This window comes from Telmatherina bonti (assembly GCF_933228915.1).
Source record: "Telmatherina bonti genome assembly, chromosome: 16".
Lineage (NCBI taxonomy): Eukaryota > Metazoa > Chordata > Actinopteri > Atheriniformes > Telmatherinidae > Telmatherina > Telmatherina bonti.
The window spans coordinates 21,733,222-21,805,310 of NC_136614.1; the positions used below are offsets into that span (position 1 = coordinate 21,733,222).

Genomic DNA, 72,089 nt, shown 5'->3' on the forward strand with positions numbered 1-72,089 from the left:
TGATTCTCATCCCAGTATCAGAATGTCTCTGCGTTATTGATAATCTGACATGATTTTCATGATTTGGTTGCTGCATTGAACTGAATATGAACAACTGAGATGTAATCTCAGTGACACTTTCAGGTTCATTTCAAAAGGTTGAACAACATCCTATTAAACATTTAGAAGTTGTAAGCATTTTTCTCCTTATTTCATGCTGTTAAAAAGTAACTGAGCAATTAAAATTTCTGTAAATAATTTTTTTTTTTTTTTTTTTCACAAATACTTTGCAGGCAATTACTGCCTGAAGTCTTGAACCGATGAACATCACATAACACAGAACCAGTTTGTGATCTATTGTTTGACCTTTACTGCAGCTGTCTTTAGTTGTTGCTTTTTTCTGGGTCTTTCTGCACACTCCTCTCTCTGCAGTTCATTGTCAGTTGGGTTGAAATCTGAGGACTGACTTAGTCATTGCAGAATATTCCACTTTTTTGCTGTTACCAAAAACCCTAATTTGCCTTTAGATGGTTTTGGGTCATTGTTCATCTGTATTGTGATGTGACATCCAATCAACTTTGCTGAAAGTGAGCAGAAAATAAATCCTTTTAACTTAAGATTTCATCTGGTTGCATCTGTCTGCATCATCAATAAACACCAGTGACCCAGAGCTGTTGGAAGCCATGTGTGCCCATGCCATTTCGTTTTACAGACGATAGGGTGTACTTTTGATCTCAAGCTGTTCCAAGCCTTCTCCATACTTGCTTCCTCCCATCATTCTGGTACAGTTTGATCTTAGTTTCATCTGTCTGAAGAATGCTTTTCCAGAACAGAGCCAGCTTCTTCAGATGGTTTTCCATAAAGTCTGTTCATGACTGTCTATTCTTCAGGCTGATGAAAAGTGTGCACTTTGTGGTGAACTCTCTGTATTTGCCCTCATGAAGCCTTATTTTCATTGTAGACTTTGCTGCTGATACAGCTTCTATCTGGGTTGTGTTCTTCACTTTGGTGGATGTTGTGAAGGTTTTTTTTTTTTTTTTTATCACTATGAAAAGGATCTTGCAACCACCCACTTCTGTTATCTTCCATGGATGTCCAGTCCTTTTTTAATTTCCATAGCTCTCTCTCTCTCTCTCTCTCTCTCTCTCTCTCTCTGAGAAAGTACCAAGGTTTTTCTTTTTATCCAAAGGATAGTCTTTTTCACACTTTGACTGAAAGTTGTGGGTTCACAGCAACAAATTACAAATACAGATGTCATTTCTGGAAATAGCTCTGCTTTTTACCTGCTTAAGAGAAATGTATTGAATTGAAAGTTATCTGTCCAATTACCTTTGGTTCCTTTAAGAAAACGACAGCTGCTAAGAGGTTGTATTTCTTAGATTTTTCTTCCAATTTGGATGTGATGACTTCAAAATTAAAGCTGAATGTCTGCACTTTAAGCACATATTAATTAGATAAGTGTTTCTTAAATGTGTTTTTGTTACAGCTAAATTATTACAACATGTAAGTTTGCAAATGTATATGAATCTGACTTTACTCTTTATTTAATAACTCTTCAGTTGTGGCCAAATGAGTTCATGAAACACCAAGGTAATCAAAGCTCCTAAGTCAAATTATTATTTTACCTGTTTGTTTGTTTTTTCTATTGTTCTGAACTCCAATAATGTCAATAATTTACAACTACTATGCAAACAAAGTGTACAAACAGATCAAGAGATTAATTATGTATAATAAAAATGAAAAGGAAACTAAATTAAATAAAATATAATACAGTGTTTGCAATACAGACATGCCTTGTGTTGTCTAAATTAAAAACGTATTATTATAATTAGACTAATTCTCATTTCCAATACATGAATTTTAATTATTTTTTCCAGCTACTGATTAAACCTGCGCTGGGAATTGGTGGATTTTATTTGTATTTCATAAATAAAAACTTCAGCAACACACTTCATATGACAAGAGAGAATATGAAATATTGCCAAATGTAATCCATCTAAAATGTACGACAAACATTTCAAACCATTCAATAATGATAGAGTTTTTCTTCTGTTGTTGTTGTGTTTTTTAAATATAACAAAGATTGTAACAGCTATATTGTTTTTAAAACCTATTAAAGTCTGGTCCCAGACTAAATCCATAAACATTTAGTGATATATGAAAAAACACACACCCAAGCATGTGCAGGTATCCTTCTCAGGACATTTGATCATAGACCTTGACCCAAAGCACAACCCCTGATATCACATTATGCCTCATTAAGATTCATCTTCAGCCTTTTTAATGACCAAAGATCCCACCGAGATCCATAATAATAGCAGAAAAATACTCCCAGATCGTTCATTAAGAAGGCATCAAGACTGCAGGTTCTTGACACCATTCAACAACCATTAAGCTGAAAGAGAACTTCTTTTAGCTCGGTGGCCAAGAAGGAGCTTAAGCTATATGTTATATTTATTAATTAGTTCAATACGATATTAATGTCAGTCTTTTTCTGCTGTAAATGTGCAAAGAAAAATCTCAGGATCATCAGTTTTGCCATTCAAAGCCAGCCAGATATGAAAAAATATAACCCATATAGACTAATGAAGAAAGATCCAAAATATTGTTGCCAAGTCAGATGTTACCTCAAATATGTATCTAAAGTTATATTTTACTTAACAGATTTTCTGAATGTACTTGTCTTAAACTAAACAATAAACCAGGGAAAATGTATTACGCTATCTACTCATTTTTATCAGCTAGAAGTGTGACAGACGCTGCATCATAATACATTCGGGCTCATTTGAATCACAAGTTACAAAATGTTCTTCAAGATTCACAAGTACAGCATGGACAGAGAAGGTTACCACTCTTGAGTCATTGTCTTGACACCTTAGCTCATTTGTATTTCTTTACCTCATATATTTTGTTGTTCACATCTTTCCACTATTTGTGCCACTTTTCTGCCATCCCTTTTGACTTTGTGTTCTTCGTACAGTAACACTAAGATCAAGCCCATTTTGATCAGTGCCTGTGACAATTAATACAAACTGACAGGTGTCTTAATGGCTCCAAAGACAAAGTGACATTGCTCATCACCTTCCAGCCTTGTCATCAGACTGACAGAACCATAAGCACATCCTCAGATGTTGAATTACACCAAGTACTCTTGACTTTAGACAAGGGCAAGCATGATTCACAGCTGAATGTTGCTTAACTGATTGATTAAACAGTCGTATTTGTTGACTTTATTTTATGTCATTTGGTCTCCCAAATCTCTTCAACAGCTGCTTGTGATGACGTCAGCAACAATGACAGGGTGTTATCCTTCCAGAAGGAAGGTGAACACAGAGGCGGCCAGGTTGGAAATGGATTGGTTCATTAATGATTCTGTCTTCGGTGACAAACAGTGACTCATCCACCTACCACCACCGTCTAAGGGTGGAGAGGTACATGGTGAGAGCCTGAGGGTTACTTCACATGGAGACGGAGCTGGAACTAGATGTGTCTGGAATGACTGAATTCATGTAAAAGTTCCTGCAAAATGCCCAGTTTTACTGAGTTTTTACCACACATTACCTTTCGTTTTTGTCTTTTTAGATTTGAATCGTATGAATCTTTAATGTATACTGAGCTGAGGAGCTGTGATGACAAAATCCTACTGAATTAATTAGAGCCTACTGATTTGTGGAGACTCCTTTCACAAGGCACCCTCTACCGCTAATTTATCTGGCTTATATATATATATAATTTATATATATATATATATATATATATATATATATATATATATATATATATATATATATATATATATATATATATATATATATATATATATATATATATATATATATATATAATTCATTGCTGTAATTCTTCATTTTCTCCACATACAAATTAGTCAGTATGGAGGCTTGAGAGTAATCCTGTAGCTGACAGGAAATATCAGTATAAATCAAAGTATTATGCTTGGATTATGACTGTCAGCGAGACATCTCAATCCAGTCCAAAAGCATTGATTTTTTTGTTTTATTTTTTATTTTTTACAAGCTGAAGTCAGTTACCAAACCGGTAATTCTAAAGTATACCTGATATGGTCACACATATGTGTGCAGGTCAGCAAATTCACCAAACTAAGACTCAATTCTCATGTTTTAAGTTTTTTTTAGTAACGTTTTGTTGTGTATAGTATCTGATTATATGTGCAAATCCAAAAAACAAGTTGGTTGCATTGAATCAAAAATGATCACTGGACATGTCATGGACCTTAAAAGATTTTTTAAAAGAAAAAAAAAAAAGAAAAAGAGGTGAAAGCACTCCTCCAAGCCATCATTGTTTCATCGTTTTCCCTGACATCTTTTTCATCTTTCTACCACCGAGCTTTCCACTGTAAGGAGACCAGTATAACATACACATATCCATAGAGCTAGTATTGAAAATTAGAGATGAAGATCTATAATTTTCTGTTTCTGTATTCAGTTTGTCAAACTCAGAAACAGATTTTTGAATCACCAACCATGACTTCATAATCCAACATACCTGCCTGACAGATAAAGTGACAATGGCTGCAGCTATAATCCGTAAACAGGGAATTACTGTCTGTCACTTTATGTATCATCAAAATGGTTACACATAAAATACCTTCTAAAGTGTACTTCTAAAGTGAATGTGTTGCTGTGGTCGATTAATTTAATAAATATTAGCAAGCTAGTTCTGTAAACATGATGACGAGCAAACCATACTGGTTTTCTGACTTCTGACCACTGAAACATCATCACTTCTTACTTTCAATGCTACCAGACTGCAGCATTAACCTCCCAAAACTGTGATTGAATTAATAAATCGCTTAGAACCCATTGCCTGTCAAATCCAGTAAATATCACCATGTTCTTGCATTTAATACCAGTATTTTTGAGCAATTCAGCTTTGAAACTAAAGCAGGAGGGTTTGATTTATTCTCAGCAACTCAAGACCCTCAAAGCTGGGAGATATTCGACCACACTGGAAGACGATACCATAACCAAAGATGTGTTTCTCTTAAATTGTGGTTTGATGACCAGCTTAATCCTCAGCTAATCTCCCTGATGCTGCAGTGAGTGTAGCTATCATTTACTTGGGTTTTTCTGAACCAAGACCTCCATTTACCTTTTGAATCAGATCAGAGAGCAGCTCTGCAAGCAAGAGAGGTATTGTTTAAACTTTGACCTTTCATTGAATTTCACTGCATTTTCCTGTCGTGGCCAGGCTGTTGCAGATAGGATATCCTCTCATGCTGGGAGGATGAATGACATCCTGACCTTTACTGCTTCAGCACTCCCTGTGGAGCAGGAGTAGATATATTTAGAGAAGGTGTCCTTCAACTCAATGATGTGGCTTTTAAGAAATATTAAAAAGAGATTATATTCACATTCAGCATTCATCTATGTTTAAAACTGTTGCTATACAGAAATAAAGCGTACTAATCCAAGATTCTGCATTGGATTCTGTGTCATAAACTGTGCAGATGTTTCTGAGAAGTTTAAACATGTGCACTCTTTGCCTCAGGCAATAAGATGTGACTTTACAAGCTCACGTCTGGAAAAATTTCAACTCCATTAGACACATTGGTGATATGACAGAACAGCACAGATGTCAGGGTGCTCGCATGTCCTTGAGTTTTTTGTAAACTCGCTTGAGAGGTTGAAGGAATATTTTGTCCCAGTTTCACCTTATAAATAATTTATACAAGTACTTGTTGAAACACCTTTCTGAAATTTTGACAATTTCTCACTCATGCTTATTTTTAAATGATCCTTATTAAGTCCAAAAATCTGTTCAGTGTGTCAGAAAACAGACGATCAGACAATTGTATAGTTTGGTTCAGTTTAGCTAAATTAATCTGGAAACAAAAAAGCATGACGAGAGGAACAATTTTTGCTTAAAACTAAAACTCAAGCACAAATGGAGGTAAGGAAAGTTTATCTGTGTGTCACAATTAAACACTTTAAAGTGAATTTAAACCTAGTCACGAATAAAAAGAAGTACTGTTTAAAATAAAAACAAAAGAAAATGAAATAGCATCAAAAGAATAAACAACGCTGCTAAGATGACTTTCTCACCTTACCTGGCTTTTGCTATTTTTTATTATGCTCTTCTTATTTAACGTTATCAGCAACCTGGTTGTAATTGTTTACAATAAGACTAATTTATGATCCACCAGAAACACCTTACAAGTTCAATATGTGATAACAGCTGGCACAGATTACACTGAAAGTCTTACTAAACTGGATTGCACCCGTTCCAACAATAAATTGGATTACTGCTTTGTTCCAGAGTACAAATGTTGATGTGTCTGGTTAGCACACAATGTAAATGTATCTCACTGGGAAGATCAGTGTCCATACAAGATGAGGTCTGCAAGGAAATCCAGATGCAAAAAGTTACACTCTCAAAAATAGAGGTACAAGATAAGGACATTTCTGTACCTATAGGTACATTTTAAAGAAATGTTCTCTCAAAAGTACAATACTGGTCTTTAATAGACCAGAAGCACACCTTCAGAGTACAAAAAAGAGTACAAAGTGACATAAAGTACAAATTTGTACCATTTTAACCATAAGGGTACCTGCAGCATTGAAAAATGTTTGTCGTGACAAAAACTATTGTTAGCAGCAGTGCTGTTATTTTAATTTTTAAAAAGTTGTAAAAAGTCGCCTCAAAAGAAATGTATTGTTAAGAGCAGTTTAGACGCACAACGCCTGCTGTAGCCCATAACATCACGTCGTACGTCACGTTGTTCACTCGCGTCTGTGTTTACATTGACGTGGGCATGATTTGAATGAGAGTAAAGGTGGAGAAAAAAAAACTATTGCGGCTGTAATGTTACAAACTAGAGCAGGGTTGAGTGATGACAGTAGTACTACTTAACAGTCATTCACTACACCAGACAACGAAGGTCAGATGCTGCAAACTAAGTGTATGGCTGATCAGTATTTTGAGTTTTTGAAGATTATTTCTAGATTAAAAATAAGAAAATATTGCTAAGTGGCATGGACCAGGCCTAATGCTGGGAAAAACATTAAAAAACATAACTTGATAAGGTGAGGTTGAACTTGATTAGGTACAAAAATAGACCAGAACTGAAGGATATAGAAATGTCTCTCAAAAGAGTACACCCCCAGCAACAAGCATTTGTACCTTTTTAGGTACAAGCTGGTACCTCTATTTTTGAGTGTGTATTATATTTTCAGACAGGTACTGGAAGAAACATTATAAAACATTAGATTATAGTTTTGAACTTTGCTTTTGGACTCATGAGAACTGCAATCTATCCTTTAAATGATCTGGATCCACAATCTTCTTCCATGCTGCTAAAAGGATGTGATGCTTTTCTTTACTGCCTGACAGCTACTTGTCGTCTTCACTAAGAAGCTTGGCTCTGCCAGACTTGCTAAGAACAGCGGGTTTTTCTACCCTCTAGTTGCAAATGTACCTCTGCGATAACACTGCACAAAGGCTCATCTCTACAGCCAGTGGCAAACCAAATCATAACGATGTTTGAACTTGGATACAATGCAGCACAACGTTTCAGTGTATCCTAGCTTTTCATATATTTCAATACTAAGGATGTCTGCGATTGGAAGGAGCTACAACAGGTCAGTAGACAAATATCACCCAACTTTGCAGTGTCCCTACGCAATACAAAAGAGTCACTGGTTTATAAGTAGCACTGTTTAACTCTTGGTTCACTAATATTACTTATTAGTTTTTGTTTGGTGCAACATTGAGTGTTTTTTTTAAAGAATACAGTACATGTCCTGATCCTATTATTTGGCAAATGTGAAAAACAGGCTGGAACCAGTGCAGCACTTAAGGATTGTTAATTTGTTTCAACCCTCACTGTGCAATACTCATTTATAAAGATTTGCTTTTATAATCAGCTGTTTTGTGTTTTTATCATCTCCTTTCTTTGCAGGTTTTCTCCAATAAACGGCACAATTCTGTAGTTTTCATATTAGTTTTTTTCTCATTTGATATTTCTGTCTAAACATTTGATGTTACAAATTTGCATATTTGGAAAAAAATCTTTTGTATATTGACATATTGTGTGCAACATCTAAATTTTTGTTTATTTTTTATGTTTCTACTTATCTCTGTACATTTATTTCTAACCTTCTGTCTATCCTTCCCTTTAAAGAACAAATAAAGGTTTATTCTTGCTGCAGAAACCACAGCTGGGAGGATGGTGAATAATTCTTGAGACCCATTCTGGTCGTCTTCTGACACATCTGGACTTGTTTGAGCTCAGTCTGTTCTGTCCATTGTGAAAAAAAAATAGTGTCAAAGTGATGAGGGGGTCGGTCTGAAGCCATGTTTTCACTGTGTACTCTTATATATCTTTCACACATGCACCTTCCAAGATAAATGGATGTACTCAGTCTAAAAATGGCAGTTTTAATGCCTGGGTGCACCTTTGGATGCTGTCCCAGAATAGCTCCTTAATCTCTGTATCTTTTCTGTTTCAGTCATTCCTTGAACAGTGAAAAGTAAAAGAGATAACGTCTAATTAGATTCAGATGGGAAAAGACAAGATAGTTGTGACCAACTGCAGTTCCAGCTCCTTGCTGTTCAAGAACAACTGGCTGTGATTGTGGATATTTTTATCACATCAACACAGTCGGCTTTCCAAGTCCCCGCAAAGAATGAAATACATTGACATTCAAATCTTTATATGCAACTATTTACAACAGTATTGTTTCATTTTCCTGCTAAACCCCAAGGACATGGAAACTTAAAATCATCTGCAGATGTGCATATGCCGGGATAAGTTCCAACACCCTTGAGTCAAAGCTGGATAAACAGGAGGGGAAAATGGAATGGATTGAAATTGGTATCTCTGCTATTTGATTAAATGTGTCAATGTTTAGTTGCTTGGCAACCTCCTTTCTAGATACGTCTACATAGGCTATAAAGTTACCTGAGTGATGTTTGCCACAGATTACTTCCTACATGCATTCAATAAAAAGAAACATAGGGGTTTAGGTCTTTATTTCAGTGAAATGAATCAGTATGCTTACACACACAAATGCACATACAAAGGCACTTTTGCTTACATTTATTTTCATAGGAAATGTCAAACTAAGGGCTCAACAACAACAATAAAAAAAAAAAAAACCAACAGTGCTGAGGCAGGATAGCTGTTCTGCTGATAAACTTCCTTCACAGGTGATCCTTTTTGTTCAGCTACAGCACAGACTTCCTGTTTGGATCCACAATAATAACTTGGACTACAAGATACTATATATATATATATATATATATATATATATATATATATATATATATATATATATATATATATATATATATATATATATTGCACATAGGAGTGAGTGTGAGCATGAGTGGTTCACCCAGAGACTGCTGGGATAGGCTCCAGCTTCCCCGCTATTGGATTCAGCAGTTAGGAAAATGAATGAATGAACTTTAACTTGACCTGTGGCTTTTCTTAAATGACAGCGGAGCGTTGACATAGTTACCTTTAAGAGGTAATGTGTGTGTGTGTGTGTGTGTGTGTGTGTGTGTGTGTGTGTGTGTGTGTGTGTGTGTGTGTGTGTGTGTGTGTGTGTGTGTGTGTGCATAAATGCTAAATCAGGACAGGTTCTTTTTTGCCTTGGTCATGCTGTATCACCCTGTTTTTTTTTGTTTGTTTGTTTGTTTTGTTTTTTACTAAGGATTTACATTATACATCCTTAGACAACCACTGTGGAATTTCTGCCCACTTGTGCATTCGTTTACTCATATTCATTAACAAATCCCAGTGAAATAGGAGCAGAAAGCTGCTAGTGCAGTTAGGACACTAATTCATAATCATGTGGCATGTTTGTGATTACATGTTTTATTTTTTTAAAAATGGCTGCAGTAGATGTGCAGGCAAAATGTGGGTTGATGAACATCACAAACTCATTGTTTTTGTGATATAATAAACATCTGTCCACATCATTGACACTTTTATAACTTTTATGTTCATTTCTACACTCCCACAGTACCTTGTACCCAGTAAGACACACTGAAAGCACAAACCTCAGCTCTGACTTTGTAGAACTATTGAATAATTATGATCAATATTGCCTACAAAATGTAATCAAATATGCCAAATGAATGTCAGTCAACAAATGATTTTAAATCAGTGAAGCCATGGTTGTAGCTCCCATGAAATTATTAAAAACATGACACCACACACAGAAAATATAAGCATAGATTATAAAATACGTAGAGGGAGGCTGACTGTTCTTCATACTGTTATCTGAAAAGTTGTTTTGCTTCAGCATCAAGGTTAAACCAATCAAATATTGATCATTTAAGCTTTTAAAGTAACTGTAATTTGGCTTCATAGTTATGAAATGAGATTGGTATTGATTTTTTCCCCATCCTACTTACAATAAACGTTGAAAATATGCAAGCATTTCAACATTTTTTAAAAAGAGCACAATGGTTAGCAATTTCCAGCCCTCTTTCTCAAGTATTTTTTTCAAATGCTTGGCAGTAGCAAATAAAATGTAAGGGTTGAAAGCTTTAAAAGTATCTGCTCCTCATCTGAAATCAATTTTTTTTAGCATAATGGAAAATGATGGTGAATGTGACAAGTTTCCCAAGAAAATGAAGACAACATGAGAGAGAAGAAGGTCAAGGACAAAATAAAGAGGAAATGCAGTAATCATTATCAGTGTCTGGAGAACTTTTACTGGCCATTTCTTCAAAGCACACAAGTAAAACTCAGTCACGATGTTTACAGTTAAATTCACAATTACTTCAAGTCCAACCTCCTCGATTAAAAATTGTATATATCTCCAGACACGCAGTAATTGCTGGCAGAAAATCAATGAGGTCTGAAGCCTTCATGCATCACATATGCAAATTACATGAGCAGCTACATATCACAAAGCAAAAGTTTAGTCAATGAAACTAATATAGTTCTATGTTTCTTTGAGGGAAACCTGTCATTGCACAGATAAGCGACTGCTGTGCAAATACCCGTTTATTTTTGTAAGTTTGATATTTCAGGTTGTACAGTTATGTAATGACAAGGGAAAAGTCAAAGTTGTCAATTCCTTTCAGTCAAACACCCCAGAGAGAGGGCTGAGTTATGCATGGAAATAAAACAAAAGGAACTCTCACAGGAAATCTCACTTGAGCTTACACAGAATGAGTCCTAATTGTGTTGAGAAAAAACAAAACACAATAAACCAGAGAGTGTTTGTATCCAGTCACACTGACAAAGAAGAGAAGTAAACATGAGAAAGAGCTTCAAAAGATGACAAGTCATCAAAATTTATCTTTTAAGTTCTATTTCTCTCTTCTGACTTCCCTTTGCATGTCAATGCGCTAAAAACAAAAAACACATACCCTTGAAAGGGAAGTTAAATTTGTTGTCATTGGAGATTTGGCACAGATTGTTTTCTAATATTAAAGGAGGATGTGTATTTTCCTTTAGCTAGCCAGTAAAATATTGTCATTATGAAGACAGTCAACTTCACAAAAACAGCTGAGTGGTCCCAGTGCTCAATGTCTGAACCAGTTTTTAAACAGGAATCTGAAACTTGTATATTGATTTATTAAAAGTTATGAATGGCACAATCTCACATATTTATGTTCTCATGTTGAGGTTTATAGGTGCCATCATTAGTTTTTTGGGGTTTTTTTCAGATGTTGAGCAAACATTCAGTTTGTCATTGACTTGATGTGGAGCTTCACCTGTCTACTTCCTGTTTTCAGAGCACTTCTTTTCACAAGCTCAGATTGTGTAGAAAAGATGCTCTCACCTGCAGGCCTCTGGAAATCACATCAGACAATCTGAAAATGGCATAACTTCCCCACAAACTAAAGGCAGCTGTATTGCAGACTGTTGTAAAATAAACACCTTCCTGTAATGAAGAAGATTTAAAATGAGTAACTGAGACCAAAAACCTTCAAGAAAATTGTTGCTTGTGTCACAACTCAATAGGGGAAAGCAGAAATTTACAATAATTCCTTCTTGAAACCAGAAGCTTTTTAAACTTTTACATCTCACCAAGTCTGAGAGGAACGATAAAATGTCTAATTTATTAAGGTATAAGCAGGAACAATGGCACTGCCAGAGCTTTTAGAGAAACTATTGTACTGGCTGTGTAACACCTGTACATTGAATTCAGACTCAGGCTGCGGGTGGAGGCGCTTATCTAAAAAGTTATGTGATGCTCACTTAACAGCTTCCTTTCAGTCACAGGTTATGAAATGCCAGTCAGTAAGCTATGTCATCAACAGCTGAATATAGACTTAATTGTAGTTCTTAACTAATGATAGCCTTTGAGACGATTGTACAAAATGAAAGCGTTGCCAAAGACTGTTATAAAGAAGAGAAAAACGCTAAAGAGTTGGTTAGTGAAGTAGTCTTTGGCACAGACCTAAAGAAAAGCAACATTGGAAGACTAAACACCTCAGATCAGATCAGTAGAGAAGCTAATCATTTATCAGAATCGGGTGGTTGGAACAAAAGCTTACTTAGCCTTCTCACATAAAACTAACCAAACAAAGCCGTGAGCAAACAGAAGCTTAAGTAGCTTAAACACAGGTGCAAATGATCATTTATCAATCAGGGAGCCAATAACAAGTCTGATTAATTCATGACTGCTTGGAAGAATAAACACAACTCTGGTCATGGTGGTTCTACTTAAACCTCAACCGAATAACTGAATTATTATTACCAAAGTAAAGACTGTCAATCAGCTTCAATTTAAACCTGAAGTCAACTAAAGCACAAAAACATTTGATTGAACTGTCTGTGTCCAAACATATTAATTTTTTGCTTTGAATATTGAGCCTGAAGTAACACCTGGCTGGTGTTATTATATGAAAAATATAAGTCAGGGGAGGTCAACTCTGGTCCTCGAGAGCAGTAGTCCTGGGAGTTACCCTGCTGCCACACACCTCATTCAAATCAGTGTGTAATTAGCAGACTTGTGCAGTTGAATCACTTACTCACGGCCACTTGGAGAACAACGAAAATTATAATAAGGTTTTCATTTTTCATCAAATCATATTTTTTAAAGTAGTCTTTTGAAAGTTGCAAAAGAGGAATGTTTAGCTGATATGAAATGAAATGAAAATTAAATAAAAAATACTTAATATACTATATAGATAGATAGATAGATAGAAAGATAGATAGATAGATAGATAGATAGATAGATAGATAGATAGATAGATAGATAGACATATATATATATATATATATATATATATATATATATATATATATATATATATATATATATATATATATATATATATATATATATATATAATATATATATTATATATATTATAATATGTAATATTATATTATAATATGTTACCATTAAATTATTTGATACAAAAAAATTAAGCTGCATAGTTTAAGTTATGTTTTGTTTGTAATTCAACACACATCCACAAGAGGAAAGTGAAGATTACACTTTTTTTCAGTAATTATTCGATAAGCTTAGAACCTTTATAATCAACAGAAATGTACAACTCGCTGGGGTGGCATGAATGTAAAAAATAAACCACAAAACAGCATGATAACAAGGCAGATATTAATAAAAGTGGTGACAAAACATACACACTGTCATGGCAGCACAGCTCATATTGCTTGCAAAAGTGTACACAGTCCCGGTTTCTTAAAAAGAGTATTGCTAATAAGAAAAGATACAAATATGTTAAAGGGTCATTCAGCTCATTCCTTACCTATGTTTGTTCTTTTATCTGTATCTTTCATGTGCATCTCAGGTAAAACAAGGCTGTCAAAAAAGACAAACCTGGATCCTACTTGGGAATGAACAGGAAACCAAAGTTCACCGCAAAGACAACATCTGTACCGTAATGTGCATCCTCTGGGCCACGTCTGTTGTTGCTCCCCGTGTATTAGATTCTCACCGTCACTATGCTTTGTGTTTTCCTGAAGGAAGGAAACATCTGCCACTGTACTTTTTCCCACTGGAAGATATGTTTACTTTGATGAGAAGTTGTGCTCTTTAATGTGGAAAACTGCTTTCAACAGGCACACAACATGCATTAACAGGAGGGAACAGGATGACTCTTTCCAATTGCCATTAAACCTGCTGCCACACCAGACAGCTGTGAACCTCCAGAGCAGAATAATCAGCTGCAGCCATAGTCAAGTAAACAAGGTAAACCCCCTGACACGGTCACAGGACATTTTCCTCCCTGATTACATCTGATAACATCTAATGATAACACATCTAATTGCCGAATTCATTCAGTGACAGCCGTTGCTGTGAAGGAGTTTCACACTTGGGATTTGGTGGTGTGTAATTAGACTAAAACAATACAGCTATTTAAAACACAAACAGAAAGACTAATTCTTTGTATAAAATCTGTATCAGAAAATAATGAAGTAACTCCCCGAGGAAGAAGGTGACAATTTATTGTAAACAACTTTATGAAAGCTCCATAAAACGTAGATCAATGCATTTTATCTAAAACTACACAGACCAAAAGAACATTAAACTATGGCAAACTCTACAGATATTACAAAGATTACTATTAACTTTATTGTGGACTTTGGTAGATTATTGCTTTTTATATTATTTGTACCACATGCCACAAGTTTTTATTGCCATCTTTGGATGACCATTCTTATTATTATAAGTGTGCCATATGGATGACATTGTTGACACTTGTTCTTCAGGCACAAAATCATTTTGCTCTAAATTTGGAAACAAAATGTCACAACATCTTTTCTTTACACCTCCAGATCATTTTGTTTCTTTTCCACTTTGACAAATTTACTGTGTCAGTACAATGACAGAGCAATTTCAGAACATGTTGAAGTGATTGCCTGCAGTTTCACTATGATTTGTGTGGAAAAATTGGTAAGAAATGTGTTTTGTTTTTTTTCTCCAGTAAGAAAGTCCTGCCATCATCATGTGCCATTAGCCCTGTTTCGGCTCAGTCTGAAACTGAATGCACACAGGCTAGCTATTTGGAATAAGCACCATATTTGTGTAATTATGGCACTTTTTTTTTTTGGATTTTGATCTGTACAACAATCAGAAGTCACGGTCCCAACCAGAAAACTCCTCCTCTGCCTTTGTGTGGTCCAGGGCAAACCGATCAAAGTTGATGTAGCAGGGACCCTGGAAGAACACAAAGCTTGGTTCAACTGTTGAATCTCAGATGAGGTTTGATCTCTTTCTGACATGTTAATGCTAGCTTTTTATCCCTTTGTCAAGATGTTTCTTATATCACTATAATCCAAATGAAGCTAAATAAATGTTGGGGGTTTTTTTGGGGGGGGCTTTCATTACTTGTTGCTAATCTATACAGTTAATATAAAATCATTCAGCCTATAGGAAACAAACAAACAAATGTGGGATCAGAACCTCTGAAGAAGGTAAAATACTGAAACCACTCAGTAAAAATCTCATAAATGGCTTGATGGCATTTAACCACTAGCACTGACACTTTCTTACAATAAGCTCCTCATATTTCACCATCTGATTTTTAATTAATGTACTAAATTTTAACAAGGTTGTAAGAGCTTTGTTATGCCTACAGTACTCTACGTTGTTCTTCTTTTACAAGAGGTTCCCCCAAAGAAAAGCTTGTGTTCCCGTCCTTTAAAGCAAACGTTTTTCTGCTCTAGCAGGCTCAAGTAGTTCCTGTGCAAATCTTTATAACCACTTCATAAATCATTCAGGAACATTTATGTTGGTATGGCCTGCCCTACCATTGTCGTGCAGCACAAAAACCAAGAAAAAAGCAGTGTGACATCAGAAAATATGTCATTTTCTCCATGTTGAAATAGAAGAAGTACTTCATCCTCATTGATGACTCATTCTTAATTATAGAGGGTTAGAAATGCAGAAAGTTTCAATAATCAGAGCAAGGTTCACCAAATCCTGATCCAACAGATTAAGTTTTATCTGAAAGGGATAAAAGTCTTTGTATATAAAAAATTAGTAACTGCATAATCCTTACCACGAATAAAAGCACTGTGTTTTAGCTTTCAAGAACGGTTCTCTTTTCCATTTAAACATAAAAATACTGTAAATCCTGTGCTTTTGACTTGCCTTCCGTATGAGTCGCACTGTCGGGGCATCAAGTTGACACATACGCAGCTTGTGCCAGTTCATACTGCTGAACCACCTGAAGGGAGAAGATGAGAGACAGAGACACAGAGAGACAGAATCTTCACTTCTGTTTTGTTCATGACAAAATGATCACTATTTCAAGGCAGAAGCAGAGACGTCAAGTATAAGAAAGGATGGCTGCTCACAAATGTTCTTGTTTTCGTGAATTAAACATTACATGGCAGCGAGAAAATCCATCTTCTGCCTTTTAATTTAAAGTATCATACGTTGTACACAAGATGCAGACTGGCTGAATGTATTCTCAGAATGTAAATTCAAACCCCCCAGTGTGAAGCAGTGAGAGCGCTCCATCAAGCCAACACTGTATGTATGGTGCATTCATTGTTCACATATGCAAAAATAGCAGCTGCTCAATTCATCAGCTGAAGATTAGGCGGCGTGATTGAAATCTCAGTCTAATCTCCACCGAACAGTGCAGGCAGCGCTGCAGTGAGAGATGGAGTGTGATTTTCTTCTGGATTCAGCCTGTGGAAAGCAAAGTTGCTATGGTTACCTGTGATGCCGAACATCTTTGATTCCGTTCTTGGTGTTCCCTAACCTCTGACCCGGCCGAGGTCTGCAGACAAACATAATTTAGAGACAACTAATCCTAACGCTTCATGTGTTGAATATCTCAAGATGTGTAATAATGCAAATGAAAAAAATATCTAAGCCTGTAATCATTTTTAATCTTTAACTGACTTCAGTTCATTAGATAAATAAACGTTTTAATGCATTTTAATTTCCAGAAGCTTGTTGCAACATTCTTCTTACCTGCACAGTTTACTGATGATAGACTTGGCTGCTTCACTAAGGTAAGGTGGAAATTTGAGCACCCCATCCAAAATTTTGGCATAAATCTTCTGGGGCTCTGAGCTTGAAAAGGGGGGGCTGGCAATTTGAGAAAAGAAAAAGAATTTTTAAATCTTTAAGTCAGAGATCTAAGACATCCGATTTGCTTTCTGAATGTATGCAAATCCATGATACCTCTCTGCTGCCATCTACTGGTCATCATTGTAGCAGTTTGTAAACATAAAAAATTATTTTTAATGTAAAAAAAAAAAAAAACATCTAAAAATGTTACCTGCCCACCAACAGCTCAAAGATGAGGATGCCAAGGGACCAGAAATCAACTGCAAAGTCATGTCCCTGGTTCTTTATGATCTCTGGAGCCATGTACTCAGGAGTGCCAACAAATGAGTATGTTTTATCGCCACGCACCATCTCCTTTGCAAAACCAAAGTCAACCTATACAAAGATAAACCCCAATTTAAATGACATAGTAGAGGAATTATGCTAACACAATCCCTCTCCATGCAAATGCACATATATGGTCATGTTTGTTTTGCTAGAAGTTCATGATGTGGAGGTAAGCAAGCACTTTTTCGAATACAGTATACAGTATAGACCCACCAGTTTGATGTAACCCTTCATGTCCATCATAAGGTTCTCAGGCTTCAGGTCTCTGTACATAATGCTCTTCTTGTGGAGGTAGGCATATGCCTCCACCACGCAGGCAGTGCAGAACACAGCAATGGGCTCATCAAAACGCCCTCTGGAAGTCAGAGAGATGAAAAGGTTGCTCTTTAGAAACGTCCTTTGTTGCAGCTTTGATATCCTTATACTTTGGTATAATCTTGAATCTTGGGAGAATAAGCTCCACAAAATGCGTAGATCTGGTATATCTGTGTTTGGACTCTGTTGTGTGCATGTTTTATGTTTCAAGTCGTGCAATATGTTCCCAACCACTTGTAGAAAACTAGTGGAACTTATTCTTTTTTTGTAACTTCAAGTTGATTTACACTTAATTCCAACTTGTGTAACAGCCTGCACCACTGTATTGTTCTTGAACCAGATAAGCATATAAACATGGATCATAAATCAAACATATTTCATCAATAACTTTTTCCTCACACTTCTTTCAGTTTGGTCCAGATCTCACCGCCACCACAGAACTCCATCACCATGTAGATGTATCGCGTGTCTTTAAAGGCTGCATAAAGTCTACAGATAATGAAATAAAATATTTTCAAGTCCAAACTTCATTATGTTTCATGGTCATTAAATTGCTGCATACTATGAGTCATGACAGGTACCTCACAATGAAGTCACACTGGATCGCTTTCAGGATCTTCTTCTCAAACATCATGTGCTCCTCTTGTCTCTTGACAACAATTTGATTCTTGCTGACTCGTTTCACGGCATAATACTTCCCATGATTTGGTGTAGTCATCTAATAACAGAGAAAAAGCAAAGCCACTTTTGGTGCTTAGAGATTTGGAGAGTATCTTTCTATTTTTGTAAAAAAAATAAATAAATAAATAAAAAAGATTTAATTAAAAAAAAAAGAAATAGGTAAAAAAAGAAAAAAAACCACACACATTATGCTGCTATCAAAATTCAAATAATTTATAGATCAATTACCTCATTATTAAACAAGAGGGAAAGTTAATAAATAAATTCTTGTTGAACAATATATATTGTTTATATAAATTGCTTGTGTCCTAGTTAGTAATTTTTTCTCTGTTTTCTATTGCTTGTTTAAAATGTTGTGCTTAGTTTCATTTGTATTTTTCAGGTTATTCTTAAATGTTGATTTTTTTTTTTTTTATGTTGTGTTTGTTTTTATTTTATTGTTTGCTATTTTTGTCTAGCTGTGGCCATTTTTCAAATATTTTTTGTTTTCCCTTTAGGTCACCTCCACAAACAACAACAAAAATTATCTTTTTTTTTTTTCTTAAACTGCAGCCTAACAACATAACATCAAGCCAGTGTTTGTTTGTTTTTTATTAAAAAAATTCTACAAAATGTTAAGACTAAAGTGATCTTAATTGATTCAGAAATCTTTTTTTTTTAAAAACTTTTACAAACAATCAGGCAAAACCAAATCCTCACCAGCTCCACGCGGCCAAATCCCCCAACTCCCAGTGTGACAGGATCTCCTTGATAGCGACCCTCCTGATATAACACGGGGACCAGATCCTTAAAACGCATAGTGGAGCTGGGACTGCAAAAGTCATGTAAATTCAAGGAGTCAATTTGTGTGATTTGCATGTTGTTTTGTTGCACTTTTACTCATTTAATCATCTTCAGCAGCCACTCACCTCGGTTTCGCTGGTGCTTTAGCCTCCTGCATCACTTTAGAGCTGAAAATTCAACAAAAAGACAGAATTTGAGCAAGAAACCACCTTGAAAAGTTTTCTTTTCTTTTCCACATCCGAAGGCAAAAATGAATGGCTTTATAATCAGCTCAGTTTTAAAATACATACTCGTCAAATAGTTCCAGGTGCTCCACAGGAATCGTCTCTTCAAAGACCCTAAAAACAGTCATTGTTATTCAACCCGAGCAACAGTCAGCAAGAGGCAGAACAAAGAGAGCAAACACTATGAAAAGCAATGACAGAGATCAAAGACAGTCTCACTGCAGACCCTGACTGAACAGCAGTGTTGTTTTTATTTACAGTGAAAATTCACTCTTTAGTCAGACTCACTCCTTATCAATGGAGAAGCAGGTAACAGGGCCATCAGCGATGCAGGTGGCAGTTCTTAGGATCTCCCTGTAAAAGGATGAACACATGCTTTTTTTAATTAGTAATTGATTCATAGATTCATTTGTTGAATCGTTTTTTTATATGGTTTCATATTAATATGGTTAAGTTAGGATCTATCAGCTAACTGTATTTCCAGCTCTGCTTATCCCTCCCACAAGAATACAAAATATTTAGCTCGTTGTTTGCAGCATATAAAAGCCTACATTGCACAAATCAAGCTGAATTGCTGTATTTATTTGGTTGTCACGAGGCTTAAGAACAAAACTGAAACTATAATAGCACACAGAAACAGGCTCATAATAGATGTTGTTATAAATATTGTTGTATGCTTTCATTTCCAATCTGGTTTATTTTTAACATTTCTGCACAGATCAGGAAAAATGTTGGTTTTCTGTTTAGTTCCTTTCTTTCCTGTAATGACTGCAAACTGCTGTTTATGCCATCAAAATGGAAAAAAAGGAGGAAGGTAGCTGTGCACGTTGGGCAAAGAGCTCACAAATCTCTTCAGGTACGAGTTGTGTTTCCATGGTTACCGTATGAGTGCCTGCTCTCCAAAGTGCTCCCCTTTTCCCATCCTGCGAATCTGCTTCTGATGTCCATTCACGTTTTTGGTCACTAGGACCTGAGAGGGAGACACATGGTCATAGTAGAAATTTTAACAAAGGTATTTAGACTTAATCTCACTGTTGCATATTTGCATATCTTCCACACATATTACCTCTCCTTTGAGGATGATGTAAAATGTATTTCCCTCTGTTCCTTCACGAACTATAACATCTTTGTCCTGGTACTTCACCTGGAAATGATGAAATAGAAAAAGAAAATAATACATATAAATACCGAAGTTAGCTCATTACCAATTTTTCCCGTGTGAGAAATAAACTTCCTATGTTTAGGTTGGTAACAATGCGTTCCACAACTTGTTTAAAAAGTGTATTTCAATTTGCTTTTACTTGAACAAAACAAACACACATACCTCCTCCATGGAGTCAATGATTTTGGACAACTGCACATCATTGAGGTCTTTCAGAGTGCGAGACCTGTAGCATCAAGTAAAAGATAACAAAGTCAGAAGAAGTGTCCTGTTGAGTGTTAATGCAGAAAAAAATGTTCCTACAATCATTTGACGTAAAACAAGTTGAGAGTCAAGGTAGTCAAGAGCGAAGACTACATTAGCAGTTTGATACAACCGTCATCTTCAGTTCCTGCAGACGGAATAAATAAACTCACGTTTTCAGGAAGCCCATGAGCTGCTCCCGTTTCTTCTTGGACTTGTTTGTTATGATGGTTCTGTAGGTCTGTCGCTCCATGCACCACAGATGCACGGGTGTCTTTGCTGCAATATGACAGTAATTGCAACATAATCATTACATATAAACTGAAGCTTTTGAACTCCTTGGTTAATGTGACGTATTCTACCCCATATTCATGCATGACTTCTTTCTCTCTTTATATTTGCCCAACTCCAGTCAGCCCCTGTACTTATTGTTTTATGATTTCACCTCACAAACATAAGTTTAAAAAAAATAAATAACTCGACATTTGGATGACAGTCTGATATGACAATAATGACAACTTGCTTTTAACATAGTCTGATTGCATTGCAATGATAGCTGTGTGTTGTTGAACTTATTGGTCACCTCATCACTGCTTACAACTGGATTTACATGGCTTTTTATGTGTTTTTCAAGTTGTATGAACATACAGAAGCATGGTAAATTGATGTGATGTTTACTGGTGACAAAAGCGTAGGAAGTGGTACATTAATCATACAAAAGAGAGATTCATATGTTTAAAGGGAATAACTTCATGTACTTTCAGTGGACGTTTTATTGATGAAAGACCTTGACCTTTAACTGTAGCTGTTCGTTTGCAGTTGTACAGGATGGCCAATTCTCCAAAAACATCTCCAGTAGTCAGAGTTCGGAGGTCCCGGCCTGCCTGGGTGACACTGAGCTCACCAGCTGAAAGACACACATTTGTTTAAAAAAAAAAAAAGCTTATATAGATAGATAGATAGATAGATAGATAGATAGATAGATAGATAGATAGATAGATAGATAGATAGATAGATACATATCCTACATATTTGCTTGCACATGAGGAAACACTTCTAACAAAAACCATATACTCTATCCCCACCTGCTACTATGTACATGCTGTCTCCTTCACTGCCTTCTTTAATGATCTCCTGACCAGGTTTAAAGTCAGACGCCATTAAAAGGTCCACCATCATCGCTATTTGCTCATCATCAAGGCGACTCAGGAAGTCATTCTTCTGGATGGCTTTGACAATTAAACTTGTCTCACTGGTGGAAAAGGTAAAAGGAAATAAAGAAACGTGTTGATCTGAGGTCATTTAAATCTTAGGGAGTGCCCCTTACAAAGTCATTATGTATTATTTGCAGATTTGATTTATGAAAGAAAGAATATTTGTTCAGATTTGCCTGAGTGGTAAAACAGAAATACAGACTTTTTGGGTTTTTTTTTTTTTAGCGGTAGCTACTGACTACTAACCTGACGGCTTTCTTGACCCTGGTCTGTGTAATCTCCAGGGTCTCTGGTATTGGTTCCGGAGCTATGACAGCCGCACGACTCTTTCTGAACTCAGTTTCACTCTCATTGCTGCTCTGGGAATGAAAATCTGAGGAGATTAAAGAACAGAAAAGGTTAAAGATCTTCATCAATGGCCGCCTACTAAGAGTAGGTGTGTATGCAAATTCCTGTTTTTGATGCCAGTGCTGGCCTCTTACCAAGATCATGATATTGATTCTGCAACTGTTGCAAAAGTTTTTCTTTCTCCTGCAGTCGTTGTTCTGTGGAGGTAAAATCATGCAAATATATTTGATATATTCAATGTACAAATCATTTGATTTCAATGTCTGCCAAGGAGTTTAACTTTTTTGTTTTTTGCTTGCTATTAGTGCTGTGAAATTAAGGACTAAAAAATCCTTCTAAAGTAATAAGTTAAATGCGGTGTCCCCCCATTACCCTCAATATAGTGTTCAAAAAGACAAAAAAAGAACATATTTGTTTAAGATGGTTGATGTCGATGCAAATCTTGTCGTATTATCTCTAAAATGTTTATTAACTTAGTGTTTTAGTTTCTAACATTCCAGTCAGGAAGAGCCGCCTTCACTGATTCGTATTTGGCTTGTTATCTCAACCATTTGTCCATGAATATAAGCTCATGACTTAAAATGGTATCCATTCGACCATTTATATTTACTTTAAGCTGTACTTTAAACATCACTTGTTGCCTCTTTCACTAAGAAAGTAGTATGAGTAGGTTGCTATGCATGTCCTTATACTTAAACTCAAGTTATGCAAGTTGACCAAGTTAGATGAATAACTGCATCGCCACTGTCTTTCCATGGACCATAAAAGTTTAGAAAATTGTGTGCATTTGTGTCCAAATTTTATCCTTTTTTTATTTCTGTACTTCAAAGTGAGCCAGAACCAAATAACTACATGTGATCATCCAAACTACACGAGCTCCACCTTGATGTTGGCTGTTTTCAGCTTTGACATTAAGATCCAACAGACATCCTTCGCTCAACGGAGTTCATACTGTTTGAAGTCTGGAGTACTGCTTGTACTCACCCAGGTCCTTATTTTGTCTCTGCAGCTCTTTGTTGATTAGACATTGCTTTTCCAGCTGCTGCTTCAGGTCCTCTATTTTCTTCTCCATGTCTACATTGCAAAGAAAAATAGAATAAATCCAAGGGATGATCTGGTGTAATAGGACTATACATTTAAGTTGTGCATCTGTAGACCAAAGTAAATTGTATCACACCTGTTGTTGTGATATTTTGATTGTTTGTGCTTATGCCTTCTTTGCAAAGTACCAAACTCGACTCTACTGCCTGCACACAGCATGAGTACCACTAAATAATGCAAACTAATGATGGACAGTCAGCGGGGCCTCTCAGAATGGTGGCACACCCTTTAGGATTTTGCTAATGATCTGTTATAGTTTCCAGCACAAAACCCCTTAGAAAAGTACAAAAATCTATGACTATCAGCTTCCTGCTTACTGAATACTTGTGTTAATCTTTTTTTTATTTTTTTCTGTTTGAGTTTTCATGCAATAATGGGAGACTTTAAACATCTGCAATACAAGTTGATGATTAAGTTTAATTGGAACTGGCCAAGCAATACCATGCTTGCAAACTGGTTGCATGTTTTATGAGATCAATCACACTGTAGAGCTAACTGTCTCTGGTAAATTTACCTGTTTACACAAGTATTTGTAATCAAAGGCTCTTTACAGTTTCAGTATGCTGCTTTCCAAATAATGTTTATGCCTTTGATCAAAGGTTTTAAATGGGCTTATTACAACAGACCATTATTTACTCAATTATTGTCCTATATAAAGCATTTCAACTAGACTCAAGTTGAGAAGCTGTTTGCTCAGGATCATTGCGCACTTCACATGACCCTGACTGCCTCACCCTGAACATTGGACAGCTCAAAGATTACACATGATGTTACAGGAAATCATAAAGTCAAAGAGCAATAGAGCAGCAAATTGTGACAAAGACATATAAAATGTTTCTTTGATGAAAGTCAGCTCAGAAGTGGCAAGAAGGTGGATAAGAATCTTTATAACATTGCTTGCTAACAAAATACAACTTCTCATCACTGATTCACCATCCAATGAGGCAGAGATATGATTAGAAAAGGATGGAAAACCATGCAGCTGCAAAGCCAATTGTTAACAAACCTGTGTAAAACAAGCATGTCCATGCATATTACAGCTTATGGGGATTTGCGTGACAATGGTCTTCTATTAACTTGTTACCAAAGCACAGGCAATAAGAAATGTGCACAAACACACTTTATGAGCTTTCTAGGAACTCGCTGTAATGAAAAAAGGCATTCGGGGCAGATTGGGGAGATAACTTTTAGTGCACGTTAGTCAGTATTTAATGAAGGAATTCTACTCCACACACCAGTCTGGGCTGACTGCAGCTGAAACAGGTATTCCAGGTATAAGCAGGTGTATTCTGCTGCTTGTGAACTCATTTTGTTTTCGTTACAACCAAAAACCCCTCACGATAATTCTAAAAAAAACTAAACGAAAAATTAAGCTTTAAATCTGACAGATTGCATCAACAGCTTTCATATAAACAATGATCCATGCAGCATATATTGTAGAAGAGAGTTCAGCAAAGAATCTGCTTTTCACCTGCCCAGCAGGAACATGCTGCTAGCTGCCATTATACTGATATACCCAGCATACTCCTAGTTGATTTATTAATAATTCATCGTAATGTGTAACTAAAGCTGAATTCTTATAAGACATACAATAAAAAAGCATCTAGAATAGCCTGTTGTAGATGTACTCTCTCCCTGGATATTGTTACCTTCTCGGCAAAAGCAAATTCCTGCTTTTAAACATCATGTTATTTTTCTAAACCTCGGTCAGTGTATTGTTAATATTTTAAGTAAATAAAAATGACTAGATGAAATCTGTCAGTTTGTACTTCATACAAAGTGAAACATTAATATTTGCATGCTGAACACAGACAGTACATGGCTTTAAAAACACTATAGACATGCAAAAACAGATTGTCTCACCTGCAGATAATGTGTGTTCAGGAGAGAAAGTGAGTGACTGTCCAGCCTATGAAGGCCAATCAAAGGAGATAGATAATCATCCAGAACTGCTCACATCCACTTTCAGTTGTAGACAAGTTTTCGCCTCAGTAACCTGTTTGACCGGACAATCAGTCTACAAACTCTACACACCGGAGCAAAATGTTCAGTCCACAGCCCCTCTTGCATTACAGCCTCTTCTTTTTCTGTTGCAGCAGTCTCCAGCCTACAATGATGTATGTTTTTCAGCTTCACTTTGTTTCGACTTTTGTTGCACTCTCTCAGCGTTTCCTCCTCTGGTCTCTTCCTCAATCTGTCAATCTCCGCAGCCCTGGTGTTGAATCATTAACTATAACCTGAGGCTACTTGCACACCCATACAGTAACACCCACAGTTGTGGTAAACTGTCAAAGGTGAGGTCAAATAAGGACAGCTGCCAGATTAAAGCTACCAGAGACAGACAGAGCCCAGATGTTTTTGGTTTTCCACAGAGTAAATGCCATTAGAAGTTTTCCAGATCACACGTGAAGTTACATGAGGTTGGAGGGTTAACGTTGTGACAGAGGGCGTGGGCTTTTATTGTTCATGGTTAATTATTGATAATGCTCTGGTTAATAAGCAACATTAATGACTCCACAGCTCAGAGATAAAAGGCCTCTGATTTGAGTGGTGGAACCAGAGGGTACCCACTGGCAAGCAGTGGAGGTGTTATCACATTTTCCACTAGTAGCCACCTGGTAGTATGTCTTTGTCAAAGAAGCCCAGACAATATTGTGTATATGCATTGCTACTGATCACAGTCATTGATGAAAACATGTTAATCTAAAAGATAAATTCAGCTTCCAGCATTTTTATGAAACATGTCAAATTAGTATTGAATCCCATTAAAGGCATTCTTAGATTCAGGATTTCTGCAGGAGATACCTTCAGCATATCCTGATGAGCATCAATTGAATGGACTTTGAGATAAAAGACTCTTACTGGTACAACAGGGTTTATATAAACAAGAAACTGGACTAAACACATAATGCACTTTACAGGAAGGGTCAGACCTTTTCTGACCGTTGTTGTGCATCAGTCATTTTTTACAACTCTGAAGACCATGACCATCTCCATCCTGGGATGACCCTTAAACCAGTGGAGAAGAGGCATTGCTTGTAAACCCTAATTGTTTGACAAATTAGTGTCATGTGAAATTTAAAAAAAGATGTGTATTTATGTGTACTTTATCATGTTACTGTATCTGTCTTTTTGCTCTGATTGCATGGTTAGTTCCCTAATAGCATAACTAATAGGATTATCTTATTGTAATTAAATAATACTCAGATAAAGCTACAATGCATAGTGTCGAAATATTGCAACTTTATTTGACATCAGCATAGCAATAATACTGTGATTGTAATTACAGCTTGAACACAAAAACAAAGGCTAAACTTTCAGTCAAGAAGTGATTTTAGAATTAACTGAAAGATAAAATCAGATTGTAAAAGAAATACATTTTCCTTTCTAAATCTCACTGGCGTGCAGCAAACAACAGACCAACAGTGATCTCCGCTAGCTGCTTCGATATATTCATGGTCATGAGTCACTGCTGAAAACATTTCTTTTTAAAACAACTTTGGGTTTTGTTTAAAAAAAAAAAAAGAAGCATGAATAATAAATTAATATAACTGGCAGTAAAACATTGTAAGGCGCATTTATAATAAGTGCTAATGGGAATACAAACATTTACCTTGTCTGTATTGTATTACATTCATGACAAATTTATGTAAAACACATCATATAATTAACATGTATATTTAAAGTAGCTATGATCTTGACATTAAAACATTACTTCATTGTTGTTCATTTTCTAAACAATGTGCGCAAATGACAGTCAAAAAGCTGGTTGCATTCAAAGAATTTTACAAGCAACAAATATTTGCAGTATTTCTTGACAGAAGGTGCAAATATCTTCAATATCTTAAGTGCTTCTTTCATTATCATCATTTATATTATTTACACAATATGAACTTATCTTCATTTAACTACTGCATCTTTTGACTTGCAACCAATCATATGCAATCATATGCAAGGTTAATCTTCAAAAATGTCACACACTTCAAGAAAAGAAGAAAAAAAGAAAGATCATCAAGTACTCATTACAGGGAAAGAGATGGATTTTGTTCCCCAAATACTTTTTTTTTTTACTCTGTAGCTGGGATGACATTTAGTGCAAAAACCAACATGAGACACTTAACATTTAAGTGCCACAAAAAAAAGAAAAGCATTGTATGTTTTCACTCTGTGCCTACATTGAGCCGTAACGTTTCACATGCTTCAAGATTTTTTGTATTTACTTGAAAATACTCTGAAAGTCTGGCATGATTGATTGCTGTGATCTAACCTGAGAAGGTCAGGAGGTAGATTAGTAGAGCTGCAGTGGGGCCAGTACTTGTACAGTCGGTCCTCTTTGTGACAACATGTAAAAAGCATTTGCGTGACTTGGTGACAGCATGCATTATTAACAAACGCATTTCTGTGAAGTCTACTGCTAAGATGTTAGTGCTACAATCCCATGCACCAATAAAGTTATATTTACAGTTTCTTTGCTTTGTCAGCCAGTAGGATTATTTCTAACAAGTCATGGATGGATTTCATTTTTATAGTCGATTCAGACTGGACCTGGAAATTGGACTTTTGTTTTTTGTTGTTTTTTTTTGTTTGTTTTTTTTTTTTTTAATTCAGCCTTGGGGGATAAACGCAGTCTTGGACTGCTCTTTTACTTTTAGTCATCAATCTGTCATTGACTCATCTTCTCCTCTGATACTACAGGCTTTCTGTATGTCTACTGGGTTTTCAAACACCGCTTGGACAAACTGGCCAAACAGACGCTCCATGTAGTTTTCACCTCGCGGAAAGAATCCCTGCAGGAAGGCGATATGTCCACCATGGGCCGTCAGCAGCAGGGCCACATTGGGAAGCGACCGGACGATGGATACTGGAAAGGCTATGAAAACATATTGATAGGAGAAAGATGAGCAGATAATCTATCAAACAAAAAAATTCCAATTAAAAAGCTAAGATTAAAGTATTAATCCAATTTAAAAGACTGCTGCTACACCTGAACTTATTAATATCAGACGCCACCAATCTGAATTAGTCATATATCACATCCTAATTTATTAAAACATGGTAACATGGTCTTCCTTAAGCCTGCCACCTTCACACTGTGCAGGGGGGCTTTCTGATGCTCCACACACTTTCTAACAAAAGGTATATAAATAGAGACAGTTGTGACACCAGGCCTCCAGACAAAAGTGTAAACTGATACATCGAGTGCGTGCATCCACTACTTCATCAATCCTGTTATCTACCCACCATGCTGCGGAGAAAATGGGTCATCCGCTGCGTTGAGACACAAGATGGGAACTGCCGTTTGGGGGAGTTTTTTGTCTGGGCTGGCGTCATGGTAATAATCCACACAAGTCTTATAACCAAACAGCAGAGATGTGAAGCGTTCATCAAACTCGCGGATGGTCCGTGCCTAGATGAGAGAATAGTGGATGAAACACTATTACACAAGTATGGAAATCCCACTTTGCGGGACTCATTGTGCCAAACCTTCAGGACGTAGTCGACATCCACCACTTTCTCCAGGATCTTCCTATGCCTATGAGAACCACATAAAACTTCTTTGAAATCAGCCTGTTCAGTTAATTCATTAAACTAACTTCAAGAAGCGACCAGTCTGACCTGGAGACGGCCCGACACAGACCGTGTGTGAGGTATTTGTTGAAAAGCAGCCAGTTAAGAGGTTCCTCCATTGAGTCAGAAGACTTCAGCGCGTTCCAGGCGACCGAGATGGTGATAGCTGCCACCATCCCCGACTCAGTGCGCTTACGGGCCAGATAGTTTAACAATATCATGCTTCAGAGAGGAAAAGATCAGAAAACAAAGAGAATGACAAAAAAGGTGGAAAGTTAAACAAAAGAGAGACTGAAGTCTAATTAATGCTATACTCGAGTTATTTTCTCTACGGAAATTAACAATAATTAACAATAGAAATCGCGCGTACCCTCCTAAAGATACACCAGCACCAAGCACAGGAGCATGAGGGTAGAGTCCTTTGATATGTTGCACCACACGTTCAAGATCTGAGGTATTGGCAGCACAATAGGTGACCGGTGTCTTGAAGAAGAAGAAGAAGAGACAAAGTGGAAGAGTTACATTCAGCGCCAGTATTTGTGTTATAACTTACAACTAAACTAAACTCCTATGTTACAGAAGAGTTTATATTTATCAATCATATTTATTTGTCAACACTTTCTATAATACAGAGATATGTTAGGACATTTACAAAGCTTATAGGCTGGAGGATGGTAATAATCAGCACTGGGGTAGGAAAGTTTGGTCCTAGCAGGCCAAAAAATCCTCCAGGTTTTTAGATGTTTCCCTGCTCAAACGCATCTGATTAAACTAAAATAGAGCCAACAGCTTAATAAGGTCTTTTCAGTGATTCATTCATTTTATCAGGTGTGTTGAAGCTCTCTAGGGCCACATTTGCCTATTTGCAATAGAAAATGGTTGCAAGTGTATAATTGCATCTCACAAAAACAAACATTCCAAACATTACTCAGACAGTAAAAATGTACATTTTTAAGCTTCTTGTGTCTTTTAAGCTGTAGATCAATATGTATTATAAACAGGAGACTTTTTAACAGGAGATTGCCATCAAGTTTACAGTCAGCATAATGCAGCGATGCGTTTTCTGGTACAGTTATGTGATCTAAACCTGGAATCAGAAGAAAATGCATGAAAATGCAATAGTTGCGAGAAATGTTACTGTTATTGCTTTGTGAAAAAACACTGATTTTGAATTCAATGTGAACGGGCAGATGCAGCTTAAGAAAGTAATAGTTTAGTAATGCTTTGAAAATAAACAGATGAGAAATTCAACAACTGTGTGAGTGAACTGGCTGCAGGTGAGCATACATGACCAGGTATAGGGATAAAATGTGACTTCAGGGGTAAAGCTTTCAACAGGGTTACTACTTAATTATTAGCAATAACGTCAATTAGATATCATGTAATATTTCATGGGCCATGATATAATTAAAAGAAAAATCTCATGGCCAAATGACTAATCAGCAGGACTGCATCGAGAACAGATACAATTCAATTTATTCGTTAAATATAGAGTCTACATTGTTTGACTTTCACTGGGTTTCGCTTTTATTGATATTATAAGCAAGGTACAAACTCTTTTGGAAAGTAGATTGTGCCTTTTGGACTGCAGAATGACTAAACTGGGTTAAAGCAAACCCTCCTTTCAAAGATTGTTTCATTCTTACTTTCGTCGCCTCAATATCCCCATTGGGGATGAATAAAGTATTTATCTATCCTTTTTGTTGGCATTAAAAAATATAGAACCAAACGTAAGTTTTCAAGGATTTTAGTTTGTGTTTTTTGGCCTATTTTGCAGTAGTTCTAACTGGACTTTCTTTACTCTGTCTCAGTCTATTTGAACAGATTTAAAAGGTACAGAGGTTTAAGAAGAACAATTTCAGAACAGCCTAAATGTTTAAACAAATGTTATAAAGCCACATTATAACATGATCATTTCCTTTTGAGGATCAAGCGAATTTGTATGTTTGGCACAGGTAAAGTTTGAAATTGTGTCAAATCTGCACCAACAAACACCCCTGTATGTGAGATTGTACCACAGTCTGTTAAAATGAAACATGCAAAGGAAATCATCACACTCACCAGCAGCTCCTCCCCTCCAACCCCTCTGTTATTGAAGACCACACATCTGGAAAGAATGAAAACAAAAAAAGTTTCTATGAGAACAGCTTCAGATGCTACAAGAAACACGACATCAAGTGAAAATTGTCCACTGAGTACGTTATAATATGTTTTATTTAACATATGATTGTTCAAAGGAAAGATGTAAGTATTTACTTCTTATTTTAACAACTATTTTGATAGAAAACCGAGGAGCACAGCTGACCTGTAACCATGGCGTGTGGCCTGGCTAACAGCGTGAAGAACATAGGACTGCTGGCTGTTCCCTGTCAGGCCAGGGAGGATCAGCACCGTGGGGCGAGTGGAAGATTCTGGGTAGGTGTTACTGGTCTGGTTGTCCACCCAGTCCAGAGAAATCTGACCTCCATCAACTGTACGGATCAACTCACTAAGATGTGAGGACAAATAAAAAGAAAATGTAAGTTGAATCCAGGTTTAAATTTAATCTTGTGTAATTCAAAACAACAATAAGACTTAGCTCCTACTTTCGATAAGTGACACGCGGTCTGGATTTCAGAAGGGCGCAGACCAGGGTTTGAAGCCGGCCTCCCCAGCACCAGGGAGTTGGACTGAAGCGCTCAGCTACCACAGGACAGTGTTTGTGGAGGAATACGCCAAAAGCCTCGCTGCATATTAAGGCTGGTGTCTGAGAGGAATAAAGATAAAATAAGAACTCTGGAAAGCAGAAGACTTTCAAATTAACATCACATCACAGACAAGACTGCATGCAATACAAGCTTCTCATGTTGCACGGTAAAATTTACTTGTTTCTACAGATCCAGTTATGGGCAGGAGTTCCAATTATTCTGCAAGTTTGATAAAAAAAAAAAATTAAAAAAAAATTTTAAATCTGTATTTGTTGGGTTTTTTGGTTTTTTTTTTAATAGAAATTATCATTTTCAACAGATCCCCATTTTACCTTGATTGTTTACCCTTTTACACAAAATTGTTTTTACGCTTAATGCCAAGTCATCACTTTCAAAAAGTTAATTACCACCTTAGAATCAGTACAAAAAGTGCATTACAAAGACAGTGAAATGGTAATCTGAATAAGACACCGTTCCCAAAAAGGAGAAAAATTAGGCAAGAGTAGAATAAAAAATATTAAATAAAGAAGTCACAGTATCATGTAGCATAAGATTTTTTTTTTTTATTAATTAAATCGTAAATTAAAAGCCCAAATCCTATGTTTGATATAAAATATGATAAGGTTGTTTTTTTTAATTAAATAATGATAACTAATCGGATATATCTAAAAAAAAAATAATCGCTAACCTTAAACGCTGTGACTGACCTGACACTTGCGGCCCCACAGATAATACAGAGCGGCCGTGAGGGAGCAGACGAACACTGTGTACGGTCTGGAAACACACTCCCAGTATGTTCTCCACAGCTCCACAATGGTTAAATACATGGTATTTATCTCTTTCTCCACCAGATGTACCTTACTTGGTAGGAATCAGCACTTGTTAAACCGAACACGGAACAGACAAAAAAATTCAAGCAATGCCGCACAACCTGCCTTCATTCCCACCAGCTAATGTTCAAGATGTTTTACAGCCTCTCCGTTACGGCGTCCCATCTGCTCCGATGGTTAACAGCTGCCTGGTGTCCTCTTGTGGGCTTTGACTGACCGGCGCTTCCTCCAGGAGCTGCCGCTTCCGACTTATCAGGACATTATCAGGACATTGGACCACAGCATTGGACAGGAGCTCCAACGACAAAGTTGAAAGTTCCCCTCTGTGTAAGAGCGTCTTCTTCTGGTCTCCTTTATTTTTTCTTATCAGCTCGTAATGTACAGTGTCGCCCCCTAGTGGTCACTTTCTGCTGCGTCATCCTATCTGAAAAAGCAGGCAGGTTGGTTTATAATAGGAAATCAATCTAAAGTGTGTAATTAATTTAAAGTTTATCGTTTTATTTTACACAATCCAGAACTCCATAAGATGATATGCTATAGTATCCTATGACTTTTGGTGTTTTGTTTTTGTAGAAGACTTACAAAATCCTGTTACATATACATGGACATTACTTATGCTTCTTTGTACAAGCGAATAAAATTAGTTCTCCGTATGTACCTGAAAATATATATCTATATTTTTCTAGTTAATTTCCAAAAAAATTAAGGTTACAATTTAATTTTACCCACCAATGACATATTTCAATGGGTTGCAATTCACTTTGCCACTAGATGTCACTTAATCCTGTTTAATCGTTTGCGGGAAAATAAAGTCCATATTAAGGGCAAAAAGCAAACAATGAGAATATAAATATTATTAAGGCCATTAAAAAAAAAAAAAAAAATTCAAACAAGAGCTGAATAGCTTAAGAGCTGAATAACACTGATAGCAACAGCCTGTGAATAAGTTCACATATAAACACATTTGTACAGAAATAGTAGTGTCAAACTGACAAATTTATCATTTGGAAAACTGTGGGAAAAAAAAAAAAAAAAAAAAAAAAAGCATAGTTCTTAATGGTATGCCCTGTCCTGCATGTTAGCGATTACCTGTGTTGTCTGTGTTGTCTTACCTGGCTGTGTAAACAAAGGCTAAATAAGAGATTTTTATTACAGGTCCAACCTCAGGTTCTGTTGTACATGCCTGATCAATATATACCAATATAATGATTTCCATTATAACACCACTCACAAAAAGGAGTAGCTATTCAACATTTTGTGGAAGTTTAGAGAAAATGTAAAAAGTTAATTCTTCACTTACATTATATGATGAATTTAGTAGAATCCTGCAGTGGTAATTCCTTCATTTCAAACAATTTATTGAAACAAAAAGCAATCACAATGGTGTTTTATTACATATAATGCTCATGTCTCATGTCATGTGTTAGATGTTGTCTTGGTCTTATGTCAATACTTTAACAGTATCATGAGGAAAACTGTTTGTGTGCAAACCATCATTGAACATTTAGTGGTCTATTCATGGTTTCAGCACTTAATATTTATTTATTTGAATTAATTAGAATAACAGAACTATGTTGCACAATAACTAAACATTGAGAAGTTGTACATGGGGATTTAAAGGTTTAGAGAAATTCCATATTTAGTTAACCTGAAGAGGTTAACTTAGAGGTTAACTAAGAAAATACATTCGATAAACATTATTCATAGACCTTGTAGTTTATTTGATTTATTTCAGCCCCAGTGTTTTCCTCACTGGGATCTGCCACACCAGTGGCTATGCCTGCTTTGTCTGCAGGGTTGCTGCTGTGGTGTTTTATCTGAATGGTTGTTGGATTCCTGCACTGAAGCCTCATGGTTGCAATGTGGGACCCATCCAGTCATGATTTGTTTCCAGTGGTGGCCACCTCTGTGGTCATGGATAGGGTGGCACTCTGTGTCTCTAAGACGTTGCTTCCTCCTCCTCACAGCAGTCTCAAGCCTGATATTAGGGATGGAAGTTTGTTTATGTAAAATGGGATTAGTGGACAGGGTGAGGGGGAGGTGTGTCTTGTATCTGTATGAGTGTGTGAGAGATGATTGATTTAGTGTGTTTTTAATTTGGTAAATGCTAATTTGGTATATCCTTGATTCATGAAAGCTTATTTTTAATTTGTGTTTGAAATGATTCTAATTTAATATTCAGTCAGTATTGTTTGTGTATAAACCACTTTGTGCTGTTGTTTGGCATGAAATGTTATTTAGATCATTTCATTTGGTTTGATTCCTTAGCATTGATGAAGAGACACTAAAAATCAGTTTTTATTACATGAAATTTTCCCATCTTGACAAAAAAAAAAAGAATTAATCAACTGGTCAGTTGTCTGCAGCCAAGACTCATCTATCTAGTTGAGTGGGACTCCTGCAACCACTTCAGACTCAATTCCACATTCATCATTTCCACGCTTGATCTTGAAGAAACCTGCAACAGGAAAACATTGAAGTTGTTTTTTAAGACACTTTTTTCCAGTCATCAAGAAAATGAACATAACATAGAAACATTATCATCCCCCTCTCCTGAACTCCGGTCATGTCATACCTTTGTCTCCCCAGTCACTGTTCCAGGAGTTTGCTGCCAGCCAGTAGGGGGTTCCATTTTCCTCCCCCCATCCCAGGATCTTAATGGCATGACCCCCAAGCATTTCCCCTGTCACATGCTGATACACACCTAGTACAGTGACAAAGAGTTCAATAACTTAGAGGATAACTCATCATCTTTTTCATCTTGAGCAGATTTGCAGGAGCTGTTCTTAAGGATGTGAGCTGGTGGTTTACAGCTGTGTTCATCCAAGTCATGATCTGAGAGTCACATATTTCTGCATGGCAAAGGATAACAGGGATCACCTACAGTAGGCCCACACAGAAGGCATGAAAACAATGTGAGTTTGGCCAAAAATAAAATAAAAGAAATTAAATTTGAGGCTTCAAAGCTGAAACATAATCAAAGAAACCAAAAAAAATATTTAAAAGTGGGTCAGCACTAATGCATGTAGGACCTAAATGTAGTTTGTTTTAATTGGTTTCTGGAGAATAAACACTGAAAAAACAATGCAGCATCTTGTTCGCACAATTGTTTATAGAAAGGAATTTTAAGTGCATACAGAGCAATAATTAAAGTCTCACCAGTTTTATATTGCAGAAAATCCTCATAGACAGAAAAAGCAGCCTCAACAGGCCCGTTCTTATACAGCTCAGTCATGATCTGCTCCTGCTGGGAAGGGACGCTGTACGAGCGACGGCCTTACGGGGGAGATACAGGACATGTCAAGGAGAAAGAACAAGATAAAGCATAATATCTGTGCTGTTTTAGATGATCTGTACCAAAGTGTTTGTCCTTCGGATATGATAGCGGGTATCCATCAATGCACTGCTGCAAGCACTGGGGAGTGTCCCCTTCACCCTGACAAGGAGGACGAGTTCCATTTACATGATGTTCACAGGGGGCGATGGTGTAGGGTCTGCAACCTTTAACATACAGTCAACTTAGACTTTAGATGATTGAAAAAAGCACAAACTTATTCCAGCGTTTGTGTGGGATGAACCTACCAACTTTGGAGCTATACAGGCCTCCTGTCACAAGTCCTGTCTTTGTCCAGTATTCCCAAGCAGCAGAGGGAAAACCACCAGAACACCTGCAACCACAATGGCAAATGTGCCATTGCTCCACAAATGACTCAAAAGCCATTTTAAAAGCAGCACTCAGATGACTTAAGGTTTCATTTGTAAAACAAAAGAGCGTCTACAAATGCTGGCTTTAAAGATTGTTACAAATTGTCAAAATGCAAATCAATCATTAGTCTTAGTAAACCCCATACCTTTTACAAATAAATGTGTGAAAGTTCAATTCTATCCATAAATCCTCAATCTATACCCACTTATTGGTAATGCAAACTCCTTGCTTGTCTTCATTCATTCATTTTCTAAACTGTTTTATCCAAATCAGGGTCGTGGGGAAGCTGGAGTCTATCCCAGCTGGCTTTGGGCGACAGGCAGGGTACACCCTGGACAGCTTGCCAGTCCATTGCAGGGCCACACAGAGAGATGAACAACCACTCACGCTCATTCCTAGGGGCAATTTAGAGTAACCAATTAACCTAACATGCAGGTCTTTGGATGGTGGGAGGAAGCCAGAGTACCTGGAGAGAACCCACGCATACACGAGGAGAACATGCAAACTCCCCAGCCAAGGATTGAACCAGTGACCTTATTGCTGTGAGGCCACAGTGCTAACCACTGGGCCACCGTGTAGCCTCCTTGCTTGTCTTGTTATTTGAAAATATAATAGCATATTATTAAGTAACTTTGCTTAAAAAAAAAAAAAAAAAAATTGATCATTAAAACTTTACGGGAAACTGGGTCGTCTTTTATTTGCAACGTTAATTGACAAACGTGAAATGTAATTTTAAGTCCAAACTTTTGTATGTCACTTTTGTTGCTTTCTGGGAAATAGTTCTCTTCTGAGTACCTAAAAATACTCAAAAGTAAAACTAGAGGAGGGTTTCATGAACTGCATTAATAGCATTGTACTTTGTTGCACTTGTGCTCACCCAAAGCCACAATCATCACAGCAGGAGAGCAGATCTTCAGCAGAGATCTCCAAAGAGATCTTACCATTACTTTGGATGCACAGTCTGTCAGATATTGCTTCAACTGCTCCAAAGGCCTGTGGTGAATCAAAAGAAACATTGTAGTTTGAAAATGCACTTTTATTAAGTGTTGAATCCTGTGCTGCATCACATCAGACTCCACATAACTGTGTATTTGTCTGTCATACCCAGCAGGATCCACACGAGCCCTGATCTCTGATCTGTTGAATTGTAGGACAGGTTGGCCACTGCTTGCGTGGATCAAAGCTGTCTGGAAGTTTTATGCCTTCAACATTATGAACCCTAAACAAGAGAGGACTGTTAATGAAACACTGCAGATAAAACAATCTGCTGACTGTCACCTGGTCAGTCATGTGAGGAGCTGTTCACTTTAACACTCACACATAGCACACTTTTATAAACTTACACCTCTGGCAGCTTAGGTCCATTCAGTATGGTTCCACACAGACTTTTCACATAGCTGACATCTACATTATGGAAGTTCTGACCAGCCTAGAGCAAAGAAACTTGACTTAGAACAGAAAATTTTGAACAAATGCTGAAAAAACTTGGTAGATCATCCTGCATGGTCTCACTGTCCAGGTGGTGTTTGCTTTGTTAATGAAGTCCACCATCTCCGGGGAGAGAAGAGAGGGCCGAGGGTGTGCCATGGTGACAGACACCATCACCGCGATGAAAAACAGAAGATGCATCCTGTAAAACAGACACTTGTGACTCAACAAAAAAAATTGGTGAGGAATATAGATTATAAATGACAAACCAATAAAGTGGCATCTGTAGCTGTAATCAATAGGAGGATTTTAGTCCAAGTTTCACATTGGAATGACAGAATTTGCAATTATTCCCTCATCTATTAGTCATCTACATTAAAAGCATCATTATTAATGAAAAATATTAGTTTAACATTGTGAAGAAGTGTCAGCTCTACACTTTCTCAGATCAAGCTTTTATTAATCCCTTAGTTCAAGGTTCAAGGAGTCTTTATTTTTCTGTAGGGGATTTGCAATGCAGCAGGCTGTAAAACAAGGAGCCGGTGTAACAATCACACAGGAACAATAGCAAAAAGACAATGAATAAACAGAAAATAAAGCAACGTGTTCAGCAGAGCAATGGCAGCAGGGACAAGTGGAAAAACTAGAACTCTTAGACCTGAATTGGAGCAGGATGCACCGTGACAGAAACAGCAGGAATCTGATCCATAAGAACTGAACTGGTCTTGCTAAGGACTATTATGTCACTCTAGCTAGTAACAAAGCATATTTAGGGAGTCAGATTTAGCTTCTACCTGTACCAGATTAACCAGTATAAAATCAAGGATGAACAGTCTTTTAATTATAAAAATGAACCTAATCTCAAGTCACTGCTCTTACCTGTGTTGCTGTTTCAATTTCAATTCTCTGCTGCTGCAGCTTCTTCCAGGTGATTTTTCTCACTGAACAAAAACCTCCTCCTGCTCCTTATATACGACATGAGATATAGCAGCACATGACTCTGCAATAAAAGGATCTTTATTACACAGGTTAAGAATTAGGATCAAGGAAGAGGAAAATATGCTCTACTAAATGTACTATTACCTTCACGAAAATCCAGAGCGTATTCTCCGATTTGTTTAATAGGGTTGAACTTTAAACATCCTGCACACACATTGTATGAACCTTGAACTTGTTTTGAAAACAAGTTCATTATACAATTCTTTGACAAACCAAAAAATATCTGATTTGAACATTCAAGCTTCACACAGTTTACATTCTTTAACCTTTTAATTTGTTCACATGTGTACAAATCAACATGTCACATTACATAGCAATGTTTGGAGCACTCCTTTGGTTCTGTACAAGGTTTCTCTGAGCTAGCCTCTCAACTTGCCAAAGCTGCAATAAGGACACTTGGCTAACCATTTCCATACCTTCAAATATATCTTTTTGACTACCAAAGTATTGCACACAGTTCTTTGCTGCATATTTTAAAAAGACGGTTGAATTTAAATCAAGAAATATACTGAAACATACTTCAGGAGCGATCAGTCCACATCCTCTATCCCAACACACAGTGCAAATACTGTTCAGTGAACTGATGTCACTTTCTAGTGTTTCTCCTAAAAGAGAGACAAGAATGTGAAGCTAACGTGGAGATGATTTGAGGGGGGAAAATAACCTTAAACTTTGAAAAAAACAAAAAAACAAATTCTCTTCCCCAAAATCCTAAAAAGGTCATCATCATGGTTTGAGTCTGATGCAGGATGGACTACAGAAATTCACTATCACACAACATAAAGAGACCAGGCTGCGGCTTCTATATGTCCACGGTCGCTTAACAGCCACAATAAAGCCGCAAAGTGGGATTAAGTGCCTCAGATTCCACAAGTCAGGAAGAGGATTAAATCTCCAGAGAGAAACTTTGCTTCTTCAGTCTATGAACTCCAAGAGGTTGGAGCTTATTGTGTTCATTGTCCCTGCATTTCACCGGTGCCCTGCGCCTGTGCTGCAGTAGTGCTGAGGTACTGCCAGCTGAGAGCAGCCAGGAGCATGGCAGCAGACAGGTACATGGGGGACAGGTGGTGGGTCCTTGAGGGGAAGTTGGACTGCGACAGGGCAGATTTCTCTTGGATTAAAGCCAAGATGTGTAGAGTCTTGTCCCGTGACGGATCATTGAGGGAGACCTTCTGTAAAATCTGAACAGAGGGAGAGAAAAGATGCTCAGCTCACCATTGTGGTGGTAGCAGAAGAAAGAAGATTGATAGAGAAATACACACACCTCCTGACTGTATTGGGTGATTATAGTCTGCACAGCTCTCATGTTGGTGGCTTCCATCATTAGGGTGACCGCTTGTCCCTTTCTGATCTTCACCACCCCTTGAAACACCATGGGGTTGTTGTAGCATGTTGCAAGTGTAGCTATTGCCATCACCTGGTTGGCAGAGGAATGACATCTTGTCAAGTGGAAGTCAAATCACCTCAGTTATTTTAGTTAAATTCTTTCTTCTTTTATTCATTTAACTGTAGATGTACAAAGACTTTAAACTATTTGACAACACAAATTATAATAGTAGAAAGTGACTATTTCTTTAGAGTTTCTTCACGACGGTAAGCATAAAATACCTTAAACTGTTCCTATATGTTTATAAATACGGCTGTACAACATGTTAAAAAAATATTACGTATATCTGAAGTTAAGTGAACTTTAAGGAAGGCACTATATGCATGCACTTTTAATGCAGGTAGGTCAGGTGACTACATGATTTGCAGGGTTAGTCAGCAGCCTCTGCCTGCAGCATGAAACTTATTGATGAAGCAACTGAATGACAGACAGTAATCTGGAAAGTCTGTAAGCAACAACTAATTTTTCTAAATGATCTACTCCTTGATGCAAACATGTAATTAAATCAGCCCATTGGGTAACTTACTTGTGGAATGGCACAGAAATTGAAGACGCTCTGGTTGCGCAGGCGTGACAGGTAGGCAATAACATCAGGGACATGTCGAAGTGCATCAGTGACCAGCAAGTTGAGACAGAAGAGAGCCGACTCCAGCTCCTCAGGCTGAGCCAAATCCTCCAGGCGACCTGCAAACTGGCTCCAAGCCTGCACAGCCGCACAGACACACCCTGCAATGTCATTTCTAGAATATTCTGCACACCTGTTATTTATCTAACCATTGGCTTTAATAGGATTTTTACACAGATATAGTTCACACTTGGAGCAAAGCTGGACTATTGTTCTACAAATCTATGACCTCCGGTCAGGTATTCGGGGAATTGTGTTTGTACCTCTTGTGGCCAGAAAGCACGTCCCTCTTGTGTGTCTTCTAGATAGTCTCGGATAATGTTGGTCTTCTGCAGGAACAAGCCCATGGAGTTTGCCAGCTCGGTGTCCTGCCCAACTTCAGGATCCTCCAATTGAGAGGCAGAAAAGAGTCGAGACAAACCGATGCCAACTAGACCAGCAACATAGTGGCAGTACTGCACAGGGGAATAGACACAAAACATTTGTGTAAAAAGATAAATAAAATTTAAAAAAAAAAAAAAAAAAAAAAAAAAAAAAAAAACTGTGGCTAATTTACAACACACACTACTCAGAGATTAATTAATAAGCTTACACCTATTAAATATTTACAAAAAAAAAAAAACTGTCAGAGACATGCCTTATCTATGTGTGTCAGACCTTTTTGTCTAGAGTGTGGTAAGGCTCGATAAACGCTAAGATACGTGGAACTCAAGTCAAGTAAACGAAGCAGATAAGAATTTTAATCAGCTGTCAGCAAAAAGACCACTGCTGTATGTAACACTACCTGACTGCGAGCAGAGCATCGTGCGTTCAGGTCATTTACTTCTATTTGTTATGCTCCAAACCAAAAAGTAACTTTTACCTGGTCCCACTCTTTCATGGATCCTACTTTCTTCTCCAGAAATTCAGCCATCCCAACTCCCATACGGTGGCAGATATCTGAGATAACGTCTCTGTATTCTTGAGCAAGGTTTCTAAATTCAAGTGATATCTGTGTTCAAGAGAAACAGAGCTTTTATTCAATATTAGCTTCTTACGTCAACTTAATGCACATGTGTATACATCAATGCAGTGTTACTGACTGTGGGGAAATCTTCCAGAACCCGACGATCCTTCTCCTGGCTCTCCGTGAAGCACCACGCCTCCTGGTACAAGTAAGTGTGGAAGTCATTCAGCATGGGAACCTTCTTTTTCAGAGGGATAGTCATGTCATCTTCCACTGTGTCCAAAGCACGCAGCACCAAGTAGAAGATGCAAACTGCATGCCTGGTTCAAAGAGAGTAACAAAGACATTAAACAATTGCATTTTTCTAAGTAAGCAGCCAAAAGTTGACAAAAAAGCACCCTATATGAAGAGGAGAGTTTTGGGGTGGTGAATACATAAAGTTATACTATTATAGTGCATGTAAACATGTTTATATGTTTGAAAAGCTGTCATTTAAGTAATACCAGCTCTGACCTGAATAGGGACTTTAAAAATGGAGCCTACAGCTTTGTTTTAATACCAGCTTCAGTCAATGCATGAAACTACATCTGATGTGTTGCATTTATAACCTGTGTCTAAACTGTACCTGCTCCATAAACATGACAGAACTGAGCGACTGATTATAAAAGTGATGCTCATACTGCAGAGATGCTCCTGTTTGCATTACTTTCAGTCTCTTTTCTACAGACATGAGACGATCTCTGCACATAAAATACAATAAGAATCTAACTTGTGAAAATCTAAGATTTCTCTCTCTCTCTGTTCCTTTATATTCCACCATCAAACTGCGTTGCATAGAATAAATACTAGTGATTGCACCACTCTAGCCAACGCCCCTTTAGTTCAGCCCACGCCAGACATAACACCAATCTTCACCTGTGGAGCTCGGCTATGTTTGCAGCAGAACTCTGACTCACCTCAACTCTCCGTCCAGCGCCTGAATCACGGCTGCAAAGCTCCGGCTGGTCTGGTTCAGATATACGTAACAGGTCCGCAGACTCTCGCTCATGGACTCCTGGCAGGAGAGACAAAGAAAGGCTGTTTGTCGGTAAAAGCCCGCAGGTCTGAGGGCGCTGCAGGGTCGAGCGGCCTCTTGCAGGCCCCGCTCCCCGAGTCTCCAGCTTTGCAGGAGGGACCGAGGAGCAGACCCGCAGCCCCGCGGTGCTACCGAGAGAGAGCGCTTGAAGACGGACAAAGAAACTGGACACTTGCAGCAAGCTCCGGCCATACGAGAAACCCGACAAAAAGAGCAAGACTGCCGTTATGAGACGACACGGGCCATGTGGACGCCACGCCAGCTGGGGTAGTTTCAAACACCAAGTCCATGTAGAGGACAAGCAAGCCGAGGGGGTCGAGCGTGTAGGAAATCTTTTGGAGGGTGCTCAGGAGGGTTGAGTCAGTCGCTCCGCTGATCTATAAACAACCTAGATGGTGGACTATATAAGCACAGTCAATGCACAGCGTTTGTAGCTCTGCTGTTATGATCACGCTCACTCCTCCCACCTCCACTCAAAACAATGGCAGCTGCGACTGTTTCCTAATCAACGTTGAGCGAAGACGTGGATCAATTCACATCTATTAAAATAATCGAGGATACATTACTTCATTGAAAAATTATTGTCATTTTTTTAAAAAGAAAAATATTTTTTAAACGTGTTTTATCTGCATCGGGCAAACAGCTGCTATTTCCTCGTGTAAAATTGACCAAAAATGAATATTCTTCAAAGAACTTCGTCATTGTGATTGAGAAAGGTAATCAACTGCGAGTCCACGCATTATAAAACCTGCGTGTGCCAATTTGTTGGGAAACAAATCTTAGGGGGGAAAAAAAAGCAGAAGTACGAGAAATTGCATTACTGACACCTAGTGGGAGACAGTTGGAATTACACTAGCAGAAGCTTTTTTTGACTAGAGGTGGAAAAACCTCGGTGGAGAAAATGTTTTAACAAATCAAACACCTTATAACATGCAGTAACAATAATAATATGTGCCTGATTTAATCAACTATGCTTATCAAAGTCAACAATTTAGTGAAAACAGTCACATTGTTAACTGGCTGGAATCTGGTGATTAAAACTTGTGCAAAACTATATCAACAGGGTCTCTGTCACCTCTGTCTATCATCCCTTCTCATCCATTTCATAGAATTAAAATCACATCTTACATAATGGCAGCTGCAAAGGTTCCTCGTATCTCCTTGGCACTAACTATATATATTTTTACTTTAAGTGAATTTTGGAAGTATTGCCTGTGCAGCTTATCCTACCAATTTTAGTCTGATGTCAGAACGACTCAACTCGTTTTAGGGGCCATTATCTTATTATGAGTGGTGAAAAGTGCCTTACAGTGTACAACAATCATCAGTTTGTTAAAATACTTGGGTAACACATGTTTGGCAGATAATAAAAGCTGCCATTCAACACCCGTTTTTAAATCACCAATTCAAGGACATGACATCTTTGCTGTGAATATTGTTTTAAAATATGAGGACAACAATGAGTAGGTTCCTTCTCTCTCCGGGTCACATTGGTGTTAAAACGGGGATTAGCCGTCAAACATGCGCACAGCATCTCTCCTAACTGGTGAACCCTCCAAGCTCATTATGCAACGCAAATCCCACGTCAATGGTCATCTCTGCCTGTATAGTAAGCCTACAGGGGTGAGACCACAGATCTAATTTGACAAAGTCCAATTAGCTGCCTCTGTTTCCATACCATATAGCTAGGTCAATCCACTGCAATACAGATCGTATAGCTACAGTAAGTATGCAGAGACCTAGTTGTTAAGAGGCCTATGTTGTATTCTGCGGTGCGACAGAGCAACTTTGCACGTATTGATGCTCTGAAAAGCGGAACATGGTATCCAGCGTGATCTGCGCCACAAATCAAGACGAGCATCTACAATACACATAATCTGTTTTACCAGTCTTTATTCTCAGCCTGTGTTTTGTAAAACATTTTACTCACATAATCCAACTTTGGCATCACGGCTCTGCATCCTCCCATCTTAAACTTAAACAGATTGAATATCTCCTCCGGATGTCCTAGTGACTTCAAGATGTCCATGTTGCTTCCGACGCTTCGCTGCCACTCTGGAAAGCTGATATGTCAACCTGAAGAGATGCTCTCCATAGAGTAGAGTCCGTGGGGTGCAGCAGCAGCAGAGGGACCACCATTAAGTGAATGCCGCTCTGAGTGCAAAACTCGTCATATCGACTGATGCTACTGATTGGCTAGTGAGTCCTGGTTTTAGAGTCAAAGGTCCAATGAGAAACCAGGACGTCTGGCGTGATGCCCCGCCCAAAGAAAACTGTCACGCAAGCGCGGCCTGTGATTGGTCTGTTAGTTGTGCGAAAGAGAAAGCAAACCTGCTCAATGAGTTGGTATTGTAGATTAATTGGTGGAGAAGGACCAAAGAAAGTTTGCTGTGATCGCCAGACCATGTCCACACCAGTAGCCCACAGTGTGTAGTATGAGTTATATAACGTAGTCGTAGACATGCAGATTACGTGCATCATCAGTGATGGTTTGAACTGAAAAGTTTCGTTAAAAAGAGTTTTGAAAGAATAAAACTTTTTTTCAAATATTCATTTTTATTTTTGACGATACCCACTTTTCGCTGGTTAGATGAAGCAGTGGTTGGTGCTTTACTTTACACACAGCTATGTGTGAGGTAAAGCTTGTTTGAGTCTCAGCAAAGCTGAGCAGCGTCATTACTAAATTGCATGTAAACAAGTCAATAGTTGCGCAGCCAGATTGGATCCTAACAGGACCTTTTATGTTCCCTATCTCCACAAATCTCCGTTATATTTTTGTCCTGACTACACACACATCCAAAGAGACAATCAGGACTCAGCTACATCGCCCTCTGACATGATAAATACAACCTCCCCGACTCTGATAACAGCCAACATTATGCAGATTTTTTTTTTTCAAGTAATTAATGTTCTTGTGGGTTTGAGGTGTGCCCAACTGTACTGACGCTCCACTCCACGCACCAGCTCAAGCTCCTTCCCTGCCAAGTCCCAGAGCCAAGTTCTGCCGTGAATTGGCACATCCAGGTTTCCTCCTGAGCAGGGTCAAGCTCACGTTGCATCTTGGAAACTCCTCTCTCTAGGCGGTGAGGTGGCATGTTGTCTATGCAAATTTAGTGATGCAATGGAATTCGCTTTAAACTAACATTCCTGCTGTGACATGTTAAACAGCCTTCTGTGGGAGCCTCAGGCTTGTAGGCATGTGATGCTATCCATAATTTTTTTCTTTATGACACACTGTAGCAAGAGAAGAAAAAGTATGTATTACCTTTATATTTAGATGTTGCAATTACAGAGCTTTGAAAAGTGTTAATGAGTGCTGAGAATTCGTGCATATCCACACCGGTGTGTGTGTGTGTGTGTGTGTGTGTGTTTTTCTTGTTTTTTTTGTTTATTTTTTGTGTTCATTTCTTCTTAATCCTGAGAAGAGCTACAGGCAGATAACGTGATGCACATTCATGGACATACTTCCATATAAAAACAAAAACTGTGAAAAAACTCACCACAATACACCAATTAAGTTGCCATTTCTGTTACTTAAAGCAGATATTAACAGAAATGTGTGTAGCAAAAATCAAACCCCACATGCCATCACCATTGAGTCAACTGAGCTAGTATAGTTGCCCTGTTGACTGTCCCATGTTTCCCTGAAGCAATGTGGTAATTTTATCCAACAGTGATAAAAAATAACTTTGACAGACACTTGACGCTAACACACCCAAATCTTGTCTAACATGTTTTTCAGCGTATCTCAACTTACAGAAAAAATCTCTTGTTTGACTAAGCCTGTGCAGCCTGAACACATTTCACTGAGATAGATCCCATCAAATCAGAGGACACAGCAATTCATAGACAGAAAATAGCGTTAATGCACTGTATAGTCTCCAAGGTCTTTTGTTTTGCTATTCCCTGGGCAGATTTGAGCAGACATAAAAGAACTCTGGTCAAAGGTATGATACATTGCTATAATCACAGTACATAGTTGTAGAAATGACTATGCATGACTGAATAACTAAAAAGCTATCTGCGAACTATAAATCTACATTATTGGAGTGCATTTATGGATTTTTTTCTTTGACACTTGAAATATTAGCACAAAACCAGATCTACTTGTACAGTCTTGATAAAGTGGATTTTCCTTAAGGGCCTCACTCAACTGCAGAAAACTTCAAGGAAGAATCTCCTTAAATCACTGTAAGTTCTAACATTCACCAAAAGTAACTTTAAAGTACATTTTCCTTTAACGGGTACTGTCACATCTTAAGAGACAGAGGATTTATATTTATTTGCTCTATACTTTTGATCACCTAACAGGCTAGAGAAGCGGGGGCTCTGTAGATAACCTTATTGCACTTTATAACACACAGACAGAAACATGGCAAAAAGTGGTCATGCAGCAACGGTATGCAAGTTGTGTATAGCACCCTGAGCATAATTAGGAGGTGGAGCTTAGTACGTGTGGTAATAAACTCCTGTGTGATTTTAGTGTAAGACAGTAGCAGCTCAGCTGACACATTGTTAGTCAGAACTGTTAGGAGTCACTCGGTGGTGAGTGCATGCACCCAGAAAAAGCAGGACTTACATTTTAGTAAGATATCTTGTGGAAAGACTGAGTGGATTTCCCCATGTGAGTACATTCTTTTTTTTTTTACATTGACATAAAACTATCAGTGACTTACAAGCAGAGTAAAGTAAAGCTGTGCCCCATATGTGTCTAACTTTGTCATTTTACAGTAAAATAGTCCTACACAGGCCTCTTTGAACTCTATGCAATACAGTATTTCTCATGTCAACCCTGCAGACATGTTACCATGACGCTGACAATGTAATTTACAATGTTCAGTACATACTGTTCTCAGTATGCAAATAAAGTCTTTATGTTTTCATGCAGGTTTAGCCGTAAGCATCCTCTGTTGGATGACTGGGGTGAACAGTTTCCACTCTATGGGAAAAGACATTTCAGAAACTGGTCAGATAGAGTTCTACAACACAGTGGACTGCCGTAAGTACATGCTAAAGAACTATTATACACTGAAGTAGAATTGTTTTTCCATACATTATGACAAGAAATGAATATCTTGTAGGCAACTCTTAGTTCCACTTGGGATGTGGCCTCTAACATACACACACACACATATATATATATATATATATATATATATATATATACATATATTTGAAGAGTTTTAACTGAAACTGTCTGTGATATTTATGAGCAACATTTTGAGAGAATTACTGGCCCACTGTCATCAGAAAACCAAATTAGATCATCTGATAATAGTAAAATAGTTGTTTTCATATTGATTTGATGTAATTAAATTGAAATTATTTCTGTTTTTCAGGGCAAGTTGTAGTCACACCTGTATGTGTGAAGCTTGTGTGAACAGAAGGACCAATCACCCGACCGACACCACAAGGCTGTTGGAGCAGATAGCTTCCTGGGCCGACACACAAAACTCTGTGAATAAAGTTTTAGACCATATCAAATCCAAACAAACCCCTGATTGCATTTTCTTGGATGACTCAGTGAACAGTAAGTTTTTAGCATTTCACCATGACATCACTGATGAATGTGGAGCAGAGGATAAACAGCATTCTTGGGGAGTTATTGAGAAACAGGAGGAAATCATCATGTATGGACCTTATTATCCCAACTACAATAATGGCGAACACAGTGAAGACATAATTGTTAAACAAACCCAAGAGCTTCTGGAGTGCGGGGATGTTTCTGACGACTGGAGGGTGTATGTCTATACAGTAAACAGCCCATGTTTGGCCCGAAATACTGAACCGTGCATGTTAACACTGGTTCGCAAGGCTCAGGAATGGTGGAACTCATATGGGGTGAAGACTCATATTGGCTTCATCAGATGTTGGGGCTTTAAAGGAACAAAAGAAAACCTATACAAGGATATCAACTACAGACAAGTGGAATATATAAATCAAAGTGCAGACTATGAAAGTTATGCTAAAGTGTTGGAAAAACTCACTGATCTCAATCCTTTGTGTGAATCGACGTTCTCTGTTGTTAAATGCTTGCTCGAATCTGGACAAGAAAACTTCCCTTTGATGGCAACTGTGCAAAAGCAGGACTGGAAGAGTTACTTTAAAACTATTTACCCTATTTTTGAATCCAAACCAGAGGATGAGAAAAAACTCCTGACACAAGAACTGAACAGGGCATTTGAAGCCACAGAGGTTCTGCTTTTGGGGAAAAACGAAAGTTTAGAAAAATATTTAGAGAAAGGAAGGACATTTACAGTCAGTGACACTTTCAGTTCTCTAGTATGTGATGCTGTTCAGACTGAGATAAGATTCAGATTTGAGGAGTGTTGGAGGGAGATGGTGCAGGACAAGTATGCAGAGTTTATAAGGGAGAAACTGACTGAGGAATTCAATAAATGTACAATTCATCTTTTCATCAAGGATATTCTGCAGTTCACAAAAGTATTTTTACAAATGGGAAAATTACAGTTTTAAGGTGAAGCTGACTATAAGGAAATCAATCTTGAAATGCATATTATGTGAGTCTTTCTCAGGCAATGGAAACAGTGAGTGACACCATGTATATTGTCAAAATGCAGTCTTTATTACTCTTAGTCTTTGCCTACAATATATCACATATGTTGTTGTACATAATTATACTGGAGTGGCTTTTTTTTTTTTTACATATAAGCTCATATATTTGTTATTTTTGTAATTACATGTACCAGTTACCCACATTTACACTGGTTACCTTGATGCTTGTCAGAAGCAAATTAAATGCATCGCTAACAAGCTGGAATCCTTTGAACATTTTATCAAACAACTATCACATAGCAAATGGCAATTATGGTCATGTGGTTTTGAGTTCAACCCGTTTGTAATAAATGCCACTGGGGTTGTGCGGTAGGCGCACATTTGAGCTGGAGTCAGCAGAGGGAGCTAAGTGTCTGCCTTTCATCTTGCTCAGCTTTTATGCTTGCATGAGTAGTTCATTGTGGGTTGTGCTTTGTTAGTGTTATCAGCAGTGGCTTTAGGCTTAAATTCAAAGAATAAATGTGCAAAGTGACTAAAAACAAGGGCAAGACGGAGCTGTTCTTATTGCACCGAGTGGGAGATCAGGTTTACTGAGGTATTACAAGTAATCAGGAGTGATGTCTTCCATTTTGATATGAATAAATTAATAAAGTAACCTAACAGCTCAAAAATTTGTAGTAGTTTGATTAAAAAAAAAAAACATTTCCAATATTCTACCTTTCTGCATACATGTGTATGAATAACAAATCTATGGGAACTTCATTATAAAACTGCATTTAATTATTATCGGTCCCAGCAGTTTTCAGGCTGGGCAGCTAAATGAGGTGTTTCATGGAGTAAAATGTTTGACAACTACTGACTTTAAGGATTTGAAGTTATAACTAAGTTTTTAGTTACAGAAGTTTTTTTTTTGAGCAGAAATGTGTAAAAACTTCACTAAACAGCAGCATTCTTATTCAGGTGAATTTACTGATGTTGATTAACTGAACTGACCTATTCATGAATAAAACCTGCCATCACATGTCCCTTAGACTACAAATGCTGCTATTTCTGGAATCAAATTATATGTTTTTTTTTCAATATGTTTTCTTCTGCCTCTTTTTCATTTTGTCCCTTTTTGTTTGGAGATGTGAGCAGTGAGTCCTTCCCTTCTCCTCATTACAACTACGGTTCTCTAATAATTAATGAAATACTGCAGCAGACAAACTCAATAGCAAAGACCTTTTCTCTTGCAACATCACAGAGAACTCCCAGAAGCTTATTAAAGCACCAGGAGCACTATAAAAACCTTTTTAACCTTGTTGCATTGTGGGGGTTTGTCTATGGTGCTCTTGTAGATATATATGTAAGGTTAAGTGTCAAAATGTGTATACCAGTATGTTGCTCAGTTCTTCTATGAGGTTACACTTGCTGTAATTCCACTATGGTTGAAACTATCACACAATGTTAGTCAAATTGGGTCTTTCTGGAGGGGGGGTTTATCAAAATCAATTCTGTGCCAAAAATGTGCAGTGAAGACAATACTAACACAGAAAACTAGTAAAATCTGTTCATTATGTGAAATTTTGTCATATTACATTACTCAGGCTGATTTTGCGTCCACACTGGTACATGGAAAGGTCGGAATGACAGAAATTTCCTGTTTTCAGTCCTTGGCTGCTCTGATTGTACACATGGTGTCTGTATGGTACTGCTGAAGATCTCATCTCATCCACAGTATCTCTCATATCCTGATGACCGGATACAGTTTGTAGGAGTCAAAGGAGAGTTTCATAAGTATGCTGTACATAGGTAGCTTTTTTTGAGTTGTTGGGCATTAAGTCATCTAAGCTAGAACTAAGTTGTTCCAGGGCTCCGCTTTGGAGCTGGAGGACCCGTTGTGTCCGCCAGGGGACACCTTGAGGGGGATAGCACCTCCTTGAGCTGTCATGTAGGCTGGTAGGGCTGAAATCTGAGGAGAAACAGAGGAATATGAGGAGTTTGGGGATTTTTAATGACCTAAGACATGCTTTGCAAGGTTGACCAGCATGATCATGAACTTTTGTTGCTCTTTCTGTTGGCTTGTTTTTCAGCAACTTTACACTAAATCACAACCATGAAGTAGCTTACCTGCGTGTGTGTGCTTTGGTGTGTGTACAAGCTATGATTTTCTGGCTCCGTCTTTATCTGGCGAGACTCATCTGTGCTGCTGGTGTTGGAGGAGGAGCGGGGAGTGTTGCTTGGTGTGACTGAAGCCCCTTCATTTCCTGGAGTCCCTGCAGAGTTCAGTTGAGCCAAAGTTAATGCACAAATTCTGAATGAATGTGAAATACACACTGATAAAACATACAAATACAACTTTCATGTGACGCAAAACTCCCCCACTGTTCTTATAAAATATTTAGACTGATCTTTAACACACCAGTTTGGGACTTGTTCAGGTTTTTTGGTTTGCGCTTGCGAGTTTGAATCCCTTCTTTTTTCATAGCCAGAGGTCGGGGGACCTGTTGAGATAGAAAAATGCTTCTTTCACAGCCTGGCATGAATACTGTAAAATCCATTGTCAACATCCAAAATAATAGAAAATGAAAAAATACTAAACATATAGTTTCCAATAAAGTACACAAAAACTTAATATGATAAAAATGTATTTCCTTAATTTCTTGTTGTTAATTCAGTGAATCTATGTGAAATATGAAGACTTCAAAGCTTTATACATTTATGAAGAATGCTTAATTATTTCTAAATGTAACCACACTTTTTTACTGTCCACATAACTTAATGATCTGAATTACTCCTTTTAACTTTTTTCAGTTCATTTTAGATATTTTTGAAAAGGTCAATTTTTTAAAAATTTTTTAAAAATTTTCTTTTTATCAATTTATTTGAAAGTTTTTTTTTTCTTCCACAGAAAACACCACTCCTGAACTTAGTGAAATGTTTGTGTGTAGGACAGCCATGTTGCCCTTTTCATAATAACATCACTATGTAACAAGTTTACAAGATATATGCCAAGTAGTGGATGTGTCCCGAATGCTTTATATTTAGAAGGTATTATCTAATATTAGTACAAATGAAGATGAGGATAATTGTAAATATAAATATGAATTGAAATTGGCTTCTTTTGCATGCAAATGGCCATGTGATGGACTGGTGAGCTGTCCAGGATGTCCCCCGCCTTTCACCCAAAGACGGCTGGGATAGGCTCCAGCTTCCCTGTGACCCTTCATCGGACTAAGTGGTTAGGATAATGAATGGATGAATGAATAAATGAATGAATGAATGAATGAATGAATGAATGTAAATGAACAGTTCCTGTCATAAAACAGAATTTCTTTATGATCAGATCCCATGACCTCTGAGTCACTGACACATAGCAGGTTGTTATTGTAATAATAATAAATGTTGTTTACGCTTTTGTTGTTTTCATATGTTACAAAAAGAACTTAACTTTTCATTAAATATGTACAATTTTACAATATTAATGATGATACTTTGGGTAAATGTACACTTTAGCCTCCCAACCACAAAAAGTAGGGGTATCTAATTAATATTTAGTTACATGAAAAACTGGCCTTGGTTTGCTATCTATTTATTTGTGAGGTTTAATGAAGAAAATCAAAGAATTAGCAATTTGTTACTTTTTGTGAATAAACAGTCACATGCTTATTATTTGTCTACTTTAAAACTCTTTAAAACCCACTCTTATTCTACTGTGTTATAAAAATGCCAACTATAGTTACTGTGAAATATCTTGAACCAGACCACTGTTTTTAATACATTATGAATACGAACACATTCATTTATTAATTATAATGATTGCAAGGATTTTGCCCGATCGAATCTGTGTTTTCTTCTTTCTTCCCCTTACCCCATGGAGTTTCATGTAGAGCCCGCATGCATTGCAGACGGGCTCTCCCTCTGCATTTCGTCGCCACAGGGTTGTAGTTGTGGTGTGACAGTTGGTGCAGGACAGGCCCACCCTCCTCGAAGCGGACTACAGCAGATAAAACATGTCAAAGGAAAGCAAAAAAGGGTTTTAATTTTCCTTTTTTTTTCTTTTATAAAGGATTTGAATTTATGTCTCTAAAATGAGAAAATGATGGAGAAGATTACATTTCTCTGTGATCTGCTGTCACCTACCAGCCGCCTTTGGGGTTTGATGAGAGGCCTGTTGATGCCATTCATCTTGTGGTAGAGGCCGCAGGCGTTACAAAGGTAGTGGCCAGTACCATCCCGCCTCCAGAGGGGGGTTGACATGGCCCCACAGTTCACACACTCTCTCCCCTCAGCAAAGTCATCAAATAAATCTGATAAGAGATGAGAATATAACGTAACCATTAGACATATTATGAGGTGAAATAAGTTCTTCATGGCTCTGGCTCAGACAACATATTGGAATAATCGTGTTGTTGTCCTCCTGCTGAGTTTAAGCCACAAAACATTTTTCCTCTCCAGATTCCTGCAGTTGAATCCTAAAACACATGTTAGCAATGCATTGGCATTCATGCACCAGCAGGAGACGCAGGCTGCAGCCATAAGGCCCCACACAACAGCAGGCTGGAATCCTTTCTTATCTCACAGCTCCCCTTCAGATAAAAGCTGGCTGGAAATAGAGATGGCATGAAGCTCCATCAAATTCAAATGTCGATCACAACTTTGTCTCACTTTCTTTCTCTCTCTCTCTCCCTCTCTCTTTTTCTAATCTCTCTCTCTCCTTCGGAGACCATGACATCTGATAAATGTAATCTTCATCCGCTTGTTTGCCATATAATGGAGTATCTCCCAAGAACCACTTAGCCATCCAGGATAGGAGACATCAATCTGTAGAGTGGATGTGACGCTTGGTTTTTCTCCCCTCTTAAAGGAGTCACACCACCACCAAAGGCTTCAGTAGATATCTGTAATGTGTGGCTAGACTGCAACCACTTTGTTGAGCTGCAGAAATCAGCAACACATAACCTGTAAAATCTCTTTTAAATGACATCATAATGAGCTTTTAATCATCATCGTGTATAATTACTCCTCTTCAGATAGTAAAAATCTGGCCCGTATCTGTTCTTCATCTTGCTGCACAGTGCATCTGGAGTCATGCATGTTGCAGGCCTCCTCAAGGTTGAGAGTCAGCAGGGCACGCTAACCTTGAGCCAGGCGGCAGTTGTAGCCAACACAACACAGCAAACAAGACATTACACAAAAGAAATTCTGCAGTGACCACCTCTATCCGAATGGAAGTTTATGTTTTTTCCTTCGTGTGTCAGTCTGTGTCTTTATCAGGCTGTAGCTCACAAGCATCCACATCAACACTTCAGAAGGCCAAAGGTGAAAATAGAAATAAAAAGGTCAACTCAAATCTGACATGTACAGACTACTGTCTGTGTCGGAGGTGGTGGGGGGTAAAGTTCCTCGTGTAAATTTAACCAAAATGACAAGTGCTGCATTTTCCCAATATTTCCTGTAATGAAGCATTACTTTACTAATACACCCAAAACACATTTTATTTTTATTTTGTTTGTCGTTATATCAAATATTGCATAAGTTAATTAGGACTCAAAGTTTTTTTGTACTTTAATTGAGAATTTTCCTTTAAGTTTTATTTTTACAGAAAAACCAAGACTGTTGTTTTAAAAAATGAAAATTATCTCCAGTTTAAACACTAAACAATTTTTATCTTAAGGGTGAAAAACAATTTTAATCTGCTTTGGAAACATCAAATGAAATATAGTAATTTTACTTTGTATTTCTTTGAAGATGTGCATTATAAATATACTCTCCATCTCTGTTCAGCCTATTTATTTATTCATTTATTTATTTATTTATTGGGGATATTTTAAAATAATAAAGAAAACTCAGTTGTTTACATTTTTAAATTATTTTTTACACTTTGCAAACACCCATTACAAACATCTACCTGTCAAGCAAGTTTTCTCCTCTCTCTCTCTCTCTCTCTCTCTCTCTCTCTCGCTTCTTTCTCTGTTTCTCTTTCTTTTTCTTTCCCTTCTTGTCTCTGTCTCTCTGGCTTACTTTATTACTCTCAGGGATATAGAATAGTATTAATGAGCTTTTGAAATTAAATTAAAAAATTCTTTATTAAGCCCAAACGGAAATTGCAAGAATTTGTGATCATAGTTGTCAATGAAAATATACTTAAGATAATATTCATAGGAGCAGCAATAATTTTGCATGTTTTCCAAGCCAATTAAATCTTTTCTAAGACTGATCATATTAAATGTAAATAAAAAATTTTAATCACATCCAGAATAGTTTTTTACAACAATCCTTTTTCCTGAAGGTATTTCTTCAAATTAATTAGCTCTTTTCTTGAAACACACACACAAAAATATTTTCAACAAATGTTTTTAACTTTCCTTGTTAAAATTAAGCTTATACAAAATATTTCATGTTTGGGACAATAAATTTAAACAGATTTAAATGTAGTTTTGACAAAATGTAGAGAACTTGTTGTTTTCCTAACTACAGAATAAATATTTCCACTGACTGAATGTCTCTTATTCAAAAGTTGAAATTGGATTTGTTTTGTTTTGATTGCAAAACAATGACACATGACAGAAAAACAATTGTAAATAAAAGGTGTGAGTGGACGAGATTAATCTTACAGATGAGTGTGACTGTAACGAGATGAGGTCAGATTGGATCAATGCTGTTATCTTTCACACTGTTGCACAGTTGATCTTTTTTCTTTCTACTTTGTGCGGCGGCTTTTAGAGGGAACTTTAAAAAGTCACAAGTCACTTCATTAATAACTAACAGACTGTGAAATAAATGATAGCTCAAAAGCGTGTAATCATTGGCTTGTTGTATTGTAGTGTAATCATTTGAGTAACTTATTTGTCTATTTTTATAATAGTGAAGTAAAATTATGCCCAGCAGCTATACAGCTAAACAGAATGACTTACTTCCCACAGCAGAAAGACATCATAAAAAGATTAGTAATGCAAAGTATATTGTTTATAACACGCAGCTATTACTAAAACTGACAACCCAATCAAAACAGCTGTGTTATGAAATCTCTGTCATACAGTTCAGAGTACATTTAAATCTGCAGCTAAAGGACAAAATCACTCCCAGTGGGGTCATTTCCCACTGATCACACTTTATTTTCACCAAGAGGCCGGTCAGATTTCTAAACATAAAAGTAATTTTAAACCAAAATATAAACCAAAATTTTACTCTGTCTTCATTAAATAAAATGTCTATTGCATTCTGTTAAAAGGCAATATCCGACAAAGCTTATAAAATGCAATCCTCACAAACTGTGCTTTCCATTCAGATCCAGTTAAACATAAGTTCCCATCACCCCGATGATGTTATAGTCGTCATATTTATTAGATTTATGTATAGGCCTAGGCTGTTAAACACCTGGGACCCTTCCAGTAAATTCACGTGTCCCGCATTAAATGTTAAATGCTTTTTTCCCTTTAAAAAAATTATGTGATCTTATTTTGATTTTGTAGAATTGATCTTATGTGGGAAATCGTTAGAAAAAACTTTTTTCCACGCCGACAGTCGGCTAAATAGCTCCTTCGTGATCATTCATTTCACTGAAATGATTAACATAAAAGACATTTATAATTATATAGTAAAACAGGTCAATATTATAGTAAATATATATACATATATTAGTTATTCCATGTGTTTAATTGAATAAGGGTAAAAGATCGCCAATGCGCCTATTAGGTTTTTTTTTTTTTTAGTTGGTGCGTTGTTGAAAACGCTCTGAAAAACATTTGAACTCAACATATGAAAAATTAACAAAAAATAAATAAATAAATAATAATAATAACAATAGCCTGAATTATTTATTTATTTATTTATTATTTCAAGGATAGACATTCAGCTTTGCAAAATGTAAGATAAAAATATTTCAAAATCAAAAATGAACATAATAATATTATCTTCAATGCAACTACATGAATAACAAATACAAATGAAATTTGGCTCACCTATGTTCGGGTGCCGCGTTGTGCCTCCAGCAGCGCCTGTTTGGAGACCGTGTAGAACCGGACTATCAAAGGGCGACGCCGGCCACGATCCGCCCACGTTGGGGCTCATGTAGGCCGAATAGGGACTGTGATAGGAGCCGCTGAGAGCCCTCGCTCCGTAGTGCTCCCTTCCGTTGGCGGAGATGTTTAGGGGACTGGTGTAAGAAACTGCCGTCTCCCGGGCCGTGGCCACCCCGGACGACATAGGCGGGCTGGTGGAGAAGGTGAACCGCGGAGACACCGGGGAGTGGTTGTATGACGGCACAGAGTCAGCGCCCGGCTGCGCCCAAGCAGAATGGCTCGATGCGGGGCTACTCTGCTGCGACGCACCGGGCGTCTGGAGGTAGGGCAGCGCAGGGATCATGGGGGTGACGACTCTGGTGGTGGGTACATAAACAGGAGAGGTGCCCGCAGAGGCGTTGTGGAGAAATCCTGCTTCATAGGAAGGGGGTCCGTGGTTGGTTGTCATAATGCCTTGGTACATATCCTCACCTTGAGATGGACATCCGTTCTGATAGAAAGGCTAAATGATAGTGATGCAGTTAAGCTGGAAAATCACTGCATGCCACAAGAAAGACATGTAGTTTACCAGCCAACACGCGCTGGTTCAAATCTGATCTCCTGATGAGTCGCAAAGCAATGGCAGCAATCGGAAAAATAAAAGAAGGGAGGTGAGGCTGAACGCGCAGAGACGATACAAGAGAAAACAGGAGTGAGACTATTCCTTGTAATCAAGATCCAGCTGTTATCTACTCTCTCTCTCCCTCCCTCCCTCTCTCCGTCTTGCTCTCTCACTCACTCAATCACACACGTGAACATTTTACAAACTTTTTGCTGAATAGTTTTCTATGTAAAAAAAAAAAAAAGCACTTTTAATCTATACTATTTTGAATTATTGTTTTATTCATTGGATTCTGTCGTTTTGCATAAATAGTATAATATTTAGTATAATATTTAGGCCCAAAATACGTAGACCCATCTATTCCGTCGATGCATAAAAAAGTTTCAGAAAGATTACTGATCTTCTCCAAAGAGTGTGCTTTGAGCAGCTGAGCAGCACTTGCTGCCTGCCTGTAACACTAAAATCCCTATTTGCAAATAATCAGCATCTGAATAGAAAGTATTTTATATATAAATGAGGAAAGGAGTCTTTTTCAACTTTCATAGGTTTCCTTTTATCAGTAGCGAAATTTAAAATGACTCTTTGTCAATTATTATTATTATTATTATTATTATTATTATTATTATTATTATTATTATTATTATTATTATTATTTATATTATATTAAGAAGAAGAAGAACTTATATCCACTTGTAAGTGAGGAGGATTAGACGCAGATGTGTTAATTACACTGTTTATTAGGCTGTACCTACTATAGTAACCACCTATATACCTATATAGAAGCTCTAGCTGGGCCTTTTTGCTCTCTCTCTCTCTCTCTCTCTCTCTATGTGTGTGTGTGTGTGTGTGTGTATCTCTGTGCACAATGAGGAATTATTCTGCTGCAGTCGGAAGTATCCGGCGGCTGTCGTCCTCGTGAGGACAGATTTATACCTGTCATCAACACCAGCAAACGTAAACACACAAGCCCATTTCATTGTGCGCCTACTTCCCACTGACGGACGATCAGTGAATTATGCAGCTCTTACACCAACCAATAAAATTCGCAGGGGCCTTTAGCAGTGTGTGTATGTGAGTGTTAATGTCAGACTGATGGCGGTAAAATAAAAGGTCCTATACTATCAGGAAAAAAACAATTCCCAGCAGAATTATGTCTGAATTACAGATAACTGCTGTTTTTTTGTTTTTGTATTTTAAGGATGCTATTATTACTTGCAAGTGCATTAATTTATCCTCTGTTGAACTAATGTTGATGTTTCAGGTTGATCTTGCTGATGTTGCTATGTGTGGTTTTCCCTGGACAACAATTAAAATCTGACATGTAAAGCTGTGCAAATGGTAATAAAATATGTGTGTGTATATATATATATATATATATATATATATATATATATATATATATATATATATATATATATATATATATATATATATATATCACTGTAATTACTGCACTATCTATCCATCTATCTATCTATCTATCTATCTATCTATCTATCTATCTATCTATCTATCTATCTATCTATCTATCTATCTATCTATCTATCTAAACTGTAGTATTAAACTGCTAATTCTCTTCCCTGTCCCTCTCCAGTAGGGGAAAAGACAAACAGGGCAATAATGCCTCAGTGGAAATGGTGAACTGCCATCAATGTGTAACTGGCTGATAACACAACCACCAATTGCAGGTTAATAATATCAAGGTGGGGCTTTTTAGTCTGAGAAGGGATAAAGTGGCATCAGTCACAAATGATTCATGTTTTTATGGCTCCTGTCCAATAAACTCACTCACTGATTTTTGTTGATGTTAAAGAAAAGAAATGAAGATTTTTTTTTTTTTGAGCTGACTGGTGCAACACGCTGTCTATCCTGTAAATTTTAGGGTGAAAAGTTTCCTAAAACATCACAAAATCAAGCAGGGTTTGTCCTCTGTTCCGCTGCTGTCTATAGTGTGTGTTTAGATATGTGTTTTAGCACATGCCAGGCTGTAGCACCGTCAGTGACAGAGGCCAGAACACATGTAAACTCTGTGCATGTTTGCAGTGATGATTTGGTGGAACTGTGCAACCTTGGTGTGTGTTTGCTGTCAGTGTGAATGAATGAGGAGGTGTTGGATGAGGGACTCGATAGAGATGCTGGTATGCTGCATACTTTTGCTAAGGAAAGTGTGTGTGCCTGTGCTTGTCTGTGCGTCTGATCCAGGCACCAGGAAAACTGTCCCCATCTTGGCTGGGGCAGAGGCTCAATCATTTGGGGTCGGTGACTTACTTTGGCCCTCCTTCCTCACATACACAAACACACACAAACGCTTGTAGACTCCTGGCTCCAGGAAGAACACTTCAAATAAGAAGCAGGAAAACCCAGAAAGAGTAACGATATGAGGCTAGTGAAACACACAAACACACATAGTTGTCACTCAGCTGTACTCCGGGGGTTTCCTCATTGGCAGTTTACTCTGCAAAGTAAGCAGAAAACCACTTCTTTTAGGCTAAAGGCCTTTCATCTCCTCATCTTCTGTTCCTGCTGATGTCACCTATTTGTCTTGTTTTATCTGATCAGATTGATGTTCACTCATGTGATAATGATAACGTCAGAACAGTGAAAATCAATACTGACTTAAATGGGATCATAAAGACTTAAAGATTTATCTGACCAGTTTCAAAATGTTGCATTTGTTCAATTATAATTGTATCCAGATTAACATTGATTTCAGAGCCGGTATAAATTAAATGTAATCTATATTGGATTATTTTCCACTAAGAAAGACAAATACATTTATGGATTTATGATATTTTAACTCATGGTTTTCCCTCTAAATAATCCCAATGTGGGTTGCCTGACTGCTGTTTTCAAGCCACATTGATTCTAAAACTTCTTTCAGCTTTTAAGACCAAGTCTTTTTTCTTTCTTTTGTTTTATATCATTTTCCTGATCTCATTTTCACACAGAGAAATGAAAAGTTAATTATTCGTGAATCTTTGTTCATTTTTTGTTGTCATGCATTCCAGTCTCCTACATAATAATACAGTGAGTCCAAGTGCTGATGTTAATATTAGATATGTACTTTTGTAGGTTCACGTTGTGCAAAATGTAAATAATATCAGAACACAGTCAGCTGAAAATTAGATTAAATTAAATGAAAGGAAATTTAGAATACTTTATTTACTCCATGGGAAATTAAGATCATTTTGAAAACAAATGATTCAGAAATATGTATTTTTATTTGTACGCATAATGTGAAATAAATTTAAAAAGAAAGAAAATCTAGAGAAATGCTTGTTCACAAGAGATAAAACATGTTTGTGATATTTGGCCTTATAGGCTTTTTGGAAGCCATTGCCATTTGTCTTAGTTGTTTTGGTGCATTTCTCACAAAAGAATTAACATTGTGGACAACCTGTAAAATCATGTAACTTGGTATTAATGGATATTTAATTACTCAGAGGCAAGTTTTTATGTCAATGAAACTTTCAGAGGCATCTAAATGTAAAGGTCATGTCACCACAGAGTACTAACAGTGTTTAAATGGCTTAGTCATGTTTTTATTGTGACAGTTTGATCTGTGATTTCTTTGTGTTATTGAATACAAAACAGTCAGATCTTGGAGACATGACCTGAAAACGCCCGAGACAGCACCACACACTGGATGTACAGCCATTTGAAAACTCTGTTTTTAGCAAAGTAATTGAATAAATGACACAGAATAAACTTGATTTACATTTCACTTCAAACACACTTTGCCATTTTATAGTAATTTGATCACAACATGATGCAAAACAAAAAAATACATAAAGTATCAACTGTTTACTTGTGCTTAACTGTAAACGACCAACTGGTGTATCAGTACATGCGTTGAATGTACCGTATTGAACATAATTAAACACTTCTGTATGATGTCAATGTATATATGAAAAAAAACAAAAAAAAAAAAACCCTCCTCCCTCACCCACCCCTCCCAATCCCTGCTCATCTCTCAAGCTCGGGTTCTCTACCAGAGTCCTGGGAGCTTGAGGGTCCTACACAGTATCTTAGCTGTTCCTAGGAATGCGCTTTTCTGGACGGAAATCTCTGATGTTTCAACAGGTATCTGTTGGAGCTATTTCTCCAGTGTGGGGGACACGGCCCCCACACTATATATATATATATATATATATATATATATATATATATATATATATATATATATATATATATATGTATGTATATATATATATATATATATATATATATATATATATATATATATATATATATATATATATATATATATATATATATATATATATATATATATATATATATATATGTATATATATATATATACATGTATATATATATATATATGTATATATATATATATATATATATATATATATATATATATATATATATATATATATATATATATATATATATATATATATATATATATATATATATATATATATATGTATATATATATATATATATATATATATATATATATATATATATACATATATATATATATATATATATATATATATATATATATATATATATATATATATATATATATATATATATATATATATATATATATATATATATATACACATACATGTATATGTGTGTATATACATGATCACCTGTCTGTCACATACATCTACACAGCATCTGATATCATCCCTTGTCATGGGGCGAAGAAATAATCTTCTTGAAAGGTGAATCCAGACTCTGCGGGACATTTTAAAAACTAGTTTAAATCTTTTGTATTGAGGTAAGCAATAAAATTACAACTATCAGCTTTATGAGGATTGACTATTTTGCAGTTCTAAGTTTAGATCATTTTGACTGACATGACCAAAGTAAATTACATAAAAATTAAAACACAGAGAAATTGTGCAAGTTGCTACAAGTCCAAAAGCATTTTCAATTTGATCAATGCAATGAAAAAATGTGTCTTTGATGTGCTGAAAGAACTAATTCTTGTAGAGTTTGAACTAATGCTTATGAAAATGTTAATTCAGTTGTGAGAAAACTGTAAAAACAGCCACATTGCAGCATGTAGTGAAACTTGTTTCAGAATGTAAGTTGAGTCGAGACGAAGGGGAACGCTGTTCTGGGGTTGACACCTATACAACTAGAAAAAAAAAAAACAGAATTAGTAACAGTGTGTGGATGCATTTGTACACATTAAATAGATAACTTTCTTATCTGTGAAAGTATATTAATGCTATAAAAATATACACAGCCATCCAGATCATGTTTTTCAGGGAAGGCCTTGCTTATTTCAGTCAGTTTTATTTAGTCTGCGTATAATGGCATGGGCTAGATGTGTCAATTTCAACACGTCTTTTATTATCACTTTGGGATTTTAGAATAAATAAAGTCTTTAAAGTATGTGCAAAAACAGAATTCAAAATATATTATGTTTATATTTACATGTTGCACTTTATTGTGTGTTGGAGGTGGAAGATACAGTTCTTAAGGATCTGATGGTTTCTGTGTGTTTGTGCAGGTAAGGTCAGAAAGCTACACATACACAAGTCTTCTCAGCAAGTCACCTGGGCATCTGTGCCCCCCCCCCCCCCCCCCCCCCCCCCCCACCTTCTCTCTCGCTCTCTTTTTCTCTTTCTCTCTCTCTCTCTCACACACACACACACACACACACACATCATAGACCAGGAGTGTGTTTTTGCATAAATTATTAACTCCCCAGTTGCAGGTTCTCATATGTGACGAGCTGAAGGACTGTTTTGGACTCTTGATTCTCACTGTCTGAAGAGCAGCGCAAACACATCACACAACACTCAATTACAAATGATAAGAATTTAAATGATCAAAACTTCTTTCTCTCCAATGTCTTTGATGTGTTTATGTTTCTATAACAGAAATAAAAAAGATTCAGTAGTTATCTTAATAAGTGACTTGTATTAGCTGAAACTTCGTCATATGAAACATACATCACTGAACAACCATACTGGCCAGGTTTGTGCCCGACAGTCTTCTCTTATCCATCGAAAACTTCACACCGGGGTGCCCCTGTGAGAATGAAAGTGTGCTCAAGTGCGAGCAGTTCTAAGTGTATTTTTAGCTGTGAGGACCAAGGGATCCCAGGACCTCTCCCTGTGATAAGCAGTTGGCCAAAGTCCGCTGGCTAGCGAAGGCCTAAAGAGCAAATAGGGAACACACACACACTTTCAGAGCTTGTGTTTAATATGCACATACATGGGGCTTAGTCGCAGTTTGATGTGGCAGGCGGAGGGAAGGCTGTTTGTTTGTTCCTGAAGGGCAAATTAGGGGTAAGATCCAGGTTAGGTAAAGGTGAGGTGACATCATCAAAACAATGGATTCTAGAGGTGATGAAGGGTTCAGAGTTCAAGCAAAGGTGGTTGTTGAAGAGTCAGGTGGCTGAATTGGTGTGAAATGATGCTGGAGGGAATGGCAGAAGAAATATTAACAAGAGTATGAAGTTAAGTGAGAATAATGTCTGTCGAAGGCAGTCTGTCCTCTCATAACTGTATGAAAACATAATGAGGAAGCAGAAAGAGAAAAAGTGCTTTAATTCATGACCTGTAACAGCACAAAAGCCTGATAGAAGGGATATTTCTGTTTCAATAAAGAGAGGAGGAGTAGCATAGAAGAGAGGTTTAATAAATGGATGAAATGTAAATAAAGGAATTTGAAGTTGACCAAGAGAAAGAGAGCGCCAGGATGAGAAGGATGACGCTGGTAGACAGGAGGAGCAGTGGAAAACAAAAGAGGCTCCACATTCTACTTTGTCTTATCTGTCTGAAGGTCTTATCCACCACTGGCTTTGTTAGTGTAACCCCATTCACTCCCTCCCTACTGGCCACTCTCCTTCCACCTCATCCCTCCATCTCCAGCCCCCCTCCCCCTACCAGCCCTCTGTTGCTGCTAGCCATGGACCCCGTTATCAGGCCTAAGGCTGACGTCAGGGGGGCCCGCTGATGCTTGGGGGGCCGGAGACAGAGGCTGATAGCGCCGCGGAGGCTGCCTCCATATAGGCTGTGGGAACCACAGACCCAGCCCAACTCGACCCAGTGGCCCCGCACGTCCACCACAAGAACACACAGAAGGAAGGATGCTTGGTTAATTCATGAAAGTACACCTTTGTCTTTGTAAAGGCGTCCATGAAGTGCAAATTGCATCTAAATCAATAATGATCAGGGCAAAGATTCCCTGATCCGAAAAAAAGTGCTGAAAGAATACTGGAAACAATAAATTTCAGATAAGACCACAGCTGAACATACGTCACAAGACTTCAGAAACTGCAAACATCTGTAACATTATTGCACTTTGCCTCCGGAACTATGCTGTAGTTTGTCATTTATTTCCCATTTTATTTTACTTTATTTTATTTTATTTTATTTTATTTTATTTTATTTATGCAGCAATTTAGAAATTTACTGAATCCATGATTCATATTGTCAAACTAAATCTGAGAAAAAAAAAAGTAGATCGAACTACACTTTATATTGTTTGGACATTAATAAACTTTTATTTTAGTTAATGATAAGGCTAGTAGGCCTTTCTCTGCCAGTTATCACCATATATATTGATAAAATCAGTGTCGCTGCACTGCATGCAAATAAATACATCAAGAAACAAATTTCTTCAGATCGGGTTAATGAGGTTACTTAGCTCCAAGAGTTGCAAAGACTGTTGTCATGCCAGAATTTTCCAGAGGTGTGTGTGTGCATTTGAGGAAAAAGCAGACACTGAGGGAATGTGTGTATTGGTTGGTGCAGGTCAACAGGTGCAAGATGTGATGTGAGGGGAGTGAGTCCAGCATGGATGGCTGCAGCAGACGAAGTTTCACATCATTAGTTGCAGGTGCAGCACTCCCAAAACATGCACATACTCACACACAGGCGTGCACATATCTTATGTCATCTAAACCTTGCTCATTTTTATCTCTACGCATCGATATTCACACCAAAACTGCTAAATGCATCTATTTCACACTACTTCATATATGTTTGGCTAATTTACAGTCACAGGAGTGAGTTGAACCATCAATCTGTCGTTTGCGCACACAGACAGATTTTTCCACATTTTCCTATACGTGTCACAGATGTTTTCGGAGATGGATCTGTCGGATGGGGAGTGGAGACACACTTATCAGTGTGTTGTCCTCGATAAGGCGGTGAAGATTTGTAACGTTGCAGTCGGTCGGTCCTGGATTTGTGCATGTATGTGTGTGTGTGTGTGTGTCTGTCTCTTTATTTGACCCCTTCCCTGTCAAGCAAGTAGGAGGAAGAAATGAGCGGCCTTGACAGAATGAGGGGAGGGGTGAGATGTTAAATAAGAATCTGTGAAAGAAGGAAACCTTTATTTCTGAGTTGCTTATTTCTTCTTCTCCACCTTATACTGTCATGTTCTCCGAGTCAGAATCGTACTCCTTAAATCTTACCCTTACAGTCTTAAGTGTATCTAAGTAAGAGGCAGGGGGTGAAAGGTAAATGGCCGGGTAAAAGGAAGAAACGCCGAGTTAAGCTAAGGTGGATTCTTATAGTTAACAGTTTTCTAGAGAGAAACATATAGCTTAATGGTGGCATCGATGACTGTATGGCTCCGGTTTACAGCTAAGACTGTGAATGCTGTGTGGATTCATCATAAAGAAAGTTTTCTTATCATCAACATCTGCATTAAAAGTTGCCTGTGGAGACATTTTCAGTGACTGCCTGAATTCAGATATGTAGATCAGATGTGATTCATTTTGGAACTTGAGTGACACTGAATAAAGTCTCCAAATTTTAAGTGATTGAATATGTTTTCTTCTTGATTCTTTCATTTTCTTCTTTCTTTCATCCACGATAGCTGTGGACTCAGAACTGACTGGCACTCTGGGCCTTTCAGAGTGCTGTAAAATCACTTATGTATTCCAATGATCATTTAGATATAATTTTTTTGCTGGGGAAAAAAAACATTGGGTCCTCAAATCCATGTTTTTTCACTTGTTACTTTAACATAATACCATAGTGTCCACACGGGTTAAATCCAAATGTCAGAGACTGTGAGATTAACCAAGGTGTCTGATTCCTGGAGGATCTATTCCAAACATACTGATGAGACACAGTTTAGGAGACTTCTACACTACCTTGATTAAATGGCTTGCTTAAATATTGTGGAATATGAATGATCATGCAGCTTGAAGTTAGAATTGTACAGTAAATTATTGTTTAATTTCAAAAGATCCTTCAAGTATCAAACAAACTATGCATTTTAAATGCTAACCACTACGCCACCCTGCTGTCTTCAATGGCCTCTGTGGGTTTGCAGGGTGACGCCACCTTCTAGATGCGGCCTCACAACAAGAAAGTAGCTGATTTGAGTCTCAGCTGAGGGGGGATGTTTGAACAGAGTTTGCATGTTGTCCCTGTATATGCGTGGGCTCTCTCTGAGTGATCTGGCTTCCTCCCCCCACAAGACATGCGTGTTAGTTACATTACTATGGTTAATTGTTCATATATCACATGTAAGATGCTGGGTAAAAGCATCTGCCAAATGACAATAAATAGGATAGAATAGAACTGTTTACATCCTCCAACACACCTGCAGACACCTTTTCTATCTGTTGTGAGTCTTTCTCTCTATTGTAGATTAACACATTTGAATTTGCTGCTTGTAATTTTAACTGGAAACATATCGCTTAGCTGTGTTGTATGTGATATCTAGAAAACAGAAAATGCGACTCCAAAGTTGCAACGTTTAAGTAGAAGTTTGTTCATGACACGCATCCAAAGCAGCGCTTGCTCACCCAGATGTTGCTTTTTCCACCTGAGATGTTGCAGTGGGATCACAGGTAATGTTTCTTGCCACCCTGTTCAAACATCAGCTGCAAAGAAGGGAAGAGGATAACAGCGCAACCTTCCTGCAGCCTCTTTGCAGTCATGTTGACATTTTGTTATGATGTTCAGATCCATAGATTTTCTTTATCTTCTATATTCAAACGGTGCAAAGTGCAACCTGGAGGCACTTTAAATAACAAATTCTCTTCTTTGACATCACTTTATTTCATGTGAGAGATCGGTTTTCTGTAAGAATCCATCGCTGATGAGCATAGCTCCACAAGAAATAGACTATCTTCATAAAGTAAAGAGATGGATGCTAAAACTTTTGCATAGGAGTATATGTTGATTGAAAAAGAAAAGAAAAAATTATTTCACTATAGTATAACTGGTGCACTGCAGCAAAGATTTGTCATATGAATATGGTTACAGTCTTGTGATAATTTCTGCATATTTGGATTGACAGTATGTTAAAGCTTGAAAGAAGAAGAGTTTTTTTTCCACTTCAGCTTCAGTGAGACTTCCCACTCTCTTGTTTTGGCTTCAGGAAAAGTATCTTTAAATGTCAGTGGAAAGTTTAGTCAAGGTTTATGAATCAAGCATCGACATGTGTGACAAGATGCGCTCTGACTCTGCCGTCTGACTCAGTCACCCCACCTCTGCCCTCTGAGGCACATGATAAGTTCAGGGCTCATTAGCCTTTTTAACTGATCCAGTACAGTTGCAGTGGACCGGCCTGTGGTTTGGCTGCACGCCATGCTTAAGTGAATCAACCCAGTGGAAACACTGGACATGCTGACCAACAGATCTAATGACTAAACCAGATGATAAAATGATTCTATTAGACTATTTCTTTGCTGGATTTCAGTGTGTCATTTGAAGGATATTTATTCAGTTTTCACTTCAAAGAATGAAGTTGAAAATTTTTCCTTTAAACTTTCATTTTTTAAAATTGTTACAAAGACTTTTTCTAAACAAATGTACCTTGTTCACATGACAACCTGTCTGTTTACTGTTAAACCACCTAAAAGACTTATTTCTCAGCTGTTCAAAATAGAGTGTATTAATTTCTTGATTTAAAAAAACCTTTAAACCTTTGGCTTTTTAAGTGAGTGTGGTCTCTGTGAAAGAGTAACATGACTATAAATCCCTTTTCCAGCTAATATGGGGGAAATGAACTATTACTTATGAGGATGTTGTCAAACAGCTTTTACTTGTTTTTTCTTTTGGTGTGTTCGCAGACGTGCGTGGGTGAAGTACATTGTACATATGTATGTATGTGTGTGAGTGTGTGCGCGCCGTGGTGTCTATAGCTCGTGGAGAATCCATCAAAGCTTATCATTATAAGTAAACATGACAGAGTGGACAAAATGTCTTGTGCGCCGCCAGACCTGCTATCTGACCACAAGCCATATCTGTGATGATGGACTGATGTGGCGCTGGCCTGGACTTACCACAGTCTGAGCGTGAGAGTGGGAGTGCATGTTTGAGCACACACAGCCACATAAACACACTTGAGAGCGCACTTCAAAAGGTGCACGCATATAGAATCTTAGACGCAGTAAGCACATGCTTATGGTACCTTATATCTTTTACGTCTTGCAGGAATATTGCTCTTACAATAAATGAAAAGTTGACTTATTGCTCAGTCACAAATGGGCAGATGCCACTATAAGTCATATTGGAATTTTTTACTGTTGTGTCTTAGCTAGCGTTGAATAGGGTTCATAGTTTTAGCCACTAGTTAGGCACAGGCTTTCCTTTTTTCCTTTTCCTTTTTTTTTTTTTTTTTTTAACAAAAAGTCATCATTACTGTACAAGACAAGCCTCTTTTTTATGGCAGATGAGATCAGAGGAGAGTTAAGGAGTGCTGAGGGAGATTTATTAGTAATGTGAAGTCACAGTTCATGATCTGTATGGTTTTGTCTAAGTGTTGGCATGAGCTGTAGTGTGTCAGAAAAGTTACATAAAAGCACAGTTTAGAAAATAAATACACATCCATATAGATTTTTTTTTTTTATGCATTTGACCAATGTGAAGTTTCTTGCATATGTGTGCAAGTGTTGAGGTCAGCCTGTGTGTTTCTCCACTTGTTACAACACCACTGATAAGGAAGGTAAACAAGCATGGACTGTTTGCTCCCCTACACCAGTCACATGATCCAAAAAAAAAAAAAAAAATCATGATAGGGTGTGTATGTTTTTGTAATGGTATTATTCTGCTTTTTGCCCATCTTTTCCTCAAGTTTCAAACCCGGTCTGCTCCTTCCTCAGGGTGTGGCCCCTTCTCTGTCTGGATAGTTAGCTTTAAGAACTAAAACTCCAACGATGATAACCTCTCCCCTCCTGTCCAGTTCTTGGGTCAAAGGTCATGGCTGCAGTGCCTCAGCTGACTTGGCAGATTGACAGTAGGTGTAGTGGCACTGAATGATAGACGGTATATAGCTGTTTCAAGCCATATCTTCATCACTTTCATTCTTCTTTGTGTATATGTATGCAGAAAGAGTGTGTATGCTGAGGATTATTAACCTCAAAGAAACCAAGACGGTGGTCTTTGAGTCACCCTGGACTGTCTTAGACCACCAAGAGTGCGGTGAATGCCTTTATTGCAACAAAACAATGAACGCTAATGCATTATTTAGAAATATTTAAAGAATTTACTGATATTGGCCCCAATAAAGTCAAACACAGATCTTTGACTTCAAATTACTTGAAGACATGTCAGTTCATGTATGATCTCCTGCAGAGAATAAGTAGCAGAATGTCTTGAATAATTTTTCACACTGTTCCTAACATCAGACATGCAAGTTAGGAATAAACAAATTGAATGGTATTGAAATGTTAAACTCTATTAATGTCTCAACTGTCAGTGTGATCATAGTGGCTGTAACTATATTTAACTTTTATATGCTGTTTAGTAAAGTAAATTACCTTACTTGTTTAAATCTATCACTGTGCTTTTTAAGTGTTTCATGGAGAATATGTGCTTATTCTATAAATCTTTTCTGCTAACAGCTGTTTGATGATTAGTGTAGTAAACAAGTATGTTTTCTAAAAATCTTGAACGACTCCCTAAAACATAGAGAATGTCCTCATTTTTTAAGTCTATCATTGTTGAATTGTTGGTAACATCTGTCAAGCAGCAGCAAGTTTTGTAAGTTAGGTATATAAAGTTAAGCGTATAATATAAACATAAAAAAGGCAAATAGACTAAACATAAGTTTAAATGAAAAACCACTTAGGGAAAAGTCATCTTATTTGCCTTATTTTGAGCATTTTAGGGTGAATAAAGTATCAGTCACTTCAAATGAATTCAATCTTTGGGTCAACCACCTCAGTGGGAAGCTTACATGTGTCAGTGGTTAGCTCTGAGGCCTTCAGTTCTGACAGGGTTTTATTTAAACTGTTTCTTATCTTCATGACGAACTCTGTTTTAAAGATTTTTTGTCCTAATTGGTTTATTGTCCAACACTGTGTCAGCATTCTTACTCTTTCCTGTAAACTTACAGATAAAACTCACTTTTCTTTAAAATATAGCTTCACTTCTCTTTCCCGTTTTGGCTCATTAAAATGAATTATGACCCCATATGCTCTATTAATTATCATTTGTGTGACATATCTTATTTCAGTGTTTAGGTTTTGCTGCTTCTTGCTGCCACGGTGTACTTGAAGTTATCAGTGGTCGTAGTCTAAGCTAGAAGTGTGACGTCTGAACGAAATGATTTTAAATCAATCCAAGGCCTGAACTGGGTCAGACCTTTCTGACAACATCAGTTTAAGTAGATAGAAGTAAGATTTCTTTTTTATTTGCAGCAAAGTACCAAAACAAGGCAGTCACTGAACAAAACAATAAAGTATTTTAGTCTTTGCTGTTGTTTTAATCTACAACTCTGGCTCCATAAACAAGTGAATGTGATAATGACAAACAAATTTTTGTTCATTTGTTTGTTTTTTTTTGTCCAGTAGATTCATGTTTGCTGTACATATTCTGCAAGACATGAAGACAATAGAAAATACATGGTGGACAGATTTAGGCTTATATTATAGCTCCATCTGATGAGCACATCTTGAAAACATTATCCAGTCAGAGTCAAATGTTTATTGGAATTCATTCTTGCCTTTTTTTTTGTGCTCAAAAGTCTATGACAGCGTGCATCTCTGGCACAGCATGGTTTCTGTCCTTTCTCGTCATCTGTTCAAAGCCATTCTTGTGCTTGCAGGAGAGGAATGAAACAAATATAGAGCAAAGTTGCAGTAAAAGTTGAGAGAAAGGGAAAAAAAGAAAGACCATGAAATTAAAAGACAACATTTACAAATAACAAGTAAGTTGAAAGCCACATTTTTGAGCTGCCCTATTTCTGAGTCACATGGAGATTTTGATGGTTTTGAAAGGGGACGATGATACCCAGAGCCATACAGTCCCCTGCCAACACAAATCCTGCTTCTACCCCCCCCCCCCCCCACACACACACACACACACACACATACACACACACACACACACACACACACAATCCTTTGCTCTTAGCAGGGTAAGGA

The 72,089-nt window shown here is 37.3% G+C and overlaps 5 protein-coding genes across 6 annotated transcripts; all 5 read right to left on the reverse strand.

Moving 5' to 3' along the window:
- Nucleotides 1–15,029: 15,029 nt before the first annotated feature.
- prkg3 (protein kinase cGMP-dependent 3) lies at nucleotides 15,030–23,354 on the reverse strand (the record flags this gene model as incomplete). Its single annotated transcript, XM_079255213.1, has 21 exons — nucleotides 15,030–15,116; nucleotides 16,053–16,128; nucleotides 16,627–16,689; nucleotides 16,887–17,003; nucleotides 17,197–17,360; nucleotides 17,526–17,667; nucleotides 18,027–18,116; nucleotides 18,209–18,345; nucleotides 19,008–19,119; nucleotides 19,217–19,258; nucleotides 19,382–19,429; nucleotides 19,604–19,669; nucleotides 20,197–20,285; nucleotides 20,382–20,459; nucleotides 20,640–20,703; nucleotides 20,894–20,999; nucleotides 21,514–21,627; nucleotides 21,806–21,972; nucleotides 22,181–22,307; nucleotides 22,417–22,479; nucleotides 23,267–23,354. 21 exons carry the CDS (start codon nucleotides 23,352–23,354, stop codon nucleotides 15,030–15,032), a joined length of 2,040 nt encoding a protein of 679 aa, XP_079111339.1.
- A 3,465-nt stretch (nucleotides 23,355–26,819) lies between these two features.
- On the reverse strand, nucleotides 26,820–32,738 carry LOC306767098 (phospholipase ABHD3-like). The gene is made up of 9 exons (XM_079255012.1): nucleotides 32,346–32,738; nucleotides 31,537–31,697; nucleotides 31,257–31,439; nucleotides 31,013–31,058; nucleotides 29,322–29,434; nucleotides 29,000–29,173; nucleotides 28,868–28,916; nucleotides 28,625–28,790; nucleotides 26,820–28,253 (listed from the first exon to the last, which is right to left on the reverse strand). Exons 1-9 carry the CDS (start codon nucleotides 32,463–32,465, stop codon nucleotides 28,039–28,041), a joined length of 1,227 nt encoding a protein of 408 aa, XP_079111138.1. The 5' UTR covers nucleotides 32,466–32,738; the 3' UTR covers nucleotides 26,820–28,038.
- A 2,111-nt stretch (nucleotides 32,739–34,849) lies between these two features.
- On the reverse strand, nucleotides 34,850–37,776 carry ctsbb (cathepsin Bb; the record flags this gene model as incomplete). Its single annotated transcript, XM_079255109.1, has 9 exons — nucleotides 34,850–34,926; nucleotides 35,044–35,172; nucleotides 35,628–35,744; nucleotides 35,826–35,969; nucleotides 36,051–36,136; nucleotides 37,052–37,167; nucleotides 37,279–37,393; nucleotides 37,518–37,603; nucleotides 37,687–37,776. 9 exons carry the CDS (start codon nucleotides 37,774–37,776, stop codon nucleotides 34,850–34,852), a joined length of 960 nt encoding a protein of 319 aa, XP_079111235.1.
- Nucleotides 37,777–38,852: 1,076 nt separating this feature from the next.
- Nucleotides 38,853–44,694, reverse strand: fdft1 (farnesyl-diphosphate farnesyltransferase 1). 2 transcript variants are annotated; one of them, XM_079255590.1, is made up of 8 exons: nucleotides 44,565–44,694; nucleotides 42,516–42,613; nucleotides 41,696–41,879; nucleotides 41,476–41,604; nucleotides 40,877–41,068; nucleotides 40,515–40,691; nucleotides 39,866–40,018; nucleotides 38,853–39,782 (listed from the first exon to the last, which is right to left on the reverse strand). In XM_079255590.1, the coding sequence occupies exons 1-8, from the start codon at nucleotides 44,661–44,663 to the stop codon at nucleotides 39,555–39,557; spliced, it is 1,260 nt and encodes a 419-aa protein (XP_079111716.1). In that variant the 5' UTR covers nucleotides 44,664–44,694; the 3' UTR covers nucleotides 38,853–39,554. The 2 variants fall into 2 exon arrangements, with proteins under 2 accessions (XP_079111716.1, XP_079111715.1); XM_079255589.1 differs by lacking the exon at nucleotides 44,565–44,694 and having other exon boundaries at nucleotides 42,516–43,602.
- A 6,281-nt stretch (nucleotides 44,695–50,975) lies between these two features.
- On the reverse strand, nucleotides 50,976–57,616 carry gata4 (GATA binding protein 4; the record flags this gene model as incomplete). Its single annotated transcript, XM_079255994.1, has 6 exons — nucleotides 50,976–51,101; nucleotides 51,260–51,405; nucleotides 51,552–51,633; nucleotides 53,001–53,126; nucleotides 53,273–53,439; nucleotides 57,094–57,616. The coding sequence occupies 6 exons, from the start codon at nucleotides 57,614–57,616 to the stop codon at nucleotides 50,976–50,978; spliced, it is 1,170 nt and encodes a 389-aa protein (XP_079112120.1).
- Nucleotides 57,617–72,089: the final 14,473 nt, after the last annotated feature.

Coding starts and splice junctions, on each gene's coding strand:
- LOC306767098 (XM_079255012.1), bottom strand. CDS start 32,465: ATGTATTTAACCATTGTGGAGCTGTGGAGAACATACTGGGAGTGTGTT. Junction 31,698..32,345: donor TGTGGGGCCGCAAGTGTCAG/GTCAGTCACAGC, acceptor TATTCCTCTCAG/ACACCAGCCTTAATATGCAG. Junction 31,440..31,536: donor CCGCGTGTCACTTATCGAAA/GTAGGAGCTAAG, acceptor CTCACATCTTAG/TGAGTTGATCCGTACAGTTG.
- fdft1 (XM_079255589.1), bottom strand. CDS start 42,826: ATGGCCGGAGCTTGCTGCAAGTGTCCAGTTTCTTTGTCCGTCTTCAAG. Junction 41,069..41,475: donor CCATGAAAGAGTGGGACCAG/GTAAAAGTTACT, acceptor TCCCCTGTGCAG/TACTGCCACTATGTTGCTGG. Junction 40,019..40,514: donor ATTTCTGTGCCATTCCACAA/GTAAGTTACCCA, acceptor TCTGCCAACCAG/GTGATGGCAATAGCTACACT.